Raw genomic sequence first — 71,327 nt, forward strand, 5'->3', positions numbered from 1 at the left:
TGCCTGGATGTCCAGAAACCATCTCCAGTTGAACTCTGATGAGACTGAGGTTCTTATCTCTGATCCTCAACATGTTGTTCCTGAGGTAAAGAAATGTCTTGGTCCTCTTTCCTCGTCTGTTAAACCTGCCCTGCATAATCTGGGGGTCCATATTGGTCAGGCTTTTAATCTTGACCACCATGTAAACATTTTGGTTCGCTCTTCTTTTTATCATCTGTGAAATATAGCGAAACTCAGATGGGTTGTGACCAGAGCTGAGCTGGAGATGATTGTCCATGCTTTTGTTTCATCTCGACTTGATTATTGTAACTCTATGTTGACATGTCTCGGTGTCACTTCTCTGAACCGCCTACAAGTGGTCCAGAATGCTGCTGCCAAGCTGTTGACTGGATCATCCAGACGCTCTCATGTGACACGTCTTCTTAAATCTTTACACTGGCTCCCCGTTAGTTTCCGTGTCCAGTATAAAGTCCTTGTTATTGTGTTTAGGGCCTTGCATGGTCAGTGCCAGCATACATCACCGAGCTGCTGAGGCCTCATAACACCAGCAGGTCCCTGAGGTCCTCTGATCAGGGTCTGCTGGCTGTTCCTCGCACAAAGTTAAAAACTAAAGGAGACTGTGCTTTTGAGGTTGTGGCTCCTAAATCCTGGAACAGTCTTCCCCCTGAGCTGAGAGCCCTGACCTCTGTGGACATTTTTAAAAAGCAGCTGAAGACCAATCTGTTCAAACGTGCCTTTGTCTAATCTGTCTCTGTATTGTATTTTTTTGTGATTGTGTTTTTACGATTTTTCTGATTGTGAAGCACTTTGTGATGTTTTTATGCTCTTGAAAGGTGCTATATTACTTACTTACTTACATAAGACAGTCAGAGTCCACCTCCACCTTTAAATCTCAACTCAAAACCCACTGTTTAAACTGGCATACTCACTGTAACCGATCACTTCACACTACACCTGTCTTTTTGTTTTATGTTTGGGTTTTAACCTTCTGTATTGCTTTTATCCTCTGTAAGGCGACCTTGGGTGGCTTGAAAGGTGCCATTAAATAAAATGTATTATTATTATCATTGTAATTTAGGAGTCCAAATGGGTCAGGCATTTTCTACCATCTGAGGTCCAAACTGCACAACTTTTCTTTAAATAAATCAGATTGGTTTGAAAATATCCTTGCTCCGTCTTACATTACAACTGGAACAGCAGTTCATGGTGACACACTATGTCCAAATACGACTGAACTGGTAGAATGAAGAAAAGTTTGTTACTCACCAGATTTCTGCTGCAGAGTCTCAACATCTTTCAGGCAGAAAAAAACAACTTTGTCACCGTTTTTTTTATGATTGTTGGAGGTTCAGATGTTAAAGGTCTGTAAGATGAAGTGACCTGATCTGGCTGGTTTTAAGCTCTTTCGTGATGTCACAAACAGTCCAACTGCTAATCCTCCCTCAAGGTAATTGCTCATTCCAAACAGTGTTTGCAGAGCATACAAACAATGTAACTAAAACAAAAAACAAGCTTTTACTCAGATGTGTGGAAACAGATGTAGTGATGTGTTTTCTCTCCCTCCTTGGCACAGAAATAGAAATGAAGCTGCAGCAACCATAGATTGCATTGACTCAGAGGCAAAATGTGCAATATAACAGAAGAATATAGAAAAATCCAGTTTATCCTCTGTAAATATCTCTCTGAGTTCTTTTCTGGTTTAACCTTTAGAAATGACCATCACAGACTGTGGTCGTTTGCTAGCAGTGAGAGTTATTTCCTCTTGTACATACGCAGAACGCACATGTCTTTGCAATGTGTTCAAGTGTTTGGAGGTGACGCCACAGTTGGCCTACTTTGCTTCGAGTTCTTTGCCATTTGCTTGGTGTGTCAGGGCCTTACAGGGAGCTCAAACCAACAGTTTTCACAAGTGTTGACAGTTTGCATATTAAAGGTCTGTAAGATGAAGTGACCTGATCTGGCTGGTTTTAAGCTCTTTCGTGATGTCACAAACAGTCCAACTGCTAATCCTCCCTCAAGGTAATTGCTCATTCCAAACAGTGTTTGCAGAGCATACAAACAATGTAACTAAAACAAAAAACACGCTTTTACTCAGATGTGTGGAAACAGATGTCGTGATGTGTTTTCTCTCCCTCCTTGGCACAGAAATAGAAATGAAGCTGCAGCAACCATAGATTGCATTGACTCAGAGGCAAAATGTGCAATATAACAGAAGAATATAGAAAAATCCAGTTTATCCTCTGTAAATATCTCTCTGAGTTCTTTTCTGGTTTAACCTTTAGAAATGACCATCACAGACTGTGGTTGTTTGCTAGCAGTGAGAGTTATTTCCTCTTGTACATACGCAGAACGCACATGTCTTTGCAATGTGTTCAAGTGTTTGGAGGTGACGCCACAGTTGGCCTACTTTGCTTCGAGTTCTTTGCCATTTGCTTGGTGTGTCAGGGCCTTACAGGGAGCTCAAACCAACAGTTTGGTTGTCAAAGTGTTGGCAGTTTGCATATTAAAGGTCTGTAAGACGAAGTGACCTGATCTGGCTGGTTTTAAGCACTTTTATGATGTTACAAACAGTCAAACCTCTTTAACCTTAGCGTATTAGCTGGTTTTGTCATCATATCAACATTCATTTGCTCAGTTGGACAATATTCTAAGAATACACTTCCATCATTTAAATGTTCTTTTCTGAAGTATTACTTGATTTCAATGTGCTTGCACCTTTGCCTGTTTATTGGGTTTTTGGCTTGTACTGTACAAAAAAAAAATTACTTTGTACGCAAATGATTTGAGTAAATTTTACTGCTGCAATAACAAGTAAAACTTTCTTAGTAGAATTAAGTAAAATCTACTTCTTTCTTATGGTGATATTTGTGATAATATGAAGTAAGTGATTCTTAGTTTTACTGATGTTTCAATTTTTATTATGTACACAAATAACGTAAAATACAGTATTTTTGTATATTGATACATTTACTATATCAAGATATTGAGTACATTTTATCTATCTTATTATCAAGTTCTTTTAATCTTTTTTGATCATTTTAATTTCTTAGTTGTTTGATGTTATATTACCTAAAGCAACTTTTCTTTTGATAAATATGACCAAATAATATTAATAATCACACAGCTAAAATACAATTCCATTATTTATTTATGAACATTTGTCAGGTACCTTATGTAACACCTCATTTTTACAACAGCCATGTAGAATTGTACATGAAACGGCTAACATTTCACAAGACAAAATTGAAATAAAATCTCAGCAGCAGTAAATGCTGGTAGGCATCAATAAAGAAAAATGTTTACCTTTACTGAGTAATCATTATTCTCTATCGGAAAAAAATCAAGTCCCGGCTACAGGGGATCACAGTCATCGCAGACTTTTGGAAAATGGAAGGTCTCTGAAAATGTCTGTTGCTTGACATTGAAAGATTCGTTTAAAAGAAAAAAATTGGTGTGTAAATAGAGGGTCCATAAAGTCACTGTCTCTGTAATTGTGCAAGTTATTGATGTTACTCCAGTCATTTGCACCATTGAGTTAGGATTGGCCAGCTTAGACTGGACTGTGTACCTCCTGGAAAGAATATTTAAGAAAGCAACTTCAACATGAAAGCATGTACTTTTGGTGACAGCTTTATCCCATTCAGTTCCAAGAAAAGTTTCTGAAACACCTCAAAGGTGTAGCGCAGAGCCGAAGGGTATGCAAGGTTGAGGGCATAAATCAGCCCCTCAAGCAACGTGCAAGCTTTGGCTGTGCTGTTGCATCCTGTCAATACCTCCTTCCCTTCAAGAAGAATGGAAACATCTACTGGTTCTTTTTGATCAGTACCATGGACCACCAGGATCTTGACCGTCTATGGCATGAGTGGCATCACTGCGACTGTCCTCCACCAACCTTCTATAGACTATCACAATTAGTATTATAAAAAGTTTTTTTTTTTGGCCTTTTGCCTTTATTATAGAGGAAAGTGGACAGAGGCGGAAATCAGGGAGAGAGAGAGGGGAGAGACATACGGGAGGGGAGCTACAGGATGCAAACCCGGGCCGCCCGCGTGAGGACGGTAGCCTCATTACATGTATTTACGTGTATTTGCTTAGTGTTACGGCCCTGGGGCCTTCTGGGTACTGGTTGTTTTCTTCTGTTGCAGGACTGATTGGTGCTTGATTACTAATAAGATCAACCTGGCATGCATCCAGCGGATAAATAGGTCCACCTACATGAGCTCCACTCTCTTTTTTTGACTACCACCACCACAGCGGACCTTTTGCTCTTTGTTTGTCTAATTTACTTACTTTGTCGCATACACAACACCCACCATACATTGATCATATCACCCACACACTTACATACGCTACTGATACTGACATCCACATATGCTTAATACTTAATTTAAATAAATTACTTTTGTTAAATATCGGATCAGTGCGTGCGCATCTCCTTTTTGTTGCGGCTTGAGAGTCGTAACAAAAGTGGGGGCTCGTCCAATTGAAGTGAAGACCCAGAAAAGAAAGTGGTAGTGATTATTTTGGTTAAATTTAGTCTGGTCAACCGTGGTCTTCACTCTTCACACAGGAGCTGTGTGGGTCAGTCCCGTTATTTGGCTGCACATGGGGAACTACATGGGGAACTCCTTTGGTAAGTAAACATTTCCATGTGTAGATGTCTCTCCCTCTCCTGCTCTCTCTTGTTCCATGTGCCAGATGTCTAGTTACTCCTCGTCCTCCTTTACTGATAAAGGTATCTGTATTAAATGTAGTTTATTTATAGCTTTGGAGGCGAGGGTGTCTGAGTTAGAGTGCAGGCTCCGCACCTTTGAGTCAGAGTCACAGTTATCTTATGCAGCAGTAGTTAGCCAGCCTTCAGTAGCCGGTGCGGGCCAACATAGTGTTAAATCTCCCCCGGTAGCTCCCGAGCAGCCGGGTGGCTGGGTTACTGTCCGAGGGAGGCATAGTCACAAAACGAGGCTCACAGCTCCCCATCAACCACTTCATGTTTCAAATTCATTTTCCCCACTCAGCGAAGCACCCACTGAGACAAAAACTCTGATAATTGGAGACTCCATAGTCAGAAACGTGAAGTTAGCGAAGTCAGCGGGCATAGTTAGGTGTATACCCGGGGCCAGAGCGAGCGACATCATGGCTCACTTAAAGCTGCTGACGAAGGCTAAACGTAGATTTGATAAAATTGTAATTCATGTCGGCACAAATGACTCCCGACTTCGCCAGTCGGAAATTACTAAGGTTAATGTGGAGTCGGTGTGTAGTTTTGCTAAGACGATGTCGGACTCCGTAGTTTTCTCTGGTCCTCTCCCTAATTTGACCAGTGATGACATGTATAGCCGCATGTCTTCATTCAACCGCTAGCTATCGAGGTGGTGTCCAGCAAACGATGTGGGCTTCATAGATAACTGGCAGTCCTTTTGGGGAAAGCCTGGTCTGCTAGCTAGAGATGGCATCCATCCTACTCTGGTTGGTGCAGCTCTATTATCTAGAAACGTAGCAGAGTTTATTAGTCCCAAACCCTGACAACTCATCAGAGTTCAGACCAGGATGCAGAGCTGCAGTCTTACACACTTCTCTGCGCTTCCTTTAGATCTGTTTACCTGCCACTATAGCTGTCCTTGTGACTGTAAATCTAACTGTAACTGTTAGATCTTCTTATAGCTGTAACCCTACTTATACTATAGATACTGTGTCTGTTCTCCGCCCCACACCTGTCATCGGCAATTCCAGCCTCAACAAAAGAGGCGTAAATCATAAAAATTTAGTCAAAATCAAAACTACAAATACGACTTGGCAAAAAAATCTAACAATTAAATGCGGCTTACTAAACATTAGATCCCTAGCATCTAAATCTCTCCTGGTAAATGAGCTAATATTAGAGAATCATATTGATCTACTTTGTTTAACTGAAACCTGGCTTTCTCAGGATGAATATGTTAGTTTAAATGAATCCACCCCTCCCAGTCATTTGAATGCTCATATAGCTGGAGACACTGGTCGAGGTGGTGGAGTAGCAGCTATTTTTAATTCTGGTCTTATAATTAATCCTCGACCAAAGCTGAATTATACCTCTTTTGAAAGTCTTGCACTCAGTCTTTCACATCCAGTCTCTAGAACTTTTCAGCCAGTTCTAATTGTCATAGTTTACCGCCCTCCTGGCCCATATTCCGAATTTCTATCTGAATTTGCAGAATTTCTATCACACATAGTTCTTAGCAGTGATAGAATAATTGTTGTAGGTGATTTCAATATCCATGTGGATGTTGTTAATGACAGTCTTAGCACAGCTTTCATGTCCCTATTGAACTCTATTGGCTTCACCCAGGGTGTAAACAAACCTACTCATCGATTTAACCACACTCTGGATCTTGTTTTAGCTTATGGTATTGAAGTTAATAGTTTGTCGGTTTTCCTGGAAAATTCTCTGATATCAGACCATTTCCTAGTAACTTTTGATTTCTTTTTACCAACCTTAACTCCTCTTAATAAAAAAGTGCTCTCTAGAAATTTAAATGATAATGCTGTAGCTAAATTTAAGGAAGCTATTTCAGCTGCCTTTGTTTCAGTTCCATCCCCTAACCTAGTTGAAAACTCCTATAATCACTTTAGTTCCTCTCAGTTAGATCAGTTTGTAGATAGTGCGGTGGATTCACTTAGAGTTACTCTGGATTCAATCGCCCCCCTAAAACAGAAGCCAATCAAACGACAAAGATCAGCTCCATGGTACAATTTAGAAACCCGTACTCTAAAACTAACGTCACGTAAATTAAAAAGAATTTGGCGCTCCACCAAAACGATAGAATCTCATTTAATTTGGCAAGATAGTCATAATAGATATATGAAAGCTCTACGGCAGGCCCGCACTGCCTATTACTCGTCTCTTATCGAAGAAAATAAAAACAACCCTAGATACCTCTTCAGCACTGTAGCCAGGCTGACAGAGAGTCATAGTTCATTTGAGCCATCTATTCCTTTAGCCCTTAGCAGGAATGATTTCATGAGCTTTTTTAATGATCTAAACATTAGAGACAACATTAGCAACTCACTACCTTTACTTAGTGCAGATTCCTCCTATAATTCAGATACAGCAGAAACGGCTCCAAATTCTGATACTAACCTCGACTGTTTTTTCCAATTAACCTCGCAGAACTAAATTCGATTATTTCTGCATCTAAACCGTCAACTTGTCTTTTAGATCCAATCCCAACCAAGTTGTTTAAGGAAGTCTTTCCCTTAGTTAGCAGCTCCATACTAGATATGATCAATATATCTTTAGCGGCAGGTTATGTACCCCAGTCATTTAAAGTAGCTGTAATTAAACCGCTCCTTAAAAAGCCTACTCTTGATTCAGGAACTCTAGCTAACTATAGACCTATATCTAACCTTCCTTTTATCTCCAAGATCTTAGAGAAAGTGGTAGCTAATCAGTTGTGTGATTTTCTCCACAACAACAGCTTGTTTGAGGAGTTCCAGTCTGGATTTAGAGCTTACCATAGCACTGAGACTGCACTAGTTAGAGTAACAAATGATCTTCTGTTAGCCTCAGACAGGGGACTTCTATCTGTGCTTGTCCTGTTAGATCTTAGTGCTGCTTTTGATACAATTGACCATCAGATTCTGTTACAGAGACTAGAACAATTGCTTGGAGTTACAGGGACTGCTCTAAGTTGGTTTAGATCCTACTTATCAGACAGATCTCAGTTTGTTCATGATGAGTCCTCTTTGTACACCAAAGTTAGCCATGGAGTGCCTCAAGGATCAGTGCTTGGTCCGATTCTATTTACATTATATATGCTACCTCTAGGTAGTATTATGAGGAAACACTCCATAAACTTTCATTGCTATGCAGACGATACTCAACTCTCCATAGCAATGAAGCCAGATGACACCAACCAGCTTCGTAAACTAGAAGCCTGCGTCAAGGACATCAGGACCTGGATGACCAGAAACTTCTTACTGCTTAACTCAGACAAAACTGAAGTTCTAGTGATTGGACCTAAGAACCTTAGAGAGACTTTCTCTGATGATATGACGGCCCTTAGTAGTATTAGTGTAGCCTCTAGTACCACTGTTAGGAACCTAGGAGTTCTGTTTGATCAGGATATGTCCTTTGATTCCTACATTAAACAAATTTCAAGGACAGCTTATTTTCACCTTCGTAATATCTCTAAGATCAGACAGATCCTGTCACAAAATGATGCTGAAAAATTAGTTCATGCATTTGTTACCTCCAGGTTGTATTATTGTAATTCTATTTTAGCAGGGTGCTATGGTAAATCTCTAAAGACCCTCCAACTCGTCCAAAACGCTGCAGCTCGTGTTCTGACTAGAACTAGGAAAAGGGACCACATGACTCCTGTATTGGCTTCTCTCCATTGGCTCCCTATAAAATCTAGAATAGAATTTAAAATCCTTCTGCTCACCTACAAAGCTCTAAACGGTCAGGCACCATCGTATCTTAAAGAGTTAATTGTACCGTACTATCCGACAAGAACATTACGCTCCCAGAATGCAGGCCTGCTCGTGGTGCCTTATAGTCTCTAAAAGTACTATGGGAGGTAGAGCCTTTAGTTATCAGGCTCCTTTGGAATCGTCTACCAGTCGGGGTCCGGGAGGCAGACACACTAGGTACTTTTAAGAATAGACTTAAAACTTTTCTTTTTGATAAATCTTATAGTTAGGGCTGGCTTAGGACCAGCTCATAGTTATGCTGCTATAGGCCTAGACTACCGGGGGAACTGGCACCAGGATCTCTTACCTCTCTCTCCCTCTTTCTCTCCCAGCTTTCTTATCTTAAAGTAATAAGATATGTCTATAGTGACAAGCAGTAGCTTGTCACTATCTTTGTATTCTAACCTCTCCTTTTGAGCTCTCTTAGGTTCCTTGAGCTCTCTTAGGTTCCTTGGGACTGTTGGTGAGGATGGCCTGCCCAAACAACCCCCCCCCCCCCCGACGATGGCCTGCCCAGACCCCCCCCCAACCTATCCCATCCTATTCTTCTTTCTGCATCTTGTCCCATCTCCCCCATCCCATTTTCAAGCCCAGCACAGTTTAGCAGATGGCTGTTCCGTCATGAGCCCGGGTCTGCTGAAGATTTCTGCCTGTTAAAAGGAAGTTTTTTCTTGCCACGCTATGACGGATTAAGCTGGGCTCTTGTAATATAGCCATAAGTAAGGTCCTTTACCTGCTTTATGTAAACATAACAATGAGCATGGTCTTGTTACCTGCTCTTTTTGTTAATGTTAACAGACAAACAGTAAGGTCCTTTACCTGCTTTTGTAAAGTGTCTCGAGATAACGCCTGTTATGAATTGACGCTATATAAATAAAGATTGATTGATTGATTGATTGATGAAGGCGAGTGTGAGGGGGTTTTCTCGGTTTGCTGTGATGTATGTTACCTTATATGGTGAGATTGTTGCATTTTGGGAGATGCAGAGTGCAGAGATGCAGAGTTTGCAGCATGTTTTGCTGTGGAATGTGGTAACCAGTAGTGGTTAAGCTGTTCTCCTTCATTTGTGGGTGTTGGAAGCTTGGAAAGGTGAGTGTTGATCTGTTTGTGTGTGCATTACCGGTTGGAATTTTCCCATGTAGGTTAAGCGGCGTCTCCCCTTTGGGTTTCGTCGGTGGGGGGTTGTAGTGGTGGGGTACAGCGGTTGAGAGCTTCCTTTTCCCTTTTTCCCTAAATTTGCTCAGTAGCACTGTCCGTGGCTGTGAGGCTGTTGCCAGTTTCTGGTCGCTTCTCTTGGGCCAGTGGGCTCTAGTGCATAAGTACCTGCCGCTACGCCTCATGAAGACTAGGGGGGAGTTAGGTAGCAAGCTTTTGGTTAGGTAGTTAGTTAGTAGGAAATTACGGGTGGAGGCTGCTTGTTCCTCCAGTGCGCACAGGCGGGTTTGACATTTTACATTCTTTTGTTTTCCAACTGGTACCCAAGTGTTAATGATGGAAGAAGTTGTAGAAGCATTTGTAAAGGATCCGTCTGAACAGTTTTTAGACGGGTGTACAAAGGACCAGCTGGTCAAGCTAGCCGAAGACTATGAGCTAGATGTTGGTGACAAACGCGTTAAGGAGACAGTAAAGGGAAACTTGAAGGTTCATTTGTTTAAAATGAAAGTATTGGGGTCAGAGGAGGCTGCTGCATCTGTGGTTGATGGGGGCCTGTCTACGCCTATACTGTTGAGAGTTTTTCCTTTGAGCAGCAAAAGGAATTGATGAAGCTTCAGACAGATACATGACCGTGGTTTTGGTGGGGCTGACAAAATTTGTGGTCATTGTCATAAACAAGGGCACTGGAGGCGTGACTGTTTTGCTTTGAAGCCCATGTTTAAGCAGACTGGACCCAGTACTAGCCCCAAGCCAGCTATGGTTGTTGCACCTATTACTGGACAGTTATCAGGTTGTGAGGCATGTGTCATGTGCAGAGCGAAAGTCTTTTGAGCCTTTCTTGAGTGAAGGTTCAGTTTCTTTGGTGGGAGCAATGAGAGAGTGTGAATTAAAATATTGCATGACAATGCTGCTTTTGATTCCTTCATTTTGACATCCGCCTTACCATTTTCAGAGGACACGTACATTGGGTCTTTTATTCCTGTGCTGGCTATGGGGTTAAAGGTTCTTCATGTACCACTACATAAACTGATGTTGTCCTGTGATCTGTTTAAGGGGGAAGTGACAGTTGGTGTGCGTCCGGCTCTGCCCTTAGATGGGGTCACGATGATTTTGGGTAATAATATTTGCGGGAGTTGGGTGTGGGCTGATGGTCCACCCCCTGCTATCGTGGCAGCAGAGCCCCTGGTTAGCAGTGGCCCTGACATAAGTGAGGCAGAGTTTCTTGACGTATTTGACGCATGCACAGTCAAAGTCCACTGTGATAGATAGATAGATAGATAGATAGATAGATAGATAGATAGATAGATAGATAGATAGATAGATAGATAGATAGATAGATAGATAGATAGATAGATACTTTATTGATCCTGAGGGAAATTCGAGGCATCCAGTAGCAGTATACAGACAGGCAGGACACAAGACATTAGTTACAATACACACCCGCTGTCCCCCCTCCCCTCTGTATACAATAATCCCCCAAACAAGATTTAGCAGCCCCTATGTGACTAAGAGTAAACATAATTACAGGTTAAACCTGTGCAGTTAGCATTAGCATTAGACTTCAACTTATATAGCATAAATGTACATTGCCTGTGAAAACACATGTGCTGATTAAAAGAGACCTGTAAACTGTTAAAGAGCCTTAGAAATAAAAAGTGCTGACCTTCTAGAAACTAGTGTTGTTTGTGCATGTACAGTGGTGTTTGAGGTAGTGGTAGACAGTTAGGGATGCAGATTGAACCATTAAAATGCTCAGCAACATAAAGGAGCAGTGATTAGCATTAAGTATCCAAAACAATAAGGTGAAACCAGGAGTGATTATGGTGATTATCATTAAAGTACCCAACTATTGAGGAGCAGATTAGCATTAAGTGTCAAAGACAATAGAGTGAAACTTGACCGAATTAGGATGATCATGTCAACCATTACAGATGTAGCATAACACAACAGTAGGATGAAACCAGACATGATTAGGGTGATTATCATTAAAGTGACCAGTGCTCAGTAAGGTGACTATCAATATGCATTAAAGTGTCCAACTGGAGGCTGACTCTGAGGTCAGCAGTGCAGATGAGGAGTGAGAAAAAAAGTGAAAAATGAGTCCAGGCTTCACCGTGTGCTTCTTCCCTGCCATGACAGTGAAGTGTTGTACAGTCTTATGGCCTATAGGGGGACAAAAGAGTTCTTGAGTCTGTCTGTGGAGCACGACTGTGACAGTAGTCTGTCACTGAACATGCTCCTCTGCCCGGTGAAGGTGCTGTGCAGAGGGTGGTGTGTATTGTCCATGATGGAGAGTATTTTGTCCAGAGTCCTCCTCTCTACCACTGTCACCAGTGAGTCCAGCTCTGTACTCCCCACAGAGCCTCCTCACCAGAGAGTCCAGCTCTGTACCCCCCACAGAGCCAGCCCTCCTCACCAGTCTGTCCAGGCGTGCTGCGTCCCTCTTCTTGCAGCTTCCTCCCCAGCACACCACGGCGTAGAAGAGGACGCTGGACACCACAGACTGGCAGAACATCTGCAGCAGCTTTTTGCAGATGTTGAAGGACCCCAGCCTTCCCAGGAAGTACAGACAACTCTGTCCCTTCCTGCACGTAGTGTCCATGTTAGGTGAAATTGTTGTTACACCGGAGGACATGTTCTGATGTTCCCTGGTCTATTTCCCACAGTGACTTTGTGAAGGAGAAGCAGGCTCATGAGTCCCTGAGGGCTTTGTTGGAGATGGCTCTTCCTGTTGCTGAGATGAAAAACCACGCACAATGTTACTTTGTTGAGAATCATGTATTGATGAGAAAGTGGGTACGTCAGTGGGAAAAGTTTGTTGGTGATCCTGTTTATCAAGTTGTTGTGCCTTTCAAATTCCGCAGTTTGGTGTTGCAGATTTCTTATGATAAGTCTGGGCATTTGGGCATCAGGAAAACGTACAACCGTATTTTGAGTTACTTCTTTTGGCCACGTTTGAAAAAAGATGTTGGCGTACATAAAGTCATGCCATACGTGTAACTTACCAACAAGCCGAACCAGACCTTGAAGACAGTGCCATTGGTTCCAATACCAGCTATAACCCAGCCATTGGAGCATTTGGTGATAGACTGTGTGGGGCCTTTGACTTTTGACTTGTTAACTGTGATGTGCCAAACTATCAGATATCCAGCTGCGTTCCCTCTGCGCACGATCACAGCTAGGTCTGTGGTGCATGCTTTAACACAGTTTATGTCCGTCTTTGCAGATCCCAGCGCCAAACAATCGGACCAAGGGTCAAACTTTTTGTCCCATTTGTTTTCCCAGATTTTAAAGCAATTGCGTGTTCAGCATAATCAGGCAACTGCGTACCATGCTCAGAGCCAAGGTGTCCTGGAACGTTTTCACCAGACACTTAAATCTGTGTTGCGTGCGTATTGTGTCCAGATGAAGGGTGACCGGGAGGAAGGCTTGCCATGGCTTTTACTGGCGGCCAGGGAGGTTGTCCAGGAGAGCACAGGGTTCAGTTCCAATGACCTGGTGTTTGGGCACAAGGTACAGGGTTTGGGATCGGGTTAGGGTTAGGGTTAGGGTTAGGGATAGGGTTAGGGTTAGGGTTAGGGTTAGGGATAGGGGAAGGGTTAGGGATAGGGGAAAGGTTAAGGTTAGGGTTAGGGGACCCGATCCAGTGCGCTGGCCATCACAGCTCCCCAGAGAGATCATGCCCTACCTCTCATTGAGGCCGTGGGGATGTCGCGTGCCCAGCCTCATGATCCAGAGGCATTCGGACCTCCGCCTCTGAGCCACGCTCCATCTGGGGTCGGCCTCAAGGACAGAGACACGGACCGCGTCCCATCCGTGGAGGACATAGTGTCCCACCACCAGCCTCTGAGTCTCCTTTTTCCTCAAAATATTATGTCTGTGCTGAGTGAACCTCACCAGGATTGTGTTTCCTGTCTCCCCAACATATTTTGCCCCACAGGTGGCACAGGTAACCAGGTAAACACAATTCCTGGTGAGAGGGCTTCCCCGCAGCTGACAGTGAAAAATTGTTTTTGTGTGTGTGTTTTGCAGCCATGTCTGGTGCTTGAAAAATTGTCTGTGACCTCTGGGTGCAGAGGTCAACAGAGACGGCAGTTTTGCCTTCACTAAATAGGATTGGAGATTCCTATTTTTTCTATAGGCTGCGATGATCCTCCTCTCCTGCAGCACCTTTGAGCCTGCCATAAAGGAGGTGAAATGACTCCTACCTACTCTAACAAGTCTCACAGTTGACGGGGAAAATGTAGTGACAAAGGGGAGAATTGGAGAGGTCTGTGCAGGCCTTTTCTCCTGAAAAGTTTTAAAACTTTTCCTTAAAAAGGAGCGAGAGTACCCTCTTGTGGCCAGAGCCGAGAACAGCACTTTCGTGGCCTGTTTAAAATCCCCTTTGTCACTACAGATCCTGTGAAATCTCAGGAGCTGAGACTTCACCAGCCCAGCAAAGGTGTGCTTGGGATGGTGGCTGGTTCTAAAGAGCAGAGCGTGAGTGTCTGTCTCTTTAAAGAACACCCTCACATCCAGCCTGCCTGTTTCCTTGAACCCCACTCCCTTGTAGGTGGTGGTGTCCAGGAAGTCGACCGAGGTGTAGCTGGTGGTGGATTTCAGTGTGATTGACCTGTTATGAGTGTTCAGAGTGTCCAAGAATATTTTGAAGTCCTCCTCTGAGTGGGACCAGACACCCCAGATATCATCCAAATACCTGAGGTAGTGGAGGGGCTTCTTTTGACAGGAGGCCAGGGCTGATGTCTCCCACTCAGCCATGAAAATGTTGGCGTATGCCGGGGCAAATTTCTTTCCCATGGCTGTGCCCTTAATTTGGAGGAAATAGTCCGAATTGAAAACAAAATCGTTTCTGGTCAAATTAATCTCTAATAGTTGAATTAGTTCTTTGTCTGGCCTCTTTTTGTCTTTGAATTTATAAAATGTATTTTTGACAGCCTGTATGCCCTCCTGTGTGTCAATATTAGTATACAGGCTGTCAATGTCAATAGTAAATAACATGGCGTTTTGCGGGATTTGAAGGCTCCTGATAAGTTCCACGAAATGATATGTGTCCTTAATGTAGCTCTCATGTTTGATTTACAGGGGGTTCAAGAAAAAATCAATGTATTGGTGACGTCACTGGCGCCTGTGACTGGCAGTGCCACGGCTCGCTCTCTATTTTGTAGATTATTGATGATTATTGTTTCACTATATGTGATCTTAGCAGCCCAGATGACAAATGGAAGTGTCCTGGCTTTACTAACCTATGATCGGGACTCTTTATTTCGTATCAAAGTGTCATTGGAGGACATGTTTCATACCTGGGACCGTTACAAACAGGCATTTCCGCCTCCGTTTGAAATCCATCCCGACTCACAGGACTACTTGATGCTGTATCGGGTGCCGGGAAAGACCCGCAGGAGATCCAGGAGATCCAGAAAAAGAGGCTCTCGGTCCGGTATCCAAGTAAAGCGAAGACGTGCTGCGGCGCACGGGGGCTCCGTCGTCTTCGGCTGCCGGGACCACGCTCGGTTCCTGCGCCAGATTCCTCTCCTCGATGTGTGCGTCAGCGTGTCCTCGCTGCCGCCTGCCCGCACTTCAACAACTGTCCTGGACCCTTCACAGTGCTGGAGCCATGGTCAGGGGTTTTCATCGCCATCGCCTACTTCCGTGTTTATGCCGGCTTTTCCAGCATGGACCAGCTGGAGCTCACGTGACCGCTGGATGTGCCTTCGTCCAATCCCGCTCCTCAACACGGACACTACCTCCGAGACGTCAATCCATGTCGGCCTATTGAATGCTCGTTCAATTGCGAACAAGTCTCATTCACTAAACGATCTTTTTACAAGAGAAAACCTGGATATTATGTGTCTTTCAGAGACATGGCAGAGAGATGAAGAGTTCATTCATTTAAATGATCTCTGCCCACCTGGCTGCTCTGCTGTCGGGAAGCCCCGCCCCTGTCGCCGTGGTGGTGGCCTGGCCATTGTTCACAGGGAGGTCCAAAAATGCAAACTGATCCAGTCCCAAGATTTCTCTTCGTTTGAATCACAGATGGTTAAGATGGGTTCCTCATCCCCTTTTTACTGTGTGTTGATCTACCGTCCTCCTGGCCCTGCCGCTGTCTTCTTAAAGGATTTTAGTGACTTCTTGTCCTCTATTATAAAGCTGGACTCTGTTTTAATCCTTGGGGATTTTAACCTTCATGTTGATGACAGCTCATCTTCCCCTGCAATGGAACTTCTAACATTGACTGAAACTTTTAATTTTGAGCAGCATGTTTCTGAGCCCACTCACCAAAAAGGCCATATTTTAGACTTAGTTTTTACGCTTGGCCTAGACATTTTAAACCTGTCTGTAAATGATGTTCATTTGAGTGATCATAGTCTTGTTCTGTTTGATCTGCACTTTTGTCCTGAGCCCAAGCCTTCAACAGTCAGGTCTCAGAGGCGTGTTATCACTGCTAATACTGCAGATAGTTTCTCTCATTTATTTGATCCTGTCTTGGTCATGAACTGTCTCGATGTGGATGATCTCACTCACTGTTTTAACAATCACTGTGTAGAAATTCTGAACCAGGTGGCTCCTGTTAAAACAAACTCCTCTACCAGGGAAAAAGCTCGCCCGTGGACTAATGAAGACATCCTAAATCTAAAGAGACTATGTCGAAAGACTGAACGCCTGTGGAAATCCACTAACCTTGAGGTGCACAGGCTCTACCTCAAGGACCTTGTGTCTTCATACAATGTGATGGTCGAAAATGCCAGATCCGAGTATATCCACCAACTGGTAGCACTAAATAAGAAAAACCCCAAAGTGTTATTTGAAACGATAAACTCACTTGTATGTCCTGCTGCCCCAGTTACCCCCGTGTTTTGTGAAGCTGACAGCAATGCCTTTTTGAGATTCTTCACAAACAAGATAAAGATAATCAAGGACAACATCCCGCCCCCTCTTCGTGTTACCCCTGCTGTTTCTGAGCCTGTCTCCAGCTTGTGGTCCTTGTTTAGGACTGTGACGGTTGCTGATATTTCAGCAGTGGTGTCTAAGATGAAGCCCTCCTCTTGCTCATCTGACGTCCTTCCCTGTAGGCTTTTTAAAAAAGTGTTTGGGGAAATCGGCCCGTGTGTGACCAAAATGGTTAACCTGTCTTTGTCCACTGGTGTGTTTCCTACTGCATTCAAACATGCCATAGTGGAGCCATTACTAAAAAAAGCAGGCCTAGACCAAACAGATCTTAATAGCTTTAGGCCTATTTCTAAGCTCCCTTTCATGTCAAAGATCCTTGAGAAGGTGGTCTGTAATCAGTTGACCCTTTTCCTGGATCAAAGCAGCATCCATGAACCGCTTCAGTCCGGTTTCCGTAAGCAACACTCCACGGAAACGGCCTTACTTAAAGTGTCCAGCGACATTATGATGGCTGCTGACTCTGGAAAGTTCACGGTCCTGGTTCTCTTGGACCTGTCCGCAGCTTTCGACACTGTAGACCATCAGATACTGCTGAGAAGACTGAGGGATCAAGTTGGACTGTCGGGTTCAGTTCTAAAATGGCTCTCTTCTTATCTAACTGGACGAAGCTTCAATGTAACAGCCAACCAAATAAGGTCGGAGTCTGCGGACCTGCTGTGTGGAGTGCCTCAAGGTTCCGTCTTGGGTCCTGTCTTGTTTTTGCTGTATTTGATCCCTCTAGGAGAGATCATACGAAGGTTCGATGATGTTTCTTTCCACCTATTTGCTGACGATATCCAGCTGTACTGCTCTTTTAAGCCGTCCGAGATCCAGAAGCTGAGCTCCCTACGTCTTTGTCTGATGGAAATCAAACAATGGCTCAGCGAAAATTCTCTGCAGCTCAATGCTGAGAAAACAGAAACATTGATTCTCGCCCCTGATGACTCAATTCCAGGGATTAAGCAGTTCTTGGGGGACCTAGGCCAGTCCATGAAGCCTAGTCTTAGAAACCTGGGAGTTATTTTCGACAAAGACATGTCTTTAGTCCAGCACTGTAAACAGCTGTCAAGGAACTGCTTCTTTCAACTGAGGAAGATCTCCAAACTTAGAAACATGGTTTCGCAGAATGATTTGGAGCTCATTATCCACGCCTTTGTGTCTTCACGTTTAGACTATTGCAATAGTTTGTTTTCTTGTCTTAACAAGAAAGAGCTCTCTAGACTGCAATTAATTCAAAATTCTGCAGCAAGAATTCTGACCCGCACAAATAGGAGGTCCCACATATCCCCTGTTCTGAAAGACCTTCACTGGCTGCCAGTGTCTTTTAGGTTCAGGTTTAAAATCCTGGTTCTGGCCTTCAGAGCCCTACATGGTCAGGCTCCCTCTTACCTTAGTGAGCTGATCCAGCTTTACGCTCCTGTGCGAGCGCTGAGGTCTATGGATCAGAACCTGATGAAGGTCCCTCGAGCTCATTATCACACTAGAGGTGACCGGTCTTTCCAGGTCGTTGCTCCGAGCCTCTGGAATGAACTTCCATCATCCTTGCGCTCAATTGATTCAGTTGTCACTTTCAAGAGTCAACTGAAAACGTTTTATTTGTCCAGGCTTTTAATTAGTCTCTTTTAGGGCTGCTATGATTTTTGTACTGTCTGTGTATTGCTTGTGATGTTTTTAAACCCTGTTTGTGAAGCACTTTGTGGCCCCTGCCTGCGAAAAGTGCTATATAAATAAATTTTACTTTACTTTACTTACTTACTTTATTCCGCTGTGTTGTATGTGTCACTGCTGCAGTCCGACACAATAGGCCTGCCTGGAGGGATTTCGTGCGGCCTACTCCATTTCGCAGGATCCTTGTGAATTTTACGGAGCATATAGAACAGCCTGGGCCTGGGTTCAGGTGTGCCCATAAGGTAAGTCTTTTGTTTAAAATTTATGATTTTTTTAATGTACAGATTGTCGATAATTTTTTCTATTAATTTAATTGTATCTGGATAAATAGGTTTCTCTAATTTAGAATAATATTTTGGATCGTTAAGCTGTCTATACCCCTCCCACAGATACTGTTCCCTGTCCATAATGACCACCACACTGCCCTTATCAGCTGGTTTGATCACAATATTATTATTGTTTTTCAGCTCCTCCAGTGCAGCCACCTCCTCAGGGCTGAGGTTTGGCTCATTGTGGCTGAGTCTGAAGTGCTGGTCGAAGTGACTGATATCAGCTGTGATGAGGGCAGTGAGCTCTGGCGGTAGTGTGCCAGCAGGGGGAGTCCACGTGGAGGATGGGGTAAATTTAGGGGGCTCTGTTTGTTGTTTATGTTGGAAGTGTGAAGCTAATTTTAATTGTCTATGATATTGCTGTAAGTCAAATCTACTTTTTTCTATGAGGTTCTTATTGCTGCCCTTTGTGGGAATAAAATTTAGGCCCCTGTTAAGCAGGGTCAATTGTGGGGTTGTGGGTTTGAAATTTTTGGCCAAAACTAATACATTTTTAGTCCCCTCCTGTGCGTGCAGGCTTCTGGGGATTTCTAGTTTAAGTGCTGGCCCCAATGCTGCAGCATGAGACCAGCAGTGTCCTTCGTCCAGTGGATTTTGTCCTCCACTGTTTTAAAGGAGCTGTTGGGGAGTTTGGGGATGTATTTCAGATTTTTTTGAATGTATTCGTTCAGGCGGAGGAGGGCATCCATCTCCGAGACAGGCAGGGCCCCAGAATAATTAATTAAGGGCACCCATATCTCCGCCTGAGGAAATTTGTTGGTGGCAGCCCTCACTGCTGCCTGCATCTGTTTAATTGTTGTTTGTTGTATGTTTTGGCCTCTGTTGTTCAGGCCGAAGGACAGGATCACATTCTCCACCGTGGTGGAGACGATGGTCCTGGAGAGGATGGCCTCAGCGTGTCTGAAGGTGGCCCCTAGGAAGCTGTCGATCTGCAGCCCCTCGATGTCGCAGGGTGGGATCCTGGCGACGTTCGAGTCTCCCATGACGAGCCATTTCTTCGTCACACTGAGGTTCCAGTCCTTCATTTTGTTTCGTGTGTTTATGTGTCTGCTTGGTCTACATGTCGGTGTCTGTGGAGTGCTGTCTGTGTGTGTTTGTGTTTGTGTTATTTTAGGGGGTGCTGTTTGTTCAGGAGCCGCTGCTTTTGGCCCCAGACTCAGCTTTTTCTGGACAGCTGACCTCAGTCTGCCCGAAGGTGGCACGAGGGCAGGACTTGGACTGATGTCCTCGTCCATGCCCTCGAACACACAGGGGTTTGGTGGTCTGTCGACCCTGGCTGGAGTGTGTGTGGTCCTCTGGGCCTTAGGTGAGGTCTCCTGAGGAGCAGGGGGGAGGGGGGTGTCCTCTCCCATCACCGGGGACCAGTCTCCCCGGGCAGGCTCCGTCATGGTGGCCACGGAGGTCACCATAGTCGGGCGCTGAGGGACAATGTCCGCCCTCACGACCATGACGTTGTCCCGAGGAGGGGTCACGGTGAGGGGGACGGGGGGGATGATGAGGGTGGGGGGCACGCACTCTGTTTGAGTCGCTGTTGGTGCAGGTGAGGGTGTTTGTGTGGCTGGAGCTGTGAGTGTGGGTGTCTGTGTGTGTGTGGTTGGAAGTGTGGGTGTGTGTGTGGTTGGTAGTGTGGGTGTGTGTGTGGGTGCTTGTGTGAGTGTGGGTGTGTGTGTGTCCGTGGTCTGTGGGACCCCAGCCACTAACAGAGCCTCTGTCTGCTTTAATGTGTCCTCCTCCAGGCGGCGACCCAGGTTTCTGCGGGCCCAGGATGAAGCCACCTCAAAGGGCCTCCGCCAGTGGTGTGCAGACATGTGGGTGAGTTTCCCCACCTCCTGCTCCATGACCCCCTGATAGTGGTCTCTAAGAATCAGGACCGTGGTGAAGGCCCAATTCTTCGCGTTCCCCTCTATCAGTGCCTGCGTGTGAGGAGTGGGGGCCGCTGGCTTGATGTTGTCAGCCAGCGACTGTCCCATTTTGGCGATGGCAGAGGGAGGTTCGGCCGCCGACACATTTTTCAGGTGGTGGACAGTTTTAATGATGGTGTGTATCACACGCACCTTCCCAACAAAGTCGGGGTCGTCCGACCGTTCCTCCCCGCCACGCTGTTGTTGTTTGTCCCTATTCGTGTTTTTGTACGTGTTCCTGTTGTTGTACGTGTTCCTGTTGTTGTATGTGTTTCTGTTGTTGTATGTATTTCTGTTGCTGTTCACGTACTTGTTGTTGTACTGAGTTTTCGTGAACTGCTTGTGTTTATTTGTGTTGTTTGTTCTAGGTCCGTAAGGAGCCCGGGTTTCCAAAAATTGTGGCTTGTAGCCTTGGTCAAAGGTTTGGCGAAAGCCTTCGCCACGCCTGCCACGGGTAACAGAGGCGTAGGAGGGCCTCTGTCCCGGGCCAGAGCGTGAGTGGCCGTACGGGGGAGAGTGACGTCTGCTGCGGCTGTAAGCCCAGGCTCGCACCTCTCCGCGGTGGTCAAGCCGGCCACGGCGGTAGCGAACCTTGGTCCAGCCAGCGTCCTCACTATATCCCCTCATATTTAAACAGGTAAGTGTTAGGATAAATCTATATATTTTAGTTTTTTTTGGTCTTTTTTTGTTTTTTTGAAAAAATAAAATGAAAATAAAATAAAACCACAATTTGGGTTGTAAAATAAAAGAGTTGTGAAAAAGATAAACTAAATAACAGGCTTTGTTGCAACGTTTCGACCCGAATCTGGGTCTTCTTCAGGCAGCCTGTTTAAAACAAAACAAAATAAAAGCTATTTCTCCTATATTCTCTAACTGACGTGTGTGTGTGTCTGCTCCTAGTGAGACGTCTGCTCTGGTCGAAGGGCGAAGAGAGAGTGAGGAGAGACGTGTGTATCTCCCCTCAGCACCTCTGCTCAGGCCCCTCCCTCGCAGACACACACAGTCAGAGAGTCCTGCTTCTGCATCTTTCGGATTTGAATTTGAATTTCAGCCAATGGGAGAGCAGGATTTTTCATAATTGTTTGTTGTGGTCAAATTCATTATATTTTATTAAAATTGTAATTGAGAATAATTTCTGACTATGTGTTGTTTGTTTTAGTGTGCTTTTTACCAATTTTGGTGTTTGTATTTAATGATTTTATTAGGTTTTGTATAGATGGACGGTGAGTATTTTGTTATTTAAGGTGTATATTAATATTTATTTTTCAGGTTAAGGTAAGTATTGTTATTAGGGTGTATATTTATGTTAATAATGTTTATTTTCCAGGTATGGTAAGTATTGTTTTATTATTTTTTTATTATTTATTATTATTTAGATTAGGTGGAAATTTGAGGGTCAGGCAGGTCTCGTACTTGAGAGCTGGAGGCACGGGCGTGTTAGGGTTGGGGTTTGGGATCGGGTTAGGGTTAGGGGTTAAGGGTTAAGGGTCAGGGTTAGGGATAGGGGAAGGGTTAGGGTTGGGGTTTGGGATCGGGTTAGGGTTAGGGGTTAGGGTTAGGGGTTAGGGTTAGGGTTAGGGGTTAGGGTTAGGGTTAGGGATAGGGGAAGGGTTAGGGTTAGGGATAGGGTTAGGGGTTAGGGGTTAAGGGTTAGGGTTAGGGATAGGGGAAGGGTTAGGGTTGGGGTTTGGGATCGGGTTAGGGTTAGGTTTAGGGGTTAGGGTTAGGGTTAGGGTTAGGGTTAGGGTTAGGGTTAGGGTTAGTGGTTAGGGTTAGGGTTAGGGTTAGGGGTTAGGGTTAGGGTTAGGGTTAGGGTTAGGTCTGGGTAAAAGCGCAGCGTCCTCTGGAGGACGCTACGGGGGGCACGGGCTCTCGGGGGGACCAACGGTTTTAATAAGTAATTAAAACTTTGCAATTAAAACCCTCCTTAAAAACCAAAAGGTTTTCATTAAGACCCTCTTAAGACACTCTAAAATTTGGTTTTAATTAAAAAGGTAACCGGACCACCGCGCAGGAGAGGTCGGCGGAGCTCTGTAGCTGGCTAAAACCTACCCCGTCCCAGGGCCTCTGATAAAAACACCAAGGAGCTGAATGACTTTCATTGTCCTAGAAATTAAGAAAGAGAAAATTAAAAGCTAAATAAATAAAATACATAATTTAAAACAGATAAAATAAAGATCCTATTTATAAGTGCCCTGAACTGAATTAAAAGGCCTGGCGAAAGTTAAGTATAAATGTATCTACAAAATAAAAGAATAAGTGTTAAAATTGATAAAAGGTTAGTTAATAAATGTAAAAAAGTGCATAAATAAAATAAGTGCTTAAATTCACATTAAAACCACACTCATAAAAATACATGGGTTAGTAAAATTGTAGAAACATATATACATCTTTATTTACACTTGTTAAAACATCTTAATGCAGTTCATAAAATAATAGGATCTTTGTTGATTAAGTTAAAGGAGGATAAGAAAGTAAACAAGTATAAGACAAGGAGAGGTCCAATAAAATGTCATAAAACAGGGCAAGGTGTCTTTAAAAAAAGGTTTTTGTTATTTGTTAAAAAGTGTTTCGAGGCGCGCCCTCCGCAGGCAGGTTCTACCTCATAAATTAATTTAAAAGATAAATAATCTAATTTAGAAATCAAAAGTCGGCTAAAATAAGATTTTAAAGGGTCCAAAATCTCCTCATAGGGATCTAAAAGTGCTAAACAAACATACATGCAATAAGTGCTGGATACATTTTAAAATTCAATGAATAGACATAATTAAAAAGGGGGGGGGGGGGTTTAAAACATGCATAAGACAATTTAAGGTAAAACATAAATAAATTAAGATCCCATAGAGGAGGAGTGGGCTATAAAATCAATATTTGAAAAATAAAAGCTAAAGATTAAAAGAAGGAGGGTAGCCCGGCCCGCAGAGGGTCGGCCTGTTAAAACCTGTAAGAGAGGCCCCGGGAGGTCAGGGGGTCAGTATTTTCTAAAACCCACTAAAAGCTATATTAAAAAAGAAGGAAATGGATCCACCCTAATATTTCTCATTAAGACCGGTAGGTTCTATTGTTTTTAAGAGGTGGATCCATTTCCTTTCCGCCGCTCGTCTCTGGACAGTGGTCCAGTCCCTGTTGCTCTCCAGGCCCATGCTCTGCACATTGTGTTGGCCGTGGAGTTTAAAATGTGCATACAAGACAGTGGTGCCATTCCCGCTATTAATATGATAAAAATGCTGTCTAATGCGCGCGGTGATGTCGTTTCTAGTCTCCCCCACATAGAGTCTGTGGCAGGCCTTACATCTTATGGCATATACTGCATTAGTTGTTGTGGGTTTTAAGGCCTGCCACGGGTTGATACCGACTCTGGCATAGGGGTTAAAAATGTGGGGGAGACGGATAAAACCAATGTCCGAGCCTCGAGACGCTTCCCTGTCTTGGTTATTTTTATTAAAATCTGTATGAACCAGAAAGTCTTTCAAGTTTTTATTCCTGCGATGGGCGGAGATCAGCCGGCAGTCGCCCAGCACGCCACAGCCCTCCCTCGCCCCCTCAAAATTAGACCTGAGAGTTGAAAATAACCTCTTTAGGTTCTCTGAATAAGTGGTTACTAAGGGGACGAGAGTAGGACCGGGCGGCCGGGCGCTGGGATTGTTATATCTATCCTGAAAGGTCCGGCCAACCTCCGCCCTGATGGTTCTGAGGAAGCGTCTCGAGTAACCCCTGGGCCTCAGCGCACTAAAGAGGGTGCTGGTGGCCTCCTCCACATGCTCCGGGAAGGTGCAGATTCTGCGGAAGCGTATCAGCTGGGATTTTATCAGACCTCTGTACGTGTGCCTGGGGTGATAGCTCGACTTGTGGAGGAGTGCGTGGCGGTCCGTGTCTTTGAAATGTACTTTGGTGGCCAGTGTTTTGGACTGGTCACTAGAGGCACGGAAGAAGACACAGGTGTCCAAAAATTCTATTGCAGATGTGGAAATGTTGTGTTTGAGTGTTATTTTGGGGTGGTGTGTGTTGAGGGTGTCCAGGAAGGTCGTGAAATCCTGATGTGTGCCGTCCCAGAGGCCGAAGATGTCGTCCAGGTACCGGAAATACAGGAGGGGTTTGGTGGTGAGTGTGGCGAAGGCCGTTTCCTCCCAGTGGGCCAGATAAATGTCTGCGTAGGCTGGCGCATATTTCCGGCCCATCGCACAACCGCACAGCTGGAGGTAGTGCTGATTATTAAAAGTGAAGTCGTTGCGGGTGAGGGTGATGTGCAGGAGTTGTAGGAGGTGGCTGTCGGGTCTGGATGGGTCTGGGTGTTTGTTGAAGAGGTGTTTTATTGCAGCTAAACCAAGTGGAGTTTCTATGTTAGTGTAAAGGGAATCTATGTCTATGGAAAACAGGAAGGTGTGACCGGGTACCTGAAGGTGTTTTATTTTATTAACAAAATGGTAGGTGTCCTTGATGTAGCTGGGGTGCAGTTTGGAAAGTGGATTGATGAAGTGGTCGATGTATTCTGTGATGGTGTATGTTTCGGAGTTGCAGTCGCTGACAATGGGGCGGCCGACCGGAACCACCGAGGGGACCGTCCAGGTGTCAGGAGGCTTGTGGATCTTGGGGAGCAGGTAGAAGAGGCGGGGCCTGGGCTCACTGGGACCGTCCAGATATTGTTTCTGTTTGAAATTGATGAATTTTTGTCTGTAGAGTGTTTCTGTAATCTTTCTAACTAGTGTCTGTGTCTCTAATTGTAGTGGGTGTGTCAGTAGTTGGTAATATGTGTTGTTGTTTAACTGTCTATGTGCTTCTAAAATGTAATTGTCCCTATCCTGAATAACTATTTGGCCCCCCTTATCTGCTGGCTTAATGACTATGTGTTTGTGATTACCCAATGTTCTGATGATGCGTTTGTGTTCCTGACTAATGTTGTGCGTTCTATGTGGCAGGGGGCGCCAATGTGTGAGTGCTTGGTTGTTTTTATGGATGAGTTGTGAAATAGCAGGTGAGAGTGTGTCCGTGTTTGGTGACCAGTGGGACGGCCCAGTGAACAGCACGGGGTCCCGCCTCTGCCCCCCCTGGAAGTGATCCAGGAGTTTCAGCCTCCTGTGGAAGGTGTGCAGGTCCCCCCTGAGCTCCGGCCGGGTGGGTGGGTTGGGTGTGGGAATGAAGGTGAGTCCTTTTTCTAGTAACTCCAGCTGTGCAGCTGTGAGGGAGAAAACGGCACAGAGGTTGGTGATGTTGGACTGATGGGGAGGTGTGGTATGACAGTTATCCCCAGTTATAAGTTTAACTGTTCCTTCCAGTACCTGAACAACATCCCGGCCGTGTCAGAGGTCCAGTGTATATTGTCTGTGCCAGTCCGGAAGAGTTGTGAGTTAGGGTTAGGGTTAGGGTTAGGGTTAGGGTTAGGGTTAGGGTTTGGGTTAGGGTTAGGGTTAGGTCTGGGTAAAAGCGCAGCGTCCTCTGGAGGACGCTACGGGGGGCACGGGCTCTCGGGGGGACCAACGGTTTTAATAAGTAATTAAAACTTTGCAATTAAAACCCTCCTTAAAAACCAAAAGGTTTTCATTAAGACCCTCTTAAGACACTCTAAAATTTGGTTTTAATTAAAAAGGTAACCGGACCACCGCGCAGGAGAGGTCGGCGGAGCTCTGTAGCTGGCTAAAACCTACCCCGTCCCAGGGCCTCCGATAAAAACACCAAGGAGCTGAATGACTTTCATTGTCCTAGAAATTAAGAAAGAGAAAATTAAAAGCTAAATAAATAAAAAATAAAATCAATAATTTAGAACAGATAAAATAAAGATCCTATTTATAAGTGCCCTGAACTGAATTAAAAGGCCTGGCAAAAGTTAAGTATAAATGTATCTACAAAATAAAAGAATAAGTGTTAAAATTGATAAAAGGTTAGTTAATAAATGTAAAAAAGTGCATAAATAAAATAAGTGCTTAAATTCACATTAAAACCACACTCATAAAAATACATGGGTTAGTAAAATTGTAGAAACATATATACATCTTTATTTACACTTGTTAAAACATCTCAATGCAGTTCATAAAATAATAGGATCTTTGTTGATTAAGTTAAAGGAGGATAAGAAAGTAAACAAGTATAAGACAAGGAGAGGTCCAATAAAATGTCATAAAACAGGGCAAGGTGTCCTTAAAAAAGGTTTTTGTTATTTGTTAAAAAGTGTTTCGAGGCGCGCCCTCCGCAGGCAGGTTCTACCTCATAAATTAATTTAAAAAATAAATTATATAATTTAGAGATCAAAAGTCGGCTAAAATAAGATTTTAAAAGGTCCAGAGTCTCCTCATAGGGATCTAAAAGTGCTAAAACAAACATACATGCAATAAGTGCTGGATACATTTTAAAATTCAATGAATAGACATAATTAAAAAGGGGGGGGGGGGTTTAAAACATGCATAAGACAATTTAAGGTAAAACGTAAATAAATTAAGATCCCATAGAGGAGGAGTGGGCTATAAAATCAATATTTGAAAAATAAAAGCTAAAGATTAAAAGAAGGAGGGTAGCCCGGCCCGCAGAGGGTCGGCCTGTTAAAACCTGTAAGAGAGGCCCCGGGAGGTCAGGGGGTCAGTATTTTCTAAAACCCACTAAAAGCTATATTAAAAAAGAAGGAAATGGATCCACCCTAATATTTCTCATTAAGACCGGTAGGTTCTATTGTTTTTAAGAGGTGGATCCATTTCCTTTCCGCCGCTCGTCTCTGGACAGTGGTCCAGTCCCTGTTGCTCTCCAGGCCCATGCTCTGCACATTGTGTTGGCCGTGGAGTTTAAAATGTGCATACAAGACAGTGGTGCCATTCCCGCTATTAATATGATAAAAATGCTGTCTAATGCGCGCGGTGATGTCGTTTCTAGTCTCCCCCACATAGAGTCTGTGGCAGGCCTTACATCTTATGGCATATACTGCATTAGTTGTTGTGGGTTTTAAGGCCTGCCACGGGTTGATACCGACTCTGGCATGGGGGTTAAAAATGTGGGGGAGACGGATAAAACCAATGTCCGAGCCTCGAGACGCTTCCCTGTCTTGGTTATTTTTATTAAAATCTGTATGAACCAGAAAGTCTTTCAAGTTTTTGTTCCTGCGATGGGCGGAGATCAGCCGGCAGTCGCCCAGCACGTCACAGCCCTCCCTCGCCCCCTCAAAATTAGACCTGAGAGTTGAAATTAACCTCTTTAAGTTCTCTGAATAAGTGGTTACTAAGGGGACGAGAGTAGGACCGGGCGGCCGGGCGCTGGGATTGTTATATCTATCCTGAAAGGTCCGGCCAACCTCCGCCTTGATGGTTCTGAGGAAGCGTCTCGAGTAACCCCTGGGCCTCAGCGCACTAAAGAGGGTGCTGGTGGCCTCCTCCACATGCTCCGGGAAGGTGCAGATTCTGCGGAAGCGTATCAGCTGGGATTTTATCAGACCTCTGTACGTGTGCCTGGGGTGATAGCTCGACTTGTGGAGGAGTGCGTGGCGGTCCGTGTCTTTGAAATGTACTTTGGTGGCCAGTGTTTTGGACTGGTCACTAGAGGCACGGAAGAAGACACAGGTGTCCAAAAATTCTATTGCAGATGTGGAAATGTTGTGTTTGAGTGTTATTTTGGGGTGGTGTGTGTTGAGGGTGTCCAGGAAGGTCGTGAAATCCTGATGTGTGCCGTCCCAGAGGCCGAAGATGTCGTCCAGGTACCGGAAATACAGGAGGGGTTTGGTGGTGAGTGTGGCGAAGGCCGTTTCCTCCCAGTGGGCCAGATAAATGTCTGCGTAGGCTGGCGCATATTTCCGGCCCATCGCACAACCGCACAGCTGGAGGTAGTGCTGATTATTAAAAGTGAAGTCGTTGCGGGTGAGGGTGATGTGCAGGAGTTGTAGGAGGTGGCTGTCGGGTCTGGATGGGTCTGGGTGTTTGTTGAAGAGGTGTTTTATTGCAGCTAAACCAAGTGGAGTTTCTATGTTAGTGTAAAGGGAATCTATGTCTATGGAAAACAGGAAGGTGTGACCGGGTACCTGAAGGTGTTTTATTTTATTAACAAAATGGTAGGTGTCCTTGATGTAGCTGGGGTGCAGTTTGGAAAGTGGATTGATGAAGTGGTCGATGTATTCTGTGATGGTGTATGTTTCGGAGTTGCAGTCGCTGACAATGGGGCGGCCGACCGGAACCACCGAGGGGACCGTCCAGGTGTCAGGAGGCTTGTGGATCTTGGGGAGCAGGTAGAAGAGGCGGGGCCTGGGCTCACTGGGACCGTCCAGATATTGTTTCTGTTTGAAATTGATGAATTTTTGTCTGTAGAGTGTTTCTGTAATCTTTCTAACTAGTGTCTGTGTCTCTAATTGTAGTGGGTGTGTCAGTAGTTGGTAATATGTGTTGTTGTTTAACTGTCTATGTGCTTCTAAAATGTAATTGTCCCTATCCTGAATAACTATTTGGCCCCCCTTATCTGCTGGCTTAATGACTATGTGTTTGTGATTACCCAATGTTCTGATGATGCGTTTGTGTTCCTGACTAATGTTGTGCGTTCTATGTGGCAGGGGGCGCCAATGTGTGAGTGCTTGGTTGTTTTTATGGATGAGTTGTGAAATAGCAGGTGAGAGTGTGTCCGTGTTTGGTGACCAGTGGGACGGCCCAGTGAACAGCACGGGGTCCCGCCTCTGCCCCCCCTGGAAGTGATCCAGGAGTTTCAGCCTCCTGTGGAAGGTGTGCAGGTCCCCCCTGAGCTCCGGCCGGGTGGGTGGGTTGGGTGTGGGAATGAAGGTGAGTCCTTTTTCTAGTAACTCCAGCTGTGCAGCTGTGAGGGAGAAAACGGCACAGAGGTTGGTGATGTTGGACTGATGGGGAGGTGTGGTATGACAGTTATCCCCAGTTATAAGTTTAACTGTTCCTTCCAGTACCTGAACAACATCCCGGCCGTGTCAGAGGTCCAGTGTATATTGTCTGTGCCAGTCCGGAAGAGTTGTGAGTTAGGGTTAGGGTTAGGGTTAGGGTTAGGGTTAGGGTTAGGGTTTGGGTTAGGGTTAGGGTTAGGGTTAGGGTTAGGGTTAGGTCTGGGTAAAAGCGCAGCGTCCTCTGGAGGACGCTACGGGGGGCACGGGCTCTCGGGGGGACCAACGGTTTTAATAAGTAATTAAAACTTTGCAATTAAAACCCTCCTTAAAAACCAAAAGGTTTTCATTAAGACCCTCTTAAGACACTCTAAAATTTGGTTTTAATTAAAAAGGTAACCGGACCACCGCGCAGGAGAGGTCGGCGGAGCTCTGTAGCTGGCTAAAACCTACCCCGTCCCAGGGCCTCTGATAAAAACACCAAGGAGCTGAATGACTTTCATTGTCCTAGAAATTAAGAAAGAGAAAATTAAAAGCTAAATAAATAAAAATTAAAATCAATAATTTAAAACAGATAAAATAAAGATCCTATTTATAAGTGCCCTGAACTGAATTAAAAGGCCTGGCAAAAGTTAAGTATAAATGTATCTACAAAATAAAAGAATAAGTGTTAAAATTGATAAAAGGTTAGTTAATAAATGTAAAAAAGTGCATAAATAAAATAAGTGCTTAAATTCACATTAAAACCACACTCATAAAAATACATGGGTTAGTAAAATTGTAGAAACATATATACATCTTTATTTACACTTGTTAAAACATCTCAATGCAGTTCATAAAATAATAGGATCTTTGTTGATTAAGTTAAAGGAGGATAAGAAAGTAAACAAGTATAAGACAAGGAGAGGTCCAATAAAATGTCATAAAACAGGGCAAGGTGTCTTTAAAAAAGGTTTTTGTTATTTGTTAAAAAGTGTTTCGAGGCGCGCCCTCCGCAGGCAGGTTCTACCTCATAAATTAATTTAAAAAATAAATTATATAATTTAGAGATCAAAAGTCGGCTAAAATAAGATTCTAAAGGGTCCAGAATCTCCTCATAGGGATCTAAAAGTGCTAAAACAAACATACATGCAATAAGTGCTGGATACATTTTTAAAAAATTCAATGAATAGACATAATTAAAAAGGGGGGGGGGGGGGGGGGTTTAAAACATGCATAAGACAATTTAAGGTAAAACATAAATAAATTAAGATCCCATAGAGGAGGAGTGGGCTATAAAATCAATATTTGAAAAATAAAAGCTAAAGATTAAAAGAAGGAGGGTAGCCCGGCCCGCAGAGGGTCGGCCTGTTAAAACCTGTAAGAGAGGCCCCGGGAGGTCAGGGGGTCAGTATTTTCTAAAACCCACTAAAAGCTATATTAAAAAAAGAAGGAAATGGATCCACCCTAATATTTCTCATTAAGACCGGTAGGTTCTATTGTTTTTAAGAGGTGGATCCATTTCCTTTCCGCCGCCCGTCTCTGGACAGTGGTCCAGTCCCTGTTGCTCTCCAGGCCCATGCTCTGCACATTGTGTTGGCCGTGGAGTTTAAAATGTGCATACAAGACAGTGGTGCCATTCCCGCTATTAATATGATAAAAATGCTGTCTAATGCGCGCGGTGATGTCGTTTCTAGTCTCCCCCACATAGAGTCTGTGGCAGGCCTTACATCTTATGGCATATACTGCATTAGTTGTTATGGGTTTTAAGGCCTGCCACGGGTTGATACCGACTCTGGCATGGGGGTTAAAAATGTGGGGGAGACGGATAAAACCAATGTCCGAGCCTCGAGACGCTTCCCTGTCTTGGTTATTTTTATTAAAATCTGTATGAACCAGAAAGTCTTTCAAGTTTTTGTTCCTGCGATGGGCGGAGATCAGCCGGCAGTCGCCCAGCACGTCACAGCCCTCCCTCGCCCCCTCAAAATTAGACCTGAGAGTTGAAATTAACCTCTTTAAGTTCTCTGAATAAGTGGTTACTAAGGGGACGAGAGTAGGACCGGGCGGCCGGGCGCTGGGATTGTTATATCTATCCTGAAAGGTCCGGCCAACCTCCGCCTTGATGGTTCTGAGGAAGCGTCTCGAGTAACCCCTGGGCCTCAGCGCACTAAAGAGGGTGCTGGTGGCCTCCTCCACATGCTCTGGGAAGGTGCAGATTCTGCGGAAGCGTATCAGCTGGGATTTTATCAGACCTCTGTACGTGTGCCTGGGGTGATAGCTCGACTTGTGAAGGAGTGCGTGGCGGTCCGTGTCTTTGAAATGTACTTTGGTGGCCAGTGTTTTGGACTGGTCACTAGAGGCACGGAAGAAGACACAGGTGTCCAAAAATTCTATTGCAGATGTGGAAATGTTGTGTTTGAGTGTTATTTTGGGGTGGTGTGTGTTGAGGGTGTCCAGGAAGGTCGTGAAATCCTGATGTGTGCCGTCCCAGAGGCCGAAGATGTCGTCCAGGTACCGGAAATACAGGAGGGGTTTGGTGGTGAGTGTGGCGAAGGCCGTTTCCTCCCAGTGGGCCAGATAAATGTCTGCGTAGGCTGGCGCATATTTCCGGCCCATCGCACAACCGCACAGCTGGAGGTAGTGCTGATTATTAAAAGTGAAGTCGTTGCGGGTGAGGGTGATGTGCAGGAGTTGTAGGAGGTGGCTGTCGGGTCTGGATGGGTCTGGGTGTTTGTTGAAGAGGTGTTTTATTGCAGCTAAACCAAGTGGAGTTTCTATGTTAGTGTAAAGGGAATCTATATCTATGGAAAACAGGAAGGTGTGACCGGGTACCTGAAGGTGTTTTATTTTATTAACAAAATGGTAGGTGTCCTTGATGTAGCTGGGGTGCAGTTTGGAAAGTGGATTGATGAAGTGGTCGATGTATTCTGTGATGGTGTATGTTTCGGAGTTGCAGTCGCTGACAATGGGGCGGCCGACCGGAACCACCGAGGGGACCGTCCAGGTGTCAGGAGGCTTGTGGATCTTGGGGAGCAGGTAGAAGAGGCGGGGCCTGGGCTCACTGGGACCGTCCAGATATTGTTTCTGTTTGAAATTGATGAATTTTTGTCTGTAGAGTGTTTCTGTAATCTTTCTAACTAGTGTCTGTGTCTCTAATTGTAGTGGGTGTGTCAGTAGTTGGTAATATGTGTTGTTATTTAACTGTCTATGTGCTTCTAAAATGTAATTGTCCCTATCCTGAATAACTATTTGGCCCCCCTTATCTGCTGGCTTAATGACTATGTGTTTGTGATTACCCAATGTTCTGATGATGCGTTTGTGTTCCTGACTAATGTTGTGCGTTCTATGTGGCAGGGGGCGCCAATGTGTGAGTGCTTGGTTGTTTTTATGGATGAGTTGTGAAATAGCAGGTGAGAGTGTGTCCGTGTTTGGTGACCAGTGGGACGGCCCAGTGAACAGCACGGGGTCCCGCCTCTGCCCCCCCTGGAAGTGATCCAGGAGTTTCAGCCTCCTGTGGAAGGTGTGCAGGTCCCCCCTGAGCTCCGGCCGGGTGGGTGGGTTGGGTGTGGGAATGAAGGTGAGTCCTTTTTCTAGTAACTCCAGCTGTGCAGCTGTGAGGGAGAAAACGGCACAGAGGTTGGTGATGTTGGACTGATGGGGAGGTGTGGTATGACAGTTATCCCCAGTTATAAGTTTAACTGTTCCTTCCAGTACCTGAACAACATCCCGGCCGTGTCAGAGGTCCAGTGTATATTGTCTGTGCCAGTCCGGAAGAGTTGTGAGTTGATGTCTGGAATAAAGTTGTATTTGGCAGTGATGGTGTCGTTGAGTTTGGTGAGGAGTGTCCGTTTGTGTGAGTCCAGTCTGGGTGAGAAGTTTATTACAGGGATGTAGATGGTGGCGTTGGGGAAGGTGGTCTGGCTGGTCCTCCACATTGTCTGTAACTGTTTGGTGAATGTGGTGGGGTCGTGTTCTGAAAGACAGTTGTTGAGTCCGGCTGATAAGATGACCTGTGTGGTGTTGTGACATGGGGTGAGTTTTTTCAGGATGGTGGCTATGTGATGAAAGTTTGCTCCGGGGTAACTGTCTACTTGGATGTGTGGGTCTGTGAATGAAGGGATCCGGGAGAGGTTGGAGTCACCTATGATGAGTGTCCTCTTCCGGACCTCCAAGTGCCAGTCCTGTATTTTTCTGTGTGTGCGTGGGTGTGTGTGTGGTTCCGGGCGACTCGGGGAGCCATGTGCCGCCACAGAGGCCCTGGTGGAGTGAGAGGTGGATAACTCAGATGTTGGGGTTGTTTTCAGCTTTGCTGTCGTTGCTCCCTTCATCATCATGGAATTGTTATCCACCTCTATGCTGGTGTCTGGCTCACAGGGCTCTGTGGCAAGCAGCTCTGGCTCCCCCTGCTGGCTGTGGTGTGTAACTGTAGGTGGAGAGGATGAAATGGTGTTACTGCAGGGTAAAACTATGTTGCTGTAAGGTGGTGATTGTACTGGGAGGGTGCTGACTGGGTGTGGGGAAGGTGAGGAGGGAGGGGAGGAGGGGGCGACAGGGGGGCAGGCAGAGGACCCAGCCCGTGCATGCCCCGGACGGTCGAGTGTGCCCTGGGGGATTGGGTGGATTTCAACCTTCACCCGCCGTCCGGGGTTGCGTTTCGGCAACGGGGGCTGTGCCACTCCGCCGCGTCCCGATGCCGCCGCCGACCCCCCCAGCGTACAGAGGTCTGTGGAGAGAGGTTGTGTGGAGGTGGAAGGGGGGGAGTGAGGGGAGGTGGTGAGAGGAGCAGGGGAGGGGGGTTGATGAAGGTTAGGTTTAGGGCAGGGGGGAGGTAAGGTGGTAGAGGGAGGAGGGGGGGAGGAGGGGGGAGGGTTAGGGTTAGGGAGAGGGGAACCCCGACGGTTAGGTTTAGGGCAGGGGGAAGGTAAGGTAGTAGAGGGAGGAGGGGGGGAGGAGGGGGGAGGGTTAGGGTTAGGGAGAGGGGAGCCCCGACGGTTAGGTTTAGGGCAGGGGGAAGGTAAGGTAGTGGAGGGAGGGGGAGGGGAACCCCGAAGGTTAGGTTTAGGGCAGGGGGGAGGGAAGGTGGTAGAGGGAGGGAGAGGGGAACCCCGAAGGTTAGGTTTAGGGGAGGGGTTGGGTGAGGCAGTAGGAGGAGAAGGAACGGAGGGAGGAGGGTTAGGGTTAGGGTCAGGTAAGGTCATAGGGGAGACCGGAGAGGAGGAAGAGGGAGGGCAGGTGGGAGTAGGTAGGAGAGGAGTAAGAGGGAGGTTGCTGAGGGTGATGGGTGAGCCTGTTGTTTGGGGGAGGGGAGGGAAGTCTGTGGGGGAGAGTTGAAGCACAGGAGGGCCCTCCTGGCTCCGGGGCCCCCTGGTTAGGAGGTCCCTTAGAGTGGAGACCGAGGAGGACGTGAATCTCCTCCTGTACCTCACCCTCCCCCACTGGAGGGCCCTGTCAAAGGCCTCCTGGCTGTAGGGGGGGATGTTGTCCAGCTCCACAGCAATAACGTGATCGTAGTGCTCTGTGAGGATGGTCATGTTGTTCTGCATCCAGGTGTGGGTGTTCTGTTTAACTTTATCTAAGGTGGTGAGGTTGGGTGAAGAGGGTTTGATGAAGGCGGTGAGGCGGTGGGCTTTCTTCATCATCCCCTGTGGGAATGAACCGGTTGTGACTGTGTTGTAGAGTATTTCGGAGTGGTGGATGGCCTGAAGGAGTTTAAAATACCGTTTACTTTGTACGTGGAGTTCCGGTGTGAGCTGTGTGTGTGACGGTGGTGGTCGGGTGCTCGCTCCAGGCTGGGGGGCAGTGGAGCAGTGGTTGGTGCTCCCCCACCTCCCCCGGCCTGGAGTCGCTAGTGGTGTGAAGCGGTTAGTGAGAGTGATGGACATGTCGCTGTGGAGCTGGAGAAGTGGTGAGGGGAAACCCAGCCGATAGACGCCCCACAGAGAATGAGTGGAAAAATACTGGCACCCCCCACGGACAAGGGAGGAAGCACCAGAAATAAAAGAAATAAAAAGAGGGCCAGACAACCTGAGCTAAAACCAGGAGCTAAAATGGAGGGTGGACAGGTGTGTCTGGGCCTAAAAACTGAAGCTAAAAAGGTAGAGGAAACCCAACCCGGGGGAAGAGATGGGAGGGAATTTAAAAAGAGGGGGGGGGGGAAATAAAAGGAAGTGTGAATAAAAGTGCAATTAAGATTGTTTGTAAAAACCAGTCTCTTAAAAAACTCACAGGTCAGGGGCCTGGTTAAGGCCTCCTCAGCAGGGCTTCTCCTGGTCTGAAAAGGAGGGGGGTACTGTAGCAGTCTTTCTCCCCTCCAGGGGGTGGTTTTATGTAAAACCCATAAGACCAGTAAAAGCAGGATAAAAGCAGGATAAAAAGCTGACGTGTCCTTGGAGATCCGTGCAGACGGTGGTGACTTGCTGTTCTTCAGTGTGCACACCTAAAGGGTTAGGGTTAGGGTTAGGGGTTAGGGTTAGGGTTAGGGGTTAGGGTTAGGGTTAGGGTTAGGGGTTAGGGTTAGGGTTAGGGTTAGGGTTAGGGGAAGGGTTAGGGTTAGGGATAGGGGAAGGGTTAGGGTTAGGGTTAGGGTTAGGGATGGGGAAAGGGTTAGGGTTAGGGTTAGGGGAAGGGTTAGGGTTAGGGATAGGGGAAGGGTTAGGGTTAGGGTTAGGGATAGGGGAAAGGTTAAGGTTAGGGTTAGGGGACCCGATCCAGTGCGCTGGCCATCACAGCTCCCCAGAGAGATCATGCCCTACCTCTCATTGAGGCCGTGGGGATGTCGCGTGCCCAGCCTCATGATCCAGAGGCGTTCGGACCTCCGCCTCTGAGCCACGCTCCATCTGGGGTCGGCCTCAAGGACAGAGACACGGACCGCGTCCCATCCGTGGAGGACATAGTGTCCCACCACCAGCCTCTGAGTCTCCTTCTTTCTCAAAATGTTGTGCCGATGCTGAGTGAACCTCACCAGGATTGTGTTTCCTGTCTCCCCAACATACTTTGCCCCACAGGTGGCACAGGTAATCAGGTAAACACAATTCCTGGTGAGAGGGCTTCCCCGCAGCTGGCAGCGAAAAATTGAGTTTGTCTGTGTGTTTTGCAGCCATGTCTGGTGCTTAAAAAATTGTCTGTGACCTCTGGGTGCAGAGGTCAACAGAGATGGCAGTTCTGCCTTCACTAAATAGGATTGGAGATTCCTATTTTTTCTATAGGCTGCGATGATCCTCCTCTCCTGCAGCCCCTGTGTGTCTGCCATAAAGGAGGTGAAATGACTCCTAACTACTCTAACCAGCTTCACAGTTGACGGGGAAAATGTAGTGACAAAGGGGAGAACTGGAGAGGTCTGTGTTGGCCTTTTCTCCCGAAAAGATTTAAAACTTTTCCTTAAAAAGGAGCGAGAGTACCCTCTTGTGGCCAGAGCCGAGAACAGCACTTTCATGGCCTGTTTAAAATCCCCTTTGTCACTACAGATCCTGTAAAATCTCAGGAGCTGAGATTTCACCAGCCCAGCAAAGGTGTGCTTGGGATGGTGGCTGGTTTTAAAGAGCAGAGCGTGAGTGTCTGTCTCTTTAAAGAACACCCTCACATCCAGCCTGCCTGTCTCCCTGAACCCCACTCCTTTGTAGGTGGTGGTGTCCAGGAAGTCGACCGAGGTGTAGCTGGTGGTGGATTTGAGTGTGATCGACCTGTTATGAGTGTTCAGAGTGTGCAAGAATATTTTGAACTCCTCCTCAGAGTGGGACCAAACACCCCAGATATCATCAAGATACCTGAGGTAATGGAGGGGTTTCTTTTGGCAGGAGGCCAGGGCTGATGTCTCCCACTCAGCCATGAAAATGTTGGCGTATGCCGGGGCAAATTTCTTCCCCATGGCTGTGCCTTTGATTTGGAGGAAATAGTCCGAATTAAAAACAAAATCATTCCGGGTCAAATTAATTTCTAACAATTGAATTAGTTCCTTATCTGGTCTCTTTTTGTCCTTAAATTTGTAAAACGTGTTTTTGACAGCCTGTATGCCCTCCTGTGTGTCAATGTTAGTATACAGGCTGTCAATGTCAATAGTGAAAAGCATGGCGTCATGTGGGATGTGGAGGCTCCTAATAATTTCAACAAAATGGTATGTGTCTTTAATGTAACTGTCGTGTTTGATGGACAGGGGATTCAGGAAGAAATCGATGTATTCCGCCGTGTTGTAGGTGTCACTGCTGCAGTCCGACACAATAGGCCTGCCTGGAGGGATTTCGTGCGGCCTACTCCATTTCGCAGGATCCTTATGAATTTTGGGGAGCATATAGAACAGCCTGGGCCTGGGTTCAGGTGTGCCCATAAGGTAAGTCTTTTGTTTGAAATTTATGAATTTTTTAATGTACAGATTATCAATAATTTTTTCTATTAATTTAATTGTTTCCGGGTAAATTGGTTTCTCTAATTTCGAATAATATTTGTGGTCGTTAAGCTGTCTATACCCCTCCCACAGATACTGTTCCCTGTCCATAATGACCACTACACTGCCCTTATCAGCTGGCTTGATAACAATATTTTTATTATTTTTCAGCTCCTCCAGAGCAGCCACCTCCTCAGGGCTGAGGTTTGGCTCATTGTGGCTGAGTCTGAAGTGCTGATCAAAATGAGTGACATCAGCTGTGATGAGGGCAGTGAGCTCTGGCGGTAGTGTGCCAGCAGGGGGAGTCCAAGTGGAGGATGGGGTGAATTTAGGGGGATCTGTGTGTTGTTTATTTTGGAAGTGTGAAACTAATTTTAATTGTCTGTGGTATTGCTGTAAATCAAATCTACTCTGTTCTATAAGATTTTTGTTGCTGCCCTTTGTGGGAATAAAATTTAGGCCCCTGTTAAGCAGGGTCAATTGTGGGGTTGTGGGTTCGAATTTTTTGGCCAGAACTAAAACATTTTTAGTCCCCTCCTGTGCGTGCAGGCTTCTGGGGATTTCTAGTTTAAGTGCTGGCCCCAATGCTGCAGCATGAGACCAGCAGTGTCCTTCGTCCAGTGGATTTTGTCCTCCACTGTTTTAAAGGAGCTGTTGGGGAGTTTGGGGATGTACTTCTGATTTTTCTGGATGTACTCGTTCAGGCGGAGGAGGGCATCCATCTCCGAGACAGGCAGGGCCCCAGAATAATTAATTAGAGGCACCCATATCTCCGCCTGAGGAAATTTGTTGGTGGCAGCCCTCACTGCCGCCTGCATCTGTTTAATTGTTGTCTGCTGAATGTTTTGGCCTCTGTTGTTCAGGCCGAAGGACAGGATCACCTTCTCCACCGTGGCGGAGACGATGGTCCTGGAGAGGATGGCCTCCGCGTGTCTGAAGGTGGCCCCTGGGAAGCTGTCGATCTGCAGCCCCTCGATGTCGCAGGGTGGGATTCTGGCGACGTTCGAGTCTCCCATGATAAGCCACTTTTTCGTCACACTGAGGTTCCAGTCCTTCATCTTGTTTCTTGTGTTTATGTGTCTGCTCGGTCTGCATGTTGGTGTCTGTGGAGTGCTGTCTGTGTGTGTGTGTGTTTGTGTTTGTGTTTTTTTAGGGGGTGCTGTTTGTTCAGGAGCCGCTGCTTTTGGCCCCAGACTGAGCTTCTTTTGGACAGCTGACCTCAGTCTGCCCGAAGGTGGCACGAGGGCAGGACTCGGACTAATGTCTTCGTCCATGCCCTCGAACACACAGGGGTTTGGTGGTCTGTCGACCCTGGCTGGAGTGCGTGTGGTCCTCTGGGCCTTAGGTGAGGTCTCCTGAGGAGCAGGGGGGAGGGGGGTGTCCTCTCCCATCACCGGGGACCAGTCTCCCCGGGCAGGCTCCGTCATGGTGGCCACGGAGGTCACCATAGTCGGGCGCTGAGGGACAATGTCCGCCCTCACGACCATGACGTTGTCCCGAGGAGGGGTCACGGTGAGGGGGACGGGGGGGATGATGAGGGTGGGGGGCACGCACTCTGTTTGAGTCGCTGTTGGTGCAGGTGAGGGTGTTTGTGTGACTGGAGCTGTGAGTGTGGGTGTCTGTGTGTGTGTGGTTGGTAGTGTGGGTGTGTGTGTGGGTGCTTGTGTGAGTGTGGGTGTGTGTGTGGGTGCTTGTGTGAGTGTGGGTGTGTGTGTGTCTGTGGTCTGTGGGACCCCAGCCACTAACAGAGCCTCTGTCTGCTTTAATGTGTCCTCCTCCAGGCGGCGACCCAGGTCTCTGCGGGCCCAGGATGAAGCCACCTCAAAGGGCCTCCGCCAGTGGTGTGCAGACATGTGGGTGAGTTTCCCCACCTCCTGCTCCATGACCCCCTGATAGTGGTCTCTAAGAATCAGGACCGTGGTGAAGGCCCAATTCTTAGCGTTCCCCTCTATCAGTGCCTGCGTGTGAGGAGTGGGGGCCGCTGGCTTGATGTTGTCAGCCAGCGACTGTCCCATTTTGGCGATGGCAGAGGGAGGTTCGTCCGCCGACACATTTTTCAGGTGGTGGACAGTTTTGATGATGGTGTGTATCACCCGCACCTTCCCAATAAAGTCGGGGTCGTCCGACCGTTCCTCCTCGCCACGCTGTTGTTGTTTGTTCCTATTCGTGTTGTTGTACGTGTTCCTGTTGTTGTATGTGTTCCTGTTGCTGTACGTGTTTCTGTTGTTGTATGTGTTTCTGTTGTCGTACGTGTTCCTGTTGTTGTACATGTTTCTGTTGTTGTATGTGTTTCTGTTGCTGTACGTGTTTCTGTTGTTGTATGTGTTTCTGTTGCTGTTCACGTACTTGTTGTTGTACTGTGTTCTCGTGAACTGCTTGTGTTTATTTGTGTTGTTTGTTCTAGGTCCGTAAGGAGCCCGGGTTTCCAAAAATTGTGGCTTGTAGCCTTGGTCAAAGGTTTGGCGAAAGCCTTCGCCACGCCTGCCACGGGTAACAGAGGCGTAGGAGGGCCTCTGTCCCGGGCCAGAGCGTGAGCGGCCGTACGGGGGAGAGTGACGTCTGCTGCGGCTGTAAGCCCAGGCTCGCACCTCTCCGCGGTGGTCAAGCCGGCCACGGCGGTAGCGAACCTCGGTCCAGCCAGCGTCCTCACTGTATCCCCTCATGTTTTAACAGGTAAGTGTTAGGTTAAATCTATATATTTTTGTTTTTTTTGGTCTTTTTTTGTTTTTTTTGAAAATAAAATGAAAATAAAATAAAACCACAATTTGGGTTGAAGAATAAAAGAATTGAGAAAAAGATAAACTAAATAACAGGCTTTGTTGCAACGTTTCGACCCGAATCTGGGTCTTCTTCAGGCAGCCTGTTTAAAACAAAACAAAATAAAAGCTATTTCTCCTATATTCTCTAACTGACGTGTGTGTGTGTCTGCTCCTAGTGAGACGTCTGCTCTGTTCGAAGGGCGAAGAGAGAGTGAGGAGAGACGTGTGTATCTCCCCTCAGTACCTCTGCTCAGGCCCCTCCCTCGCAGAGACACACAGTGAGAGAGTTAGGCTTTAGTATTTTTCGAATTTGAATTTGAATTTGAGCCAATAGGAGAGCAGGATTTTTAGGAATTGTTTTTTGTGGTTATATTTATTATATTTCATTAAAATTTTAATTGAAAATAATTTTGGACTGTGTGTTGTTTGTTTTGGTGTGCTTTTTTTCAAATTTTGGTGTTTGCATTAAATCAGTTTATTTAGTTTCTATAGATAGGAGGTAAGTATTAGGTCTTTAGGGTGTATATTAATATTTCTTTTTCAGGTAAGGTAAGTATAGATAATGGTGTATATTTTTAATAATGTTTCCTTTTCAGGTACGGTAAGTATTATGTTTTGTTATTTTTATTATATTATTATTTACATTAGGTGGAAATTTGAGGGTCAGGCACGTCTCGTACGTGAGAGCTGGAGGCACGGGCGTGTTAGGGTTGGGGTTTGGGATCGGGTTAGGGTTAGGGTTAGGGGTTAGGGTTAGGGTTAGGGGTTAGGGTTAGGGTTAGGGTTAGGGTTAGGGGAAGGGTTAGGGTTAGGGATAGGGGAAGGGTTAGGGTTAGGGTTAGGGTTAGGGATGGGGAAAGGGTTAGGGTTAGGGTTAGGGGAAGGGTTAGGGTTAGGGATAGGGGAAGGGTTAGGGTTAGGGTTAGGGATAGGGGAAAGGTTAAGGTTAGGGTTAGGGGACCCGATCCAGTGCGCTGGCCATCACAGCTCCCCAGAGAGATCATGCCCTACCTCTCATTGAGGCCGTGGGGATGTCGCGTGCCCAGCCTCATGATCCAGAGGCGTTCGGACCTCCGCCTCTGAGCCACGCTCCATCTGGGGTCGGCCTCAAGGACAGAGACACGGACCGCGTCCCATCCGTGGAGGACATAGTGTCCCACCACCAGCCTCTGAGTCTCCTTCTTTCTCAAAATGTTGTGCCGATGCTGAGTGAACCTCACCAGGATTGTGTTTCCTGTCTCCCCAACATACTTTGCCCCACAGGTGGCACAGGTAATCAGGTAAACACAATTCCTGGTGAGAGGGCTTCCCCGCAGCTGGCAGCGAAAAATTGAGTTTGTCTGTGTGTTTTGCAGCCATGTCTGGTGCTTAAAAAATTGTCTGTGACCTCTGGGTGCAGAGGTCAACAGAGATGGCAGTTCTGCCTTCACTAAATAGGATTGGAGATTCCTATTTTTTCTATAGGCTGCGATGATCCTCCTCTCCTGCAGCCCCTGTGTGTCTGCCATAAAGGAGGTGAAATGACTCCTAACTACTCTAACCAGCTTCACAGTTGACGGGGAAAATGTAGTGACAAAGGGGAGAACTGGAGAGGTCTGTGTTGGCCTTTTCTCCCGAAAAGATTTAAAACTTTTCCTTAAAAAGGAGCGAGAGTACCCTCTTGTGGCCAGAGCCGAGAACAGCACTTTCATGGCCTGTTTAAAATCCCCTTTGTCACTACAGATCCTGTAAAATCTCAGGAGCTGAGATTTCACCAGCCCAGCAAAGGTGTGCTTGGGATGGTGGCTGGTTTTAAAGAGCAGAGCGTGAGTGTCTGTCTCTTTAAAGAACACCCTCACATCCAGCCTGCCTGTCTCCCTGAACCCCACTCCTTTGTAGGTGGTGGTGTCCAGGAAGTCGACCGAGGTGTAGCTGGTGGTGGATTTGAGTGTGATCGACCTGTTATGAGTGTTCAGAGTGTGCAAGAATATTTTGAACTCCTCCTCAGAGTGGGACCAAACACCCCAGATATCATCAAGATACCTGAGGTAATGGAGGGGTTTCTTTTGGCAGGAGGCCAGGGCTGATGTCTCCCACTCAGCCATGAAAATGTTGGCGTATGCCGGGGCAAATTTCTTCCCCATGGCTGTGCCTTTGATTTGGAGGAAATAGTCCGAATTAAAAACAAAATCATTCCGGGTCAAATTAATTTCTAACAATTGAATTAGTTCCTTATCTGGTCTCTTTTTGTCCTTAAATTTGTAAAACGTGTTTTTGACAGCCTGTATGCCCTCCTGTGTGTCAATGTTAGTATACAGGCTGTCAATGTCAATAGTGAAAAGCATGGCGTCATGTGGGATGTGGAGGCTCCTAATAATTTCAACAAAATGGTATGTGTCTTTAATGTAACTGTCGTGTTTGATGGACAGGGGATTCAGGAAGAAATCGATGTATTCCGCCGTGTTGTAGGTGTCACTGCTGCAGTCCGACACAATAGGCCTGCCTGGAGGGATTTCGTGCGGCCTACTCCATTTCGCAGGATCCTTATGAATTTTGGGGAGCATATAGAACAGCCTGGGCCTGGGTTCAGGTGTGCCCATAAGGTAAGTCTTTTGTTTGAAATTTATGAATTTTTTAATGTACAGATTATCAATAATTTTTTCTATTAATTTAATTGTTTCCGGGTAAATTGGTTTCTCTAATTTCGAATAATATTTGTGGTCGTTAAGCTGTCTATACCCCTCCCACAGATACTGTTCCCTGTCCATAATGACCACTACACTGCCCTTATCAGCTGGCTTGATAACAATATTTTTATTATTTTTCAGCTCCTCCAGAGCAGCCACCTCCTCAGGGCTGAGGTTTGGCTCATTGTGGCTGAGTCTGAAGTGCTGATCAAAATGAGTGACATCAGCTGTGATGAGGGCAGTGAGCTCTGGCGGTAGTGTGCCAGCAGGGGGAGTCCAAGTGGAGGATGGGGTGAATTTAGGGGGATCTGTGTGTTGTTTATTTTGGAAGTGTGAAACTAATTTTAATTGTCTGTGGTATTGCTGTAAATCAAATCTACTCTGTTCTATAAGATTTTTGTTGCTGCCCTTTGTGGGAATAAAATTTAGGCCCCTGTTAAGCAGGGTCAATTGTGGGGTTGTGGGTTCGAATTTTTTGGCCAGAACTAAAACATTTTTAGTCCCCTCCTGTGCGTGCAGGCTTCTGGGGATTTCTAGTTTAAGTGCTGGCCCCAATGCTGCAGCATGAGACCAGCAGTGTCCTTCGTCCAGTGGATTTTGTCCTCCACTGTTTTAAAGGAGCTGTTGGGGAGTTTGGGGATGTACTTCTGATTTTTCTGGATGTACTCGTTCAGGCGGAGGAGGGCATCCATCTCCGAGACAGGCAGGGCCCCAGAATAATTAATTAGAGGCACCCATATCTCCGCCTGAGGAAATTTGTTGGTGGCAGCCCTCACTGCCGCCTGCATCTGTTTAATTGTTGTCTGCTGAATGTTTTGGCCTCTGTTGTTCAGGCCGAAGGACAGGATCACCTTCTCCACCGTGGCGGAGACGATGGTCCTGGAGAGGATGGCCTCCGCGTGTCTGAAGGTGGCCCCTGGGAAGCTGTCGATCTGCAGCCCCTCGATGTCGCAGGGTGGGATTCTGGCGACGTTCGAGTCTCCCATGATAAGCCACTTTTTCGTCACACTGAGGTTCCAGTCCTTCATCTTGTTTCTTGTGTTTATGTGTCTGCTCGGTCTGCATGTTGGTGTCTGTGGAGTGCTGTCTGTGTGTGTGTGTGTTTGTGTTTGTGTTTTTTTAGGGGGTGCTGTTTGTTCAGGAGCCGCTGCTTTTGGCCCCAGACTGAGCTTCTTTTGGACAGCTGACCTCAGTCTGCCCGAAGGTGGCACGAGGGCAGGACACGGACTAATGTCTTCGTCCATGCCCTCGAACACACAGGGGTTTGGTGGTCTGTCGACCCTGGCTGGAGTGCGTGTGGTCCTCTGGGCCTTAGGTGAGGTCTCCTGAGGAGCAGGGGGGAGGGGGGTGTCCTCTCCCATCACCGGGGACCAGTCTCCCCGGGCAGGCTCCGTCATGGTGGCCACGGAGGTCACCATAGTCGGGCGCTGAGGGACAATGTCCGCCCTCACGACCATGACGTTGTCCCGAGGAGGGGTCACGGTGAGGGGGACGGGGGGGATGATGAGGGTGGGGGGCACGCACTCTGTTTGAGTCGCTGTTGGTGCAGGTGAGGGTGTTTGTGTGACTGGAGCTGTGAGTGTGGGTGTCTGTGTGTGTGTGGTTGGTAGTGTGGGTGTGTGTGTGGGTGCTTGTGTGAGTGTGGGTGTGTGTGTGGGTGCTTGTGTGAGTGTGGGTGTGTGTGTGTCTGTGGTCTGTGGGACCCCAGCCACTAACAGAGCCTCTGTCTGCTTTAATGTGTCCTCCTCCAGGCGGCGACCCAGGTCTCTGCGGGCCCAGGATGAAGCCACCTCAAAGGGCCTCCGCCAGTGGTGTGCAGACATGTGGGTGAGTTTCCCCACCTCCTGCTCCATGACCCCCTGATAGTGGTCTCTAAGAATCAGGACCGTGGTGAAGGCCCAATTCTTAGCGTTCCCCTCTATCAGTGCCTGCGTGTGAGGAGTGGGGGCCGCTGGCTTGATGTTGTCAGCCAGCGACTGTCCCATTTTGGCGATGGCAGAGGGAGGTTCGTCCGCCGACACATTTTTCAGGTGGTGGACAGTTTTGATGATGGTGTGTATCACCCGCACCTTCCCAATAAAGTCGGGGTCGTCCGACCGTTCCTCCTCGCCACGCTGTTGTTGTTTGTTCCTATTCGTGTTGTTGTACGTGTTCCTGTTGTTGTATGTGTTCCTGTTGCTGTACGTGTTTCTGTTGTTGTATGTGTTTCTGTTGTCGTACGTGTTCCTGTTGTTGTACATGTTTCTGTTGTTGTATGTGTTTCTGTTGCTGTACGTGTTTCTGTTGTTGTATGTGTTTCTGTTGCTGTTCACGTACTTGTTGTTGTACTGTGTTCTCGTGAACTGCTTGTGTTTATTTGTGTTGTTTGTTCTAGGTCCGTAAGGAGCCCGGGTTTCCAAAAATTGTGGCTTGTAGCCTTGGTCAAAGGTTTGGCGAAAGCCTTCGCCACGCCTGCCACGGGTAACAGAGGCGTAGGAGGGCCTCTGTCCCGGGCCAGAGCGTGAGCGGCCGTACGGGGGAGAGTGACGTCTGCTGCGGCTGTAAGCCCAGGCTCGCACCTCTCCGCGGTGGTCAAGCCGGCCACGGCGGTAGCGAACCTCGGTCCAGCCAGCGTCCTCACTGTATCCCCTCATGTTTTAACAGGTAAGTGTTAGGTTAAATCTATATATTTTTGTTTTTTTTGGTCTTTTTTTGTTTTTTTTGAAAATAAAATGAAAATAAAATAAAACCACAATTTGGGTTGAAGAATAAAAGAATTGAGAAAAAGATAAACTAAATAACAGGCTTTGTTGCAACGTTTCGACCCGAATCTGGGTCTTCTTCAGGCAGCCTGTTTAAAACAAAACAAAATAAAAGCTATTTCTCCTATATTCTCTAACTGACGTGTGTGTGTGTCTGCTCCTAGTGAGACGTCTGCTCTGTTCGAAGGGCGAAGAGAGAGTGAGGAGAGACGTGTGTATCTCCCCTCAGTACCTCTGCTCAGGCCCCTCCCTCGCAGAGACACACAGTGAGAGAGTTAGGCTTTAGTATTTTTCGAATTTGAATTTGAATTTGAGCCAATAGGAGAGCAGGATTTTTAGGAATTGTTTTTTGTGGTTATATTTATTATATTTCATTAAAATTTTAATTGAAAATAATTTTGGACTGTGTGTTGTTTGTTTTGGTGTGCTTTTTTTCAAATTTTGGTGTTTGCATTAAATCAGTTTATTTAGTTTCTATAGATAGGAGGTAAGTATTAGGTCTTTAGGGTGTATATTAATATTTCTTTTTCAGGTAAGGTAAGTATAGATAATGGTGTATATTTTTAATAATGTTTCCTTTTCAGGTACGGTAAGTATTATGTTTTGTTATTTTTATTATATTATTATTTACATTAGGTGGAAATTTGAGGGTCAGGCACGTCTCGTACGTGAGAGCTGGAGGCACGGGCGTGTTAGGGTTGGGGTTTGGGATCGGGTTAGGGTTAGGGGTTAGGGTTAGGGTTAGGGGTTAGGGTTAGGGTTAGGGTTAGGGTTAGGGGAAGGGTTAGGGTTAGGGATAGGGGAAGGGTTAGGGTTAGGGTTAGGGTTAGGGATGGGGAAAGGGTTAGGGTTAGGGTTAGGGGAAGGGTTAGGGTTAGGGATAGGGGAAGGGTTAGGGTTAGGGTTAGGGATAGGGGAAAGGTTAAGGTTAGGGTTAGGGGACCCGATCCAGTGCGCTGGCCATCACAGCTCCCCAGAGAGATCATGCCCTACCTCTCATTGAGGCCGTGGGGATGTCGCGTGCCCAGCCTCATGATCCAGAGGCGTTCGGACCTCCGCCTCTGAGCCACGCTCCATCTGGGGTCGGCCTCAAGGACAGAGACACGGACCGCGTCCCATCCGTGGAGGACATAGTGTCCCACCACCAGCCTCTGAGTCTCCTTCTTTCTCAAAATGTTGTGCCGATGCTGAGTGAACCTCACCAGGATTGTGTTTCCTGTCTCCCCAACATACTTTGCCCCACAGGTGGCACAGGTAATCAGGTAAACACAATTCCTGGTGAGAGGGCTTCCCCGCAGCTGGCAGCGAAAAATTGAGTTTGTCTGTGTGTTTTGCAGCCATGTCTGGTGCTTAAAAAATTGTCTGTGACCTCTGGGTGCAGAGGTCAACAGAGATGGCAGTTCTGCCTTCACTAAATAGGATTGGAGATTCCTATTTTTTCTATAGGCTGCGATGATCCTCCTCTCCTGCAGCCCCTGTGTGTCTGCCATAAAGGAGGTGAAATGACTCCTAACTACTCTAACCAGCTTCACAGTTGACGGGGAAAATGTAGTGACAAAGGGGAGAACTGGAGAGGTCTGTGTTGGCCTTTTCTCCCGAAAAGATTTAAAACTTTTCCTTAAAAAGGAGCGAGAGTACCCTCTTGTGGCCAGAGCCGAGAACAGCACTTTCATGGCCTGTTTAAAATCCCCTTTGTCACTACAGATCCTGTAAAATCTCAGGAGCTGAGATTTCACCAGCCCAGCAAAGGTGTGCTTGGGATGGTGGCTGGTTTTAAAGAGCAGAGCGTGAGTGTCTGTCTCTTTAAAGAACACCCTCACATCCAGCCTGCCTGTCTCCCTGAACCCCACTCCTTTGTAGGTGGTGGTGTCCAGGAAGTCGACCGAGGTGTAGCTGGTGGTGGATTTGAGTGTGATCGACCTGTTATGAGTGTTCAGAGTGTGCAAGAATATTTTGAACTCCTCCTCAGAGTGGGACCAAACACCCCAGATATCATCAAGATACCTGAGGTAATGGAGGGGTTTCTTTTGGCAGGAGGCCAGGGCTGATGTCTCCCACTCAGCCATGAAAATGTTGGCGTATGCCGGGGCAAATTTCTTCCCCATGGCTGTGCCTTTGATTTGGAGGAAATAGTCCGAATTAAAAACAAAATCATTCCGGGTCAAATTAATTTCTAACAATTGAATTAGTTCCTTATCTGGTCTCTTTTTGTCCTTAAATTTGTAAAACGTGTTTTTGACAGCCTGTATGCCCTCCTGTGTGTCAATGTTAGTATACAGGCTGTCAATGTCAATAGTGAAAAGCATGGCGTCATGTGGGATGTGGAGGCTCCTAATAATTTCAACAAAATGGTATGTGTCTTTAATGTAACTGTCGTGTTTGATGGACAGGGGATTCAGGAAGAAATCGATGTATTCCGCCGTGTTGTAGGTGTCACTGCTGCAGTCCGACACAATAGGCCTGCCTGGAGGGATTTCGTGCGGCCTACTCCATTTCGCAGGATCCTTATGAATTTTGGGGAGCATATAGAACAGCCTGGGCCTGGGTTCAGGTGTGCCCATAAGGTAAGTCTTTTGTTTGAAATTTATGAATTTTTTAATGTACAGATTATCAATAATTTTTTCTATTAATTTAATTGTTTCCGGGTAAATTGGTTTCTCTAATTTCGAATAATATTTGTGGTCGTTAAGCTGTCTATACCCCTCCCACAGATACTGTTCCCTGTCCATAATGACCACTACACTGCCCTTATCAGCTGGCTTGATAACAATATTTTTATTATTTTTCAGCTCCTCCAGAGCAGCCACCTCCTCAGGGCTGAGGTTTGGCTCATTGTGGCTGAGTCTGAAGTGCTGATCAAAATGAGTGACATCAGCTGTGATGAGGGCAGTGAGCTCTGGCGGTAGTGTGCCAGCAGGGGGAGTCCAAGTGGAGGATGGGGTGAATTTAGGGGGATCTGTGTGTTGTTTATTTTGGAAGTGTGAAACTAATTTTAATTGTCTGTGGTATTGCTGTAAATCAAATCTACTCTGTTCTATAAGATTTTTGTTGCTGCCCTTTGTGGGAATAAAATTTAGGCCCCTGTTAAGCAGGGTCAATTGTGGGGTTGTGGGTTCGAATTTTTTGGCCAGAACTAAAACATTTTTAGTCCCCTCCTGTGCGTGCAGGCTTCTGGGGATTTCTAGTTTAAGTGCTGGCCCCAATGCTGCAGCATGAGACCAGCAGTGTCCTTCGTCCAGTGGATTTTGTCCTCCACTGTTTTAAAGGAGCTGTTGGGGAGTTTGGGGATGTACTTCTGATTTTTCTGGATGTACTCGTTCAGGCGGAGGAGGGCATCCATCTCCGAGACAGGCAGGGCCCCAGAATAATTAATTAGAGGCACCCATATCTCCGCCTGAGGAAATTTGTTGGTGGCAGCCCTCACTGCCGCCTGCATCTGTTTAATTGTTGTCTGCTGAATGTTTTGGCCTCTGTTGTTCAGGCCGAAGGACAGGATCACCTTCTCCACCGTGGCGGAGACGATGGTCCTGGAGAGGATGGCCTCCGCGTGTCTGAAGGTGGCCCCTGGGAAGCTGTCGATCTGCAGCCCCTCGATGTCGCAGGGTGGGATTCTGGCGACGTTCGAGTCTCCCATGATAAGCCACTTTTTCGTCACACTGAGGTTCCAGTCCTTCATCTTGTTTCTTGTGTTTATGTGTCTGCTCGGTCTGCATGTTGGTGTCTGTGGAGTGCTGTCTGTGTGTGTGTGTGTTTGTGTTTGTGTTTTTTTAGGGGGTGCTGTTTGTTCAGGAGCCGCTGCTTTTGGCCCCAGACTGAGCTTCTTTTGGACAGCTGACCTCAGTCTGCCCGAAGGTGGCACGAGGGCAGGACTCGGACTAATGTCTTCGTCCATGCCCTCGAACACACAGGGGTTTGGTGGTCTGTCGACCCTGGCTGGAGTGCGTGTGGTCCTCTGGGCCTTAGGTGAGGTCTCCTGAGGAGCAGGGGGGAGGGGGGTGTCCTCTCCCATCACCGGGGACCAGTCTCCCCGGGCAGGCTCCGTCATGGTGGCCACGGAGGTCACCATAGTCGGGCGCTGAGGGACAATGTCCGCCCTCACGACCATGACGTTGTCCCGAGGAGGGGTCACGGTGAGGGGGACGGGGGGGATGATGAGGGTGGGGGGCACGCACTCTGTTTGAGTCGCTGTTGGTGCAGGTGAGGGTGTTTGTGTGACTGGAGCTGTGAGTGTGGGTGTCTGTGTGTGTGTGGTTGGTAGTGTGGGTGTGTGTGTGGGTGCTTGTGTGAGTGTGGGTGTGTGTGTGGGTGCTTGTGTGAGTGTGGGTGTGTGTGTGTCTGTGGTCTGTGGGACCCCAGCCACTAACAGAGCCTCTGTCTGCTTTAATGTGTCCTCCTCCAGGCGGCGACCCAGGTCTCTGCGGGCCCAGGATGAAGCCACCTCAAAGGGCCTCCGCCAGTGGTGTGCAGACATGTGGGTGAGTTTCCCCACCTCCTGCTCCATGACCCCCTGATAGTGGTCTCTAAGAATCAGGACCGTGGTGAAGGCCCAATTCTTAGCGTTCCCCTCTATCAGTGCCTGCGTGTGAGGAGTGGGGGCCGCTGGCTTGATGTTGTCAGCCAGCGACTGTCCCATTTTGGCGATGGCAGAGGGAGGTTCGTCCGCCGACACATTTTTCAGGTGGTGGACAGTTTTGATGATGGTGTGTATCACCCGCACCTTCCCAATAAAGTCGGGGTCGTCCGACCGTTCCTCCTCGCCACGCTGTTGTTGTTTGTTCCTATTCGTGTTGTTGTACGTGTTCCTGTTGTTGTATGTGTTCCTGTTGCTGTACGTGTTTCTGTTGTTGTATGTGTTTCTGTTGTCGTACGTGTTCCTGTTGTTGTACATGTTTCTGTTGTTGTATGTGTTTCTGTTGCTGTACGTGTTTCTGTTGTTGTATGTGTTTCTGTTGCTGTTCACGTACTTGTTGTTGTACTGTGTTCTCGTGAACTGCTTGTGTTTATTTGTGTTGTTTGTTCTAGGTCCGTAAGGAGCCCGGGTTTCCAAAAATTGTGGCTTGTAGCCTTGGTCAAAGGTTTGGCGAAAGCCTTCGCCACGCCTGCCACGGGTAACAGAGGCGTAGGAGGGCCTCTGTCCCGGGCCAGAGCGTGAGCGGCCGTACGGGGGAGAGTGACGTCTGCTGCGGCTGTAAGCCCAGGCTCGCACCTCTCCGCGGTGGTCAAGCCGGCCACGGCGGTAGCGAACCTCGGTCCAGCCAGCGTCCTCACTGTATCCCCTCATGTTTTAACAGGTAAGTGTTAGGTTAAATCTATATATTTTTGTTTTTTTTGGTCTTTTTTTGTTTTTTTTGAAAATAAAATGAAAATAAAATAAAACCACAATTTGGGTTGAAGAATAAAAGAATTGAGAAAAAGATAAACTAAATAACAGGCTTTGTTGCAACGTTTCGACCCGAATCTGGGTCTTCTTCAGGCAGCCTGTTTAAAACAAAACAAAATAAAAGCTATTTCTCCTATATTCTCTAACTGACGTGTGTGTGTGTCTGCTCCTAGTGAGACGTCTGCTCTGTTCGAAGGGCGAAGAGAGAGTGAGGAGAGACGTGTGTATCTCCCCTCAGTACCTCTGCTCAGGCCCCTCCCTCGCAGAGACACACAGTGAGAGAGTTAGGCTTTAGTATTTTTCGAATTTGAATTTGAATTTGAGCCAATAGGAGAGCAGGATTTTTAGGAATTGTTTTTTGTGGTTATATTTATTATATTTCATTAAAATTTTAATTGAAAATAATTTTGGACTGTGTGTTGTTTGTTTTGGTGTGCTTTTTTTCAAATTTTGGTGTTTGCATTAAATCAGTTTATTTAGTTTTTATAGATAGGAGGTAAGTATTAGGTCTTTAGGGTGTATATTAATATTTCTTTTTCAGGTAAGGTAAGTATAGATAATGGTGTATATTTTTAATAATGTTTCCTTTTCAGGTACGGTAAGTATTATGTTTTGTTATTTTTATTATATTATTATTTACATTAGGTGGAAATTTGAGGGTCAGGCACGTCTCGTACGTGAGAGCTGGAGGCACGGGCGTGTTAGGGTTGGGGTTTGGGATCGGGTTAGGGTTAGGGTTAGGGGTTAGGGTTAGGGTTAGGGGTTAGGGTTAGGGTTAGGGTTAGGGTTAGGGGAAGGGTTAGGGTTAGGGATAGGGGAAGGGTTAGGGTTAGGGTTAGGGTTAGGGATGGGGAAAGGGTTAGGGTTAGGGTTAGGGGAAGGGTTAGGGTTAGGGATAGGGGAAGGGTTAGGGTTAGGGTTAGGGATAGGGGAAAGGTTAAGGTTAGGGTTAGGGGACCCGATCCAGTGCGCTGGCCATCACAGCTCCCCAGAGAGATCATGCCCTACCTCTCATTGAGGCCGTGGGGATGTCGCGTGCCCAGCCTCATGATCCAGAGGCGTTCGGACCTCCGCCTCTGAGCCACGCTCCATCTGGGGTCGGCCTCAAGGACAGAGACACGGACCGCGTCCCATCCGTGGAGGACATAGTGTCCCACCACCAGCCTCTGAGTCTCCTTCTTTCTCAAAATGTTGTGCCGATGCTGAGTGAACCTCACCAGGATTGTGTTTAGGGTTAGGGTTAGGGTTAGGGTTAGGGTTAGGGTTAGGGTAAGGGTTAGGGTTAGGGTTAGGGTTAGGGTTAGGTCTGGGTAAAAGCGCAGCGTCCTCTGGAGGACGCTACGGGGGGCACGGGCTCTCGGGGGGACCAACGGTTTTAATAAGTAATTAAAACTTTGCAATTAAAACCCTCCTTAAAAACCAAAAGGTTTTCATTAAGACCCTCTTAAGACACTCTAAAATTTGGTTTTAATTAAAAAGGTAACCGGACCACCGCGCAGGAGAGGTCGGCGGAGCTCTGTAGCTGGCTAAAACCTACCCCGTCCCAGGGCCTCTGATAAAAACACCAAGGAGCTAAATGACTTTCATTGTCCTAGAAATTAAGAAAGAGAAAATTAAAAGCTAAATAAATAAAATACATAATTTAAAACAGATAAAATAAAGATCCTATTTATAAGTGCCCTGAACTGAATTAAAAGGCCTGGCAAAAGTTAAGTATAAATGTATCTACAAAATAAAAGAATAAGTGTTAAAATTGATAAAAGGTTAGTTAATAAATGTAAAAAAGTGCATAAATAAAATAAGTGCTTAAATTCACATTAAAACCACACTCATAAAAATACATGGGTTAGTAAAATTGTAGAAACATATATACATCTTTATTTACACTTGTTAAAACATCTTAATGCAGTTCATAAAATAATAGGATCTTTGTTGATTAAGTTAAAAGAGGATAAGAAAGTAAACAAGTATAAGACAAGGAGAGGTCCAATAAAATGTCATAAAACAGGGCAAGGTGTCTTTAAAAAAGGTTTTTGTTATTTGTTAAAAAGTGTTTCGAGGCGCGCCCTCCGCAGGCAGGTTCTACCTCATAAATTAAGTTAAAAGATAAATAATCTAATTTAGAATTCAAAAGTCGGCTAAAATAAGATTTTAAAAGGTCCAGAGTCTCCTCATAGGGATCTAAAAGTGCTAAAACAAACATACATGCAATAAGTGCTGGATACATTTTAAAATTCAATGAATAGACATAATTAAAAAAGGGGGGGGGGGGTTTAAAACATGCATAAGACAATTTAAGGTAAAACATAAATAAATTAAGATCCCATAGAGGAGGAGTGGGCTATAAAATCAATATTTGAAAAATAAGAGCTAAAGATTAAAAGAAGGAGGGTAGCCCGGCCCGCAGAGGGTCGGCCTGTTAAAACCTGTAAGAGAGGCCCCGGGAGGTCAGGGGGTCAGTATTTTCTAAAACCCACTAAAAGCTATATTAAAAAAGAAGGAAATGGATCCACCCTAATATTTCTCATTAAGACCGGTAGTGTTATGATTTGGGTTTTTGTTAGTTTGTGCACTTTTGTTGTTTGCTTTCCCTGTTTGTCTTCTCCTCCTGTGTGCTCCCCTTCCCCTTGATTACAATTTGTTTCAGCTGCACAACCAGGTGTCACTCATTCCACGTCTCGTCAACTCCTCCTCTTAAGCCGGCTCTCCACATGCAGCCGGCGCCAGAGTATTGTCAACCCTCCGTGGTATCAAACCTCTAAATCAGGCTTCCTTGTACTTTGATGTTCCTCGTGATTTACTTGTACTTACCCTCTTCGTGTTCTCTCCTCGTCAGCTCCCAGTCCAGACCTACCTGCCCCTTCGTGTCCTATCGTCTCATCGTGTTCACTTGGATTTCACCTCACGCGTGCTGGATTAGGGTTTTTTGAGAGTCACTTGGATTATTGTCTACACTACGCACCTGAGCTTGGACTCTTGCTCATTATTGTCACCAGTGTCACTTTCCCTATTTATAATAAATTGTTGTTGTTACCTGATCCTTGGTCTCGCGCTTGGGTTCTATTCTGGTTCCGTAACAGAATACTCTGGCCAACATGGACCCAGCGGACCAGGATTCAGAGGTTAGTGTTAGCTCCCTTCAGTTCACTCTCTCCTCTCAAGGAGCCATGCTCGGGCAGCATGACCAGGCTCTGCGCAATATGGTCGAGTCACTGCAGGTGATATCGACAAGCCTCAGTCGTGTTGAAGCGCAGCTAAACCCTGTTCAACCAACTGTTATTAACCCTGTTGTTCCCTCTCCCAGCCAGGCCCAGCCTCGTGAACCGTTCGTCCCTGCCCCAGAGAGATACGACGGAAAGTTGGGTGATTGTAGAGCTTTTTTATTTCAGTGTGCACTTGTTTTTGAGACTCAGCCACTCACTTACGGCCACGATCGTTCCAAGATAGCTTATGTTCTCGGGTTGCTATCGGGCAGAGCTAGGGCGTGGGGAACAGCCTTCTGGCACAACCCGCTAACTAGTCACGTCAATTACAAAGGTTTTTTCGAAGATATGATTTCTGTTTTCGATCATCCCGTTGCTAGCAGAGATACTGGGGATCAGCTGCTCAGCCTTCGCCAGGGTTCACTAAGCGTTGCGGAGTATTCCATTGATTTTCGCACATTAGCAGCAGAAGTAGGCTGGGATGATCAGGCCTTGCAGGCGATTTTTTCAAAGGGGTTAAACGGAGCAGTTAAAGATTGTTTGGTGGGCCGTCCTGAAACTAATAACTTACAGGAATTAATAACTCTGGCTATCAAGATCGATAACCGCATCCGCGATAGGAAACGAGAGGAGCCCAGTAAAACCCCGGTTAAACCCCTTTTGCTTCCTGACACTAGTTTTACTCTGAGAGATAGTACTCGTTCAGTTGTTACACCAGAGGTCCCTATGCAGTTGGGACGCAGCCGGCTAACTCAGGCCGAGAGAGACCGTCGCTTCAAACATAGATTGTGTATCTATTGTGGTGAAGGGGGACACCGCTTGATTAACTGTCCGGTTCGGTTAAACTAGGCCACTCACCAGTTTCAGCCGGGGTTCTGGTGAGTAGCGCAACTGTTCTTAATTCTCCCCGTAAACGTGTAAATTTGGAAGCTACCCTGTTAATTAACAATAAACCACTGTCATTGTTAGCTCTTGTTGATTCAGGTTCAGACGCTAACTTTATTGACTGCGAGTTCGTTCGTGAAGCCGGTATTCAGGTTCTCCCCGTTTCCCAGACACTAAGAGTTGATGGTTTAAATGGCCAGTCGCTAGCTCAAGTTGTGAGTGAAACCCCCCCGCTATCGTTGCTGTTAGCAGGTAATCACAGGGAGAGTTTAGCTTTCCACATTATGCCCTCATCTCATGCCCCCATCGTCTTAGGCCTCCCGTGGTTGCAGCTCCATAACCCACAGATTGATTGGTCCAAGGGTAAAATTACTAGCTGGAGTGAGTACTGTCATGCTAAATGCCTTACTTCAGCATCACCCTCATGTAAGACTCTTGGTGGTACTAAGTTTCCGGAACCCCCCGACTTATCTTCAGTGCCCTCAGTTTACCATCATCTAGGAGAGGTGTTTAGTAAGGAGAGGGCTCTCACCCTTCCTCCTCACAGGCCTTACGACTGTTCAGTTGACTTACTGCCGGGTGCCCCGTTTCCTACCAGTCGCCTGTATAATCTGTCAGGTCCTGAGAGAGAGGCCATGGAGAGCTACATAACAGAGTCCCTCAATTCAGGATTTATTCGTCCCTCGTCTTCTCCACTCGGAGCTGGTTTCTTCTTTGTCGATAAGAAGGATAAGACTCTCCGACCATGCATTGACTTTCGAGGCCTGAACAATATAACAGTGAAAAACAAATATCCCTTACCTCTCATCAGCTCAGCTTTTGAACCGCTTCAAGGCGCCACCATCTTCACCAAACTGGATCTCCGTAACGCCTATCATCTGGTTCGTATTAAGGAGGGGGACGAGTGGAAGACAGCGTTCAACTCTCCTCTAGGACATTTCGAATATCTCGTAATGCCGTTTGGTTTAACCAATGCTCCTGCGGTGTTCCAAGCCCTTATCAATGACGTTTTGAGAGACTTTTTGAACCACTCTGTGTTTGTTTATTTAGACGACATTTTGATTTTTTCTCGTTCACTGGAGGAACACATTGGTCATGTGCAGAAGGTTCTGCAAAGACTATTGATGAACAAACTCTTCGTGAAAGCTGAGAAGTGCGAATTTCATACCCCCTCAGTCTCTTTTCTAGGATACATTCTGGAGAGTGGTCAGGTTAGACCAGATCCTGCAAAGATCGAAGCTGTCATGGAGTGGGAGACACCAACTTCTCGCAAGCAGCTGCAGAGATTCTTGGGCTTCGCTAACTTTTATAGACGTTTCATCCGGAACTACAGCCAGGTTGTAGCCCCCCTCACAAGACTAACCTCTCTCTCTGAACCTTTCCTGTGGTCTCCTGCTGCACAGGAGGCGTTTGCTGACCTAAAGAGAAGGTTTTCTTCAGCACCTATCTTGGTGCAACCAGACATCCAGAGACAATTCATCGTGGAAGTGGACGCATCAGACATTGGAGTGGGGGCAGTTCTCTCTCAGAGGTCTTCCTGTGACCAGAAACTCCATCCGTGCGCCTTCTTCTCCCGCAAACTATCACCGGCTGAGAGGAACTACGACGTGGGAAATCGGGAGTTGTTGGCGGTGAAGTTAGCCTTGGAGGAGTGGCGGCACTGGCTAGAGGGTGCTGAAACACCATTTGTGGTCTGGTCCGATCACAAGAACCTCTCCTACATCCAGACAGCCAAGAGGTTGAATTCTCGTCAAGCCCGGTGGGCGTTGTTTTTTACCAGATTCCATTTTACGGTCACCTACCGACCTGGGAGTAAGAACATAAAACCAGATGCATTATCAAGACAGTTTGATAGAGACAAAGAAACACAAAAAACTATTGACACGATTCTTCCCTCATCCTGCCTGGTGGCTTCGGTGACATGGGAGATCGAGTCAGCTGTCCGTAATGCCTTGAGGGATCACCCCGACCCCGGTGGGGGCCCAGATAACTGCTTGTTCGTTCCTGTTATTGTCCGTTCTCAGGTTCTTCAGTGGGGACATTCATCCAAGATAGCCTGTCATCCGGGTGTTTCTCGGACAACGGACCTGCTCAAAAGACATTTCTGGTGGCCATCCATGAACAGGGACATTAAGGACTATGTGTTGGCTTGTTCTGTGTGTGCCCGGGGCAAGGCGTCACATCGGCCGCCGGCGGGTCTGCTTCATCCCCTCCCTGTTCCGGGTAGACCATGGTCTCACATTGCGTTGGACTTCATCACCGGTTTACCCCCCTCAGAAGGTAAAACTGTCATACTTACCATTGTTGACCGTTTTTCTAAATCTGCTCATTTTGTTGCACTCCCTAAATTACCCTCTGCTTCCGAGACCGCTGAACTGCTCACAGTTCATGTCTTTCGGTTGCACGGTATTCCCTCTGACATTGTCTCCGATCGAGGTCCCCAGTTTACATCACAAGTCTGGAGGGCGTTCTGTCAGGCACTGGGAGCTACGGTGAGCCTCTCTTCAGGATACCACCCACAGTCCAACGGCCAGACTGAGAGGGCTAATCAGGACGTAGAGGCTATGCTCCGTTGTGTTTGCGCCCAGAGACCAGATAAATGGAGCCAGCATCTGTCATGGGTTGAATACGCCCACAACTCCCACACATCCTCGGCCACAGGTATGGCACCGTTTCAAGTTTCTCTTGGTTACTTACCCCCGTTATTTCCCAGTCAAGAACAAGACATTAACGTTCCCTCCGTCCAAAGTCACCTGCGACGGTTACGCAGGACCTGGAGGGAGACACGAGCCGCATTGTTGAGGACTAGGGAACGGAATCGTAGGTTGGCTGATCGCCACAGGGTTCCGGCACCTACCTACACGCCAGGCCAAAGGGTCTGGTTGAACTCTAAAGACATTCCCCTTAGCGTTTCCTCTAAAAAGTTGGCCCCCCGGTTCATTGGTCCCTATGAGGTCTTGGAGATAGTGAATCCCTCAGCGGTACGTCTCAGACTTCCTCCTGCACTCAGGATCCACCCCACATTCCATGTGTCACAACTAAAACCGGTTAACACCAGTGAGTTTAGCCCTCCGGCCGTCACCCCTCCACCCCCCCGACTCATCGATGGCCATCCGGCCTTTACGGTTAACAAGGTGATGGACGTTCGCCGCAGGGGGCGTGGTTTTCAATTTCTTGTTGACTGGGTTGGTTATGGTCCAGAGGAAAGAAGCTGGATATCTAGAACTCTGATTTTAGATCACTCAGTAATTCGTGACTTTTATCGGGACAATCCGGGAAAGCCAGGTGGACCGCCAGGAGGCGGTCGTTGAGGGGGGGGTACTGTTATGATTTGGGTTTTTGTTAGTTTGTGCACTTTTGTTGTTTGCTTTCCCTGTTTGTCTTCTCCTCCTGTGTGCTCCCCTTCCCCTTGATTACAATTTGTTTCAGCTGCACAACCAGGTGTCACTCATTCCACGTCTCGTCAACTCCTCCTCTTAAGCCGGCTCTCCACATGCAGCCGGCGCCAGAGTATTGTCAACCCTCCGTGGTATCAAACCTCTAAATCAGGCTTCCTTGTACTTTGATGTTCCTCGTGATTTACTTGTACTTACCCTCTTCGTGTTCTCTCCTCGTCAGCTCCCAGTCCAGACCTACCTGCCCCTTCGTGTCCTATCGTCTCATCGTGTTCACTTGGATTTCACCTCACGCGTGCTGGATTAGGGTTTTTTGAGAGTCACTTGGATTATTGTCTACACTACGCACCTGAGCTTGGACTCTTGCTCATTATTGTCACCAGTGTCACTTTCCCTATTTATAATAAATTGTTGTTGTTACCTGATCCTTGGTCTCGCGCTTGGGTTCTATTCTGGTTCCGTAACAGGTAGGTTCTATTGTTTTTAAGAGGTGGATCCATTTCCTTTCCGCCGCTCGTCTCTGGACAGTGGTCCAGTCCCTGTTGCTCTCCAGGCCCATGCTCTGCACATTGTGTTGGCCGTGGAGTTTAAAATGTGCATACAAGACAGTGGTGCCATTCCCGCTATTAATATGATAAAAATGCTGTCTAATGCGCGCGGTGATGTCGTTTCTAGTCTCCCCCACATAGAGTCTGTGGCAGGCCTTACATCTTATAGCATATACTGCATTAGTTGTTGTGGGTTTTAAGGCCTGCCACGGGTTGATACCGACTCTGGCATGGGGGTTAAAAATGTGGGGGAGACGGATAAAACCAATGTCCGAGCCTCGAGACGCTTCCCTGTCTTGGTTATTTTTATTAAAATCTGTATGAACCAGAAAGTCTTTCAAGTTTTTGTTCCTGCGATGGGCGGAGATCAGCCGGCAGTCGCCCAGCACGTCACAGCCCTCCCTCGCCCCCTCAAAATTAGACCTGAGAGTTGAAAATAACCTCTTTAAGTTCTCTGAATAAGTGGTTACTAAGGGGACGAGAGTAGGACCGGGCGGCCGGGCGCTGGGATTGTTATATCTATCCTGAAAGGTCCGGCCAACCTCCGCCTTGATGGTTCTGAGGAAGCGTCTCGAGTAACCCCTGGGCCTCAGCGCACTAAAGAGGGTGCTGGTGGCCTCCTCCACATGCTCCGGGAAGGTGCAGATTCTGCGGAAGCGTATCAGCTGGGATTTTATCAGACCTCTGTACGTGTGCCTGGGGTGATAGCTCGACTTGTGGAGGAGTGCGTGGCGGTCCGTGTCTTTGAAATGTACTTTGGTGGCCAGTGTTTTGGACTGGTCACTAGAGGCACGGAAGAAGACACAGGTGTCCAAAAATTCTATTGCAGATGTGGAAATGTTGTGTTTGAGTGTTATTTTGGGGTGGTGTGTGTTGAGGGTGTCCAAGAAGGTCGTGAAATCCTGATGTGTGCCGTCCCAGAGGCCGAAGATGTCGTCCAGGTACCGGAAATACAGGAGGGGTTTGGTGGTGAGTGTGGCGAAGGCCGTTTCCTCCCAGTGGGCCAGATAAATGTCTGCGTAGGCTGGCGCATATTTCCGGCCCATCGCACAACCGCACAGCTGGAGGTAGTGCTGATTATTAAAAGTGAAGTCGTTGCGGGTGAGGGTGATGTGCAGGAGTTGTAGGAGGTGGCTGTCGGGTCTGGATGGGTTTGGGTGTTTGTTGAAGAGATGTTTTATTGCAGCTAAACCAAGTGGAGTTTCTATGTTTGTGTAAAGTGAATCTATATCTATGGAAAACAGGAAGGTGTGACCGGGTACCTGAAGGTGTTTTATTTTATTAACAAAATGGTAGGTGTCCTTGATGTAGCTGGGGTGCAGTTTGGAAAGTGGATTGATGAAGTGGTCGATGTATTCTGTGATGGTGTATGTTTCGGAGTTGCAGTCGCTGACAATGGGGCGGCCGACCGGAACCACCGAGGGGACCGTCCAGGTGTCAGGAGGCTTGTGGATCTTGGGGAGCAGGTAGAAGAGGCGGGGCCTGGGCTCACTGGGACCGTCCAGATATTGTTTCTGTTTGAAATTGATGAATTTTTGTCTGTAGAGTGTTTCTGTAATCTTTCTAACTAGTGTCTGTGTCTCTAATTGTAGTGGGTGTGTCAGTAGTTGGTAATATGTGTTGTTATTTAACTGTCTATGTGCTTCTAAAATGTAATTGTCCCTATCCTGAATAACTATTTGGCCCCCCTTATCTGCTGGCTTAATGACTATGTGTTTGTGATTACCCAATGTTCTGATGATGCGTTTGTGTTCCTGACTAATGTTGTGCGTTCTATGTGGCAGGGGGCGCCAATGTGTGAGTGCTTGGTTGTTTTTATGGATGAGTTGTGAAATAGCAGGTGAGAGTGTGTCCGTGTTTGGTGACCAGTGGGACGGCCCAGTGAACAGCACGGGGTCCCGCCTCTGCCCCCCCTGGAAGTGATCCAGGAGTTTCAGCCTCCTGTGGAAGGTGTGCAGGTCCCCCCTGAGCTCCGGCCGGGTGGGTGGGTTGGGTGTGGGAATGAAGGTGAGTCCTTTTTCTAGTAACTCCAGCTGTGCAGCTGTGAGGGAGAAAACGGCACAGAGGTTGGTGATGTTGGACTGATGGGGAGGTGTGGTATGACAGTTATCCCCAGTTATAAGTTTAACTGTTCCTTCCAGTACCTGAACAACATCCCGGCCGTGTCAGAGGTCCAGTGTATATTGTCTGTGCCAGTCCGGAAGAGTTGTGAGTTGATGTCTGGAATAAAGTTGTATTTGGCAGTGATGGTGTCGTTGAGTTTGGTGAGGAGTGTCCGTTTGTGTGAGTCCAGTCTGGGTGAGAAGTTTATTACAGGGATGTAGATGGTGGCGTTGGGGAAGGTGGTCTGGCTGGTCCTCCACATTGTCTGTAACTGTTTGGTGAATGTGGTGGGGTCGTGTTCTGAAAGACAGTTGTTGAGTCCGGCTGATAAGATGACCTGTGTGGTGTTGTGACATGGGGTGAGTTTTTTCAGGATGGTGGCTATGTGATGAAAGTTTGCTCCGGGGTAACTGTCTACTTGGATGTGTGGGTCTGTGAATGAAGGGATCCGGGAGAGGTTGGAGTCACCTATGATGAGTGTCCTCTTCCGGACCTCCAAGTGCCAGTCCTGTATTTTTCTGTGTGTGCGTGGGTGTGTGTGTGGTTCCGGGCGACTCGGGGAGCCATGTGCCGCCACAGAGGCCCTGGTGGAGTGAGAGGTGGATAACTCAGATGTTGGGGTTGTTTTCAGCTTTGCTGTCGTTGCTCCCTTCATCATCATGGAACAGGGTTAGGGTTAGGGTTAGGGTTGGGGTTTGGGATCGGGTTAGGGTTAGGGGTTAGAGGTTAGGGTTAGGGGAAGGGTTAGGGTTAGGGATAGGGGAAGGGTTAGGGTTAGGGTTAGGGGAAGGGTTAGGGTTAGGGATAGGGGAAAGGTTAGGGTTAGGGTTAGGGTTAGGGGAAGGGTTAGGGTTAGGGATAGGGGAAGGGTTAGGGTTAGGGTTAGGGATAGGGGAAGGGTTAGGGTTAGGGATAGGGGAAGGGTTAGGGTTAGGGATAGGGGAAGGGTTAGGGTTAGGGTTAGGGGTTAGGGTTAGGGATAGGGGACCCGATCCAGTGCGCTGGCCATCACAGCTCCCCAGAGAGACCATGCCCTACTTCTCATTGAGGCCGTGGGGATGTCGCGTGCCCAACCTCATAATCCAGAGGCGTTCGGACCTCCGCCTCTGAGCCACGCTCCATCTGGGGTTGGCCTCCAGGACAGAGACACGGACCGCGTCCCATCCGTGGAGGACGTAGTGTCCCACCACCAGCCTCTGAGTCTCCTTCTTCCTTAAAATATTATGTCTGTGCTGAGTGAACCTCACCAGGATTGTGTTTCCTGTCTCCCCAACATACTTTGCCCCACAGGTGGCACAGGTAACCAGGTAAACACAATTCCTGGTGAGAGGGCTTCCCCGCAGCTGACAGTGAAAAATTGTTTTTGTGTGTTTGTTTTGCAGCCATGTCTGGTGCTTGAAAAATTGTCTGTGACCTCTGGGTGCAGAGGTCAACAGAGACGGCAGTTTAGCCTTCACTAGATAGGATTGGAGATTCCTATTCTTTCTGTAGGCTGCAATGATCCTCCTCTCCTGCAGCCCCTGTGTGTCTGCCATAAAGGAGGTGAAATGACCCCTAATGACCCTCACAAGCTTCACAGTTGACGGGGAAAATGTAGTGACAAAGGGGAGGATTGGAGAGGTCTGTGTTGGCCTTTTCTCCAGAAAAGTCTTGAGACTTTTCCTTAAAAAGGAGCGAGGGTACCCTCTAGTGGCCAGAGCTGAGAACAGCGTTTTTGTGGCCTGCTTAAAATCCCCTTTGTCACTACAAATCCTATGAAACCTCAGGAGCTGAGATTTCACCAGCCCAGCAAAGGTGTGCTTGGGATGGTGGCTGGTTCTAAAGAGCAGAGCGTGAGTGTCTGTCTCCTTAAAAAATACCCTCACATCCAGCCTGCCTGTTTCACTGAACCCCGCTCCCTTGTAGGTGGTGGTGTCCAGGAAGTCGACCGAGGTGTAGCTGGTGGTGGATTTGAGGGTGATGGACTGGTTGTGGGTGTTCAGGGTCTGTAAAAAAACTTGGAAATCCTCCTCTGAGTGGGGCCAGACACCCCAGATATCGTCCAGATATCTGAGGTAATGGAGGGGTTTCTTTTGGCAGGAGGCCAGGGCTGATGTCTCCCACTCAGCCATGAAAATGTTGGCGTATGCCGGGGCAAATTTCTTCCCCATGGCTGTGCCTTTAATTTGGAGGAAGAAATCCTCATTAAAAACAAAATCATTCCTAGTCAAATTAATCTCTAATAACTGAATCAATTCTTTGTCTGGCCTCTTTTTGTTTTTGAATTTATAGAATGTGTTTTTGACAGCCTGTATGCCCTCCTGTGTGTCAATATTAGTATACAGGCTGTCAATGTCAATAGTAAATAACATGGCGTCATGTGGGATGTGGAGGCTCCTAATAATTTCAACGAAATGATATGTGTCTTTAATGTAGCTCTCATGTTTGGTCGACAGGGGGTTCAAGAAGAAGTCGATGTATTCAGCCGTGTTGTAGGTGTCACTGCTGCAGTCCGACACAATAGGCCTGCCTGGAGGGATTTCGTGTGGCCTACTCCATTTTGCAGGATCTTTGTGTATTTTGGGAAGCATATAGAACAGCCTGGGCCTGGGTTCAGGTGCGCCCATAAGGTAAGTCTTTTGTTTGAAATTTATAAATTTTTTAATGTACAGGTTTTCTATAATTTTTTGTATTAATTTAATTGTGTCCGGAAATATTGGTTTCACTAATTTAGAATAATATTTTGGATCGTTAAGCTGTCTATACCCCTCCCACAGATACTGTTCCCTGTCCATGATGACCACTACACTGCCCTTATCAGCCGGCTTGATGACAATATTTTTATTGTTTTTCAGCTCTTCTAGTGCAGCCACCTCCTCAGGGCTGAGGTTTGGCTCATTATGGCTGAGCCTGAAGTGCTGGTCGAAATGAGTGACATCAGCCGTGATGAGGGCAGTGAGCTCTGGCGGTAGCGTGCCAGCAGGGGGAGTCCATGTGGAGGATGGGGTAAATTTAGGGGGCTCTGTTTGTTGTTTATTTTGGAAGTGTGAGGCCAATTTTAATTGTCTGTGGTATTGCTGTAAGTCAAATCTGCTCTGTTCTATGAGATTTTTGTTGCTGCCCTTAGTGGGAATAAAATTTAGTCCCCTGTTAAGCAGGGTCAATTGTGGGGTCGTCGGTGTGAATTTTTTGGCCAGAACTAAAACATTTTTAGTCCCCTCCTGTGCGTGCAGGCTTCTGGGGATTTCTAGTTTAGGTGCTGGCCCCAATGCTGCAGCATGAGACCAGCAGTGTCCTTCGTCCAGTGGATTTTGTCCTCCACTGTCTTAAAGGAGCTGTTGGGGAGTTTGGGGATGTACTTTTGATTTTTCTGGATGTACTCGTTCAGGCGGAGGAGGGCATCCATCTCTGAGACAGGCAGGGCCCCAGAATAATTAATTAAAGGTACCCAAATCTCCGCCTGAGGAAATTTGTGGGTGGCAGCCCTCACTGCTGCCTGCATTTGTTTAATTGTTGTCTGTTGTATGTTTTGGCCTCTGTTGTTCAGGCCGAAGGACAGGATCACCTTCTCCACCGTGGCGGAGACGATGGTCCTGGAGAGGATGGCCTCAGCGTGTCTGAAGGTGGCCCCTGGGAAGCTGTCGATCTGCAGCCCCTCGATGTCGCAGGGTGGGATTCTGGCGACGTTCGAGTCTCCCATGATAAGCCACTTTTTCGTCACACTGAGGTTCCAGTCCTTCATTTTGTTTCTTGTGTTTATGTGTCTGCTTGGTCTACATGTCGGTGTCTGTGGAGTGCTGTCTGTGTGTGTTTGTGTCTCTGTTGTTTTGGGGGGTGCTATTTTTTCAGGAGCCGCTGCTTTTGGCCCCAGACTGAGCTTCTTTTGGACAGCTGACCTCAGTCTGCCCGAAGGTGGCACGAGGGCAGGACTCGGACTGATGTCCTCGTCCATGCCCTCGAACACACAGGGGTTTGGTGGTCTGTCGACCCTGGCCGGAGTGCGTGTGGTCCTCTGGGCCTTAGGTGAGGTCTCCTGAGGAGCAGGGGGGAGGGGGATGTCCTCTCCCATCACCGGGGACCAGTCTCCCCGGGCAGGCTCCGTCATGGTGGCCACGGAGGTCACCACAGTCGGGCGCTGAGGGACAATGTCTGCCCTCACGACCATGACGTTATCCCGAGGAGGGGTCACGGCGAGGGGGACGGGGGGGACGAGGGTGGGGGGCACGCACTCTGTTTGAGTTGGTGCAGGTGAGGGTGTGTGTGTGATTGGAGCTGCGTGTGTAGGTGCCTGTGTGTGTGTGGTTTGGAGTGTAGGTGTGTGTGTGGGTGCTTGTGTGAGTGTGGTTTGGAGTGTGGGTGTGTGTGTGGGTGCTTGTGTGAGTGTGGGTGTGTGTGTGGGTGCTTGTGTGAGTGTGGGTGTGTGTGTGGGTGCTTGTGTGAGTGTGGGTGTGTGTGTGTCTGTGGTCTGTGGGACCCCAGCCACTAACAGAGCCTCTGTCTGCTTTAATGTGTCCTCCTCCAGGCGGCGACCCAGGTTTCTGCGGGCCCAGGATGAAGCCACCTCAAAGGGCCTCCGCCAGTGGTGTGCAGACATGTGGGTGAGTTTCCCCACCTCCTGCTCCATGACCCCCTGATAGTGGTCTCTAAGAATCAGGACCGTGGTGAAGGCCCAATTCTTAGCGTTCCCCTCTATCAGTGCCTGCGTGTGAGGAGTGGGGGCCGCTGGCTTGATGTTGTCAGCCAGCGACTGTCCCATTTTGGCGATGGCAGAGGGAGGTTCGTCCGCCGACACGTTTTTCAGGTGGTGGACAGTTTTAATGATCGTGTGTATCACACGCACCTTCCCAACAAAGTCGGGGTCGTCCGACCGTTCCTCCTCGCCACGCTGTTGTTGATTGTTCCTATTCGTGTTGTTGTACGTGTTCCTGTTGTTGTACGTGTTCCTGTTGCTGTATGTGTTCCTGTTGTCGTACGTGTTTCTGTTGTTGTATGTGTTTCTGTTGTTGTATGTGTTTCTGTTGTTGTACGTGTTTCTGTTGTTGTATGCATTTCTGTTGCTGTTCACGTACTTGTTGTTGTACTGTGTTCTCGTGAACTGCTTGTGTTTATTTGTGTTGTTTGTTCTAGGTCCGTAAGGAGCCCGGGCCTGTCATCCGGGTGTTTCTCGGACAACGGACCTGCTCAAAAGACATTTCTGGTGGCCATCCATGAACAGGGACATTAAGGACTATGTGTTGGCTTGTTCTGTGTGTGCCCGGGGCAAGGCGTCACATCGGCCGCCGGCGGGTCTGCTTCATCCCCTCCCTGTTCCGGGTAGACCATGGTCTCACATTGCGTTGGACTTCATCACCGGTTTACCCCCCTCAGAAGGTAAAACTGTCATACTTACCATTGTTGACCGTTTTTCTAAATCTGCTCATTTTGTTGCACTCCCTAAATTACCCTCTGCTTCCGAGACCGCTGAACTGCTCACAGTTCATGTCTTTCGGTTGCACGGTATTCCCTCTGACATTGTCTCCGATCGAGGTCCCCAGTTTACATCACAAGTCTGGAGGGCGTTCTGTCAGGCACTGGGAGCTACGGTGAGCCTCTCTTCAGGATACCACCCACAGTCCAACGGCCAGACTGAGAGGGCTAATCAGGACGTAGAGGCTATGCTCCGTTGTGTTTGCGCCCAGAGACCAGATAAATGGAGCCAGCATCTGTCATGGGTTGAATACGCCCACAACTCCCACACATCCTCGGCCACAGGTATGGCACCGTTTCAAGTTTCTCTTGGTTACTTACCCCCGTTATTTCCCAGTCAAGAACAAGACATTAACGTTCCCTCCGTCCAAAGTCACCTGCGACGGTTACGCAGGACCTGGAGGGAGACACGAGCCGCATTGTTGAGGACTAGGGAACGGAATCGTAGGTTGGCTGATCGCCACAGGGTTCCGGCACCTACCTACACGCCAGGCCAAAGGGTCTGGTTGAACTCTAAAGACATTCCCCTTAGCGTTTCCTCTAAAAAGTTGGCCCCCCGGTTCATTGGTCCCTATGAGGTCTTGGAGATAGTGAATCCCTCAGCGGTACGTCTCAGACTTCCTCCTGCACTCAGGATCCACCCCACATTCCATGTGTCACAACTAAAACCGGTTAACACCAGTGAGTTTAGCCCTCCGGCCGTCACCCCTCCACCCCCCCGACTCATCGATGGCCATCCGGCCTTTACGGTTAACAAGGTGATGGACGTTCGCCGCAGGGGGCGTGGTTTTCAATTTCTTGTTGACTGGGTTGGTTATGGTCCAGAGGAAAGAAGCTGGATATCTAGAACTCTGATTTTAGATCACTCAGTAATTCGTGACTTTTATCGGGACAATCCGGGAAAGCCAGGTGGACCGCCAGGAGGCGGTCGTTGAGGGGGGGGTACTGTTATGATTTGGGTTTTTGTTAGTTTGTGCACTTTTGTTGTTTGCTTTCCCTGTTTGTCTTCTCCTCCTGTGTGCTCCCCTTCCCCTTGATTACAATTTGTTTCAGCTGCACAACCAGGTGTCACTCATTCCACGTCTCGTCAACTCCTCCTCTTAAGCCGGCTCTCCACATGCAGCCGGCGCCAGAGTATTGTCAACCCTCCGTGGTATCAAACCTCTAAATCAGGCTTCCTTGTACTTTGATGTTCCTCGTGATTTACTTGTACTTACCCTCTTCGTGTTCTCTCCTCGTCAGCTCCCAGTCCAGACCTACCTGCCCCTTCGTGTCCTATCGTCTCATCGTGTTCACTTGGATTTCACCTCACGCGTGCTGGATTAGGGTTTTTTGAGAGTCACTTGGATTATTGTCTACACTACGCACCTGAGCTTGGACTCTTGCTCATTATTGTCACCAGTGTCACTTTCCCTATTTATAATAAATTGTTGTTGTTACCTGATCCTTGGTCTCGCGCTTGGGTTCTATTCTGGTTCCGTAACAGGTAGGTTCTATTGTTTTTAAGAGGTGGATCCATTTCCTTTCCGCCGCTCGTCTCTGGACAGTGGTCCAGTCCCTGTTGCTCTCCAGGCCCATGCTCTGCACATTGTGTTGGCCGTGGAGTTTAAAATGTGCATACAAGACAGTGGTGCCATTCCCGCTATTAATATGATAAAAATGCTGTCTAATGCGCGCGGTGATGTCGTTTCTAGTCTCCCCCACATAGAGTCTGTGGCAGGCCTTACATCTTATAGCATATACTGCATTAGTTGTTGTGGGTTTTAAGGCCTGCCACGGGTTGATACCGACTCTGGCATGGGGGTTAAAAATGTGGGGGAGACGGATAAAACCAATGTCCGAGCCTCGAGACGCTTCCCTGTCTTGGTTATTTTTATTAAAATCTGTATGAACCAGAAAGTCTTTCAAGTTTTTGTTCCTGCGATGGGCGGAGATCAGCCGGCAGTCGCCCAGCACGTCACAGCCCTCCCTCGCCCCCTCAAAATTAGACCTGAGAGTTGAAAATAACCTCTTTAAGTTCTCTGAATAAGTGGTTACTAAGGGGACGAGAGTAGGACCGGGCGGCCGGGCGCTGGGATTGTTATATCTATCCTGAAAGGTCCGGCCAACCTCCGCCTTGATGGTTCTGAGGAAGCGTCTCGAGTAACCCCTGGGCCTCAGCGCACTAAAGAGGGTGCTGGTGGCCTCCTCCACATGCTCCGGGAAGGTGCAGATTCTGCGGAAGCGTATCAGCTGGGATTTTATCAGACCTCTGTACGTGTGCCTGGGGTGATAGCTCGACTTGTGGAGGAGTGCGTGGCGGTCCGTGTCTTTGAAATGTACTTTGGTGGCCAGTGTTTTGGACTGGTCACTAGAGGCACGGAAGAAGACACAGGTGTCCAAAAATTCTATTGCAGATGTGGAAATGTTGTGTTTGAGTGTTATTTTGGGGTGGTGTGTGTTGAGGGTGTCCAAGAAGGTCGTGAAATCCTGATGTGTGCCGTCCCAGAGGCCGAAGATGTCGTCCAGGTACCGGAAATACAGGAGGGGTTTGGTGGTGAGTGTGGCGAAGGCCGTTTCCTCCCAGTGGGCCAGATAAATGTCTGCGTAGGCTGGCGCATATTTCCGGCCCATCGCACAACCGCACAGCTGGAGGTAGTGCTGATTATTAAAAGTGAAGTCGTTGCGGGTGAGGGTGATGTGCAGGAGTTGTAGGAGGTGGCTGTCGGGTCTGGATGGGTTTGGGTGTTTGTTGAAGAGATGTTTTATTGCAGCTAAACCAAGTGGAGTTTCTATGTTTGTGTAAAGTGAATCTATATCTATGGAAAACAGGAAGGTGTGACCGGGTACCTGAAGGTGTTTTATTTTATTAACAAAATGGTAGGTGTCCTTGATGTAGCTGGGGTGCAGTTTGGAAAGTGGATTGATGAAGTGGTCGATGTATTCTGTGATGGTGTATGTTTCGGAGTTGCAGTCGCTGACAATGGGGCGGCCGACCGGAACCACCGAGGGGACCGTCCAGGTGTCAGGAGGCTTGTGGATCTTGGGGAGCAGGTAGAAGAGGCGGGGCCTGGGCTCACTGGGACCGTCCAGATATTGTTTCTGTTTGAAATTGATGAATTTTTGTCTGTAGAGTGTTTCTGTAATCTTTCTAACTAGTGTCTGTGTCTCTAATTGTAGTGGGTGTGTCAGTAGTTGGTAATATGTGTTGTTATTTAACTGTCTATGTGCTTCTAAAATGTAATTGTCCCTATCCTGAATAACTATTTGGCCCCCCTTATCTGCTGGCTTAATGACTATGTGTTTGTGATTACCCAATGTTCTGATGATGCGTTTGTGTTCCTGACTAATGTTGTGCGTTCTATGTGGCAGGGGGCGCCAATGTGTGAGTGCTTGGTTGTTTTTATGGATGAGTTGTGAAATAGCAGGTGAGAGTGTGTCCGTGTTTGGTGACCAGTGGGACGGCCCAGTGAACAGCACGGGGTCCCGCCTCTGCCCCCCCTGGAAGTGATCCAGGAGTTTCAGCCTCCTGTGGAAGGTGTGCAGGTCCCCCCTGAGCTCCGGCCGGGTGGGTGGGTTGGGTGTGGGAATGAAGGTGAGTCCTTTTTCTAGTAACTCCAGCTGTGCAGCTGTGAGGGAGAAAACGGCACAGAGGTTGGTGATGTTGGACTGATGGGGAGGTGTGGTATGACAGTTATCCCCAGTTATAAGTTTAACTGTTCCTTCCAGTACCTGAACAACATCCCGGCCGTGTCAGAGGTCCAGTGTATATTGTCTGTGCCAGTCCGGAAGAGTTGTGAGTTGATGTCTGGAATAAAGTTGTATTTGGCAGTGATGGTGTCGTTGAGTTTGGTGAGGAGTGTCCGTTTGTGTGAGTCCAGTCTGGGTGAGAAGTTTATTACAGGGATGTAGATGGTGGCGTTGGGGAAGGTGGTCTGGCTGGTCCTCCACATTGTCTGTAACTGTTTGGTGAATGTGGTGGGGTCGTGTTCTGAAAGACAGTTGTTGAGTCCGGCTGATAAGATGACCTGTGTGGTGTTGTGACATGGGGTGAGTTTTTTCAGGATGGTGGCTATGTGATGAAAGTTTGCTCCGGGGTAACTGTCTACTTGGATGTGTGGGTCTGTGAATGAAGGGATCCGGGAGAGGTTGGAGTCACCTATGATGAGTGTCCTCTTCCGGACCTCCAAGTGCCAGTCCTGTATTTTTCTGTGTGTGCGTGGGTGTGTGTGTGGTTCCGGGCGACTCGGGGAGCCATGTGCCGCCACAGAGGCCCTGGTGGAGTGAGAGGTGGATAACTCAGATGTTGGGGTTGTTTTCAGCTTTGCTGTCGTTGCTCCCTTCATCATCATGGAACAGGGTTAGGGTTAGGGTTAGGGTTGGGGTTTGGGATCGGGTTAGGGTTAGGGGTTAGAGGTTAGGGTTAGGGGAAGGGTTAGGGTTAGGGATAGGGGAAGGGTTAGGGTTAGGGTTAGGGGAAGGGTTAGGGTTAGGGATAGGGGAAAGGTTAGGGTTAGGGTTAGGGTTAGGGGAAGGGTTAGGGTTAGGGATAGGGGAAGGGTTAGGGTTAGGGTTAGGGATAGGGGAAGGGTTAGGGTTAGGGATAGGGGAAGGGTTAGGGTTAGGGATA

This window comes from Symphodus melops, assembly GCF_947650265.1.
Source record: "Symphodus melops genome assembly, chromosome: 2".
In the NCBI taxonomy this organism is placed as follows: Eukaryota; Metazoa; Chordata; class Actinopteri; order Labriformes; family Labridae; genus Symphodus; species Symphodus melops.